We start from the raw sequence: 72089 nt of genomic DNA, 5'->3' as shown, positions 1-72089 counted from the left end.
AGCTATTTTCAAAGTCATCCAAGTATTATTTCTACATCATGCATAAAAGTGCTGACAACATCCTCAGTGAAATTGGGAATAATGCTTCCACTCTTAAAAAAGATTTTTCCCAAGCTGTTTCAGTCCATTTCAGAGAACTTGCTTCTACTACAATGCTGTAAAGACATCTTCAAAGCATCAGCTCAGTTTATTGTGTCCTAAAACTCACCAAGCAATTCAGCCTGGAGAACTTATGGTTCAGGCAGCTCTTCCTGAGCATCCACCTGATCTCCATGCCCATGTGCAGGAGGATGAGGGGAGGCAGGTGGCTCCCCCAGGGCACTCTCCTCCTGGAGGGAGAAGGAAAGGTGTCTGTGGTCACTGATCTGTGTCAGGCAATAGAGGCAGCAGATACAGGTACAGGTGGGTATGTCAAGCACAGGAAAGTTATGCTTGCACTGGCAGACCTATTTCTGGAGATGGACAGACTACAGCTGTGCCTGTCAAAACAAGGGAGGGAAATAGCATGAAGCTACCTCTGAGGAGCATGCATCATTAGACAGCTTTGTGTGATATAGCTGTTTTCCACTAATATGGGAATTAAGTTCTTTGACTGGAGAATTCGTATTAAGCTCCTGCCCAAAATGACATGTGGAGTACACTGTCCATTTTTAATAAAAAACTCAATGCCAAAAAAGTAATAAGATTGTCACTGTGCCTCTGATATCCGGATCAATAGGTCAAATGTACACAAGAATGCATGGGTGGTCATTTTTTGACGATACAGATTCAGAAATAAAACAATTACTGTAAGTATGGTATCAAAGCTAGACTGTGGACAAACTGGAAGACAGGTTCTTTCTAGAAATAACATAAGTGAAAGTTTGAAAGGGGAAGATGGGATAAAATGAAATGAGAGTGATTGAGGTATATTTGGTGCATTGTTTATTGATATTATTTTAGAGATGAAAAGTATGTAGGGCTAAACAGTGGTTTAAAAGCAGCTCATTTCAAAATAGAAGAGTTAAATGGTGGTAGCAAAAGTATGACAACCTGTTTTAATAACTGGTTTCCATTTATAAGAAACATATTGATAAGATCTAAAGAATGCAGGATTGCTTTGTAGCTTTATTGTTTTACTAACACTGTTCTTCCGTGTACCTCCATGTCTAGTACTCTGTTCAACTGTTTGGGGTCTGAATAATTCACTATTCCAAATTCTAACTTGTTGCTAGAAGTCTTTCTGATCCCTGGACTCAGAATTTTCTCCCCTCTTAATCCTGAAACTTGTTTTTAGTTGGCTGGGAAAACTACTTCTTGAAGATTTAGGACTGGAGTGAGGAGGAAGAGACCTCATTGGCCATTTCTTGTTCTGCACATATTTGCTTTGGCAATGAAAGAGAGAAATAATGATTTATATGAGAACAATGTAGAATCACTTCGACCTATTAAACAAATTCTCCTTTCCTCCTCTTCGTTCCCCTCCACCCCTTTTTTTTGAGTTAATTTTTTTAAAGTAGTAACTCTAAGTAATTTCAAAAAACAATCCTTATGCATGGTGGTCAAGGTTCAACACAAGATTAGCAGACCTAACTTTAAGCTGTTTTTCTCTGCAGGTTACAGTAGGATGTACCTGCCCCCCATGCCTGTGTGTGTGCCCTTTCAGCATTAAAATAGTTCCCTGAGTGTCTACACACGATCTTCAAGGCAATCTTTTGAGAAGGACCTCCCCATAGGAAAGTATGCCTCTGCAAGTGCCAAAATCTGTCCATCATTCTAATTAAGCTTCTTTTCCCCTTAGGGCCACTAAGGAATTGATGCTGTTGACTCAAACATTACAGGCAATTTGGTATTGCATTGCTGCCATTGTTTATCTTGGCTTGCTACCTCAGAAATTATTATATTTAAAAAAGGCTGACACCAAGCTATCAAAAATGTACTGCAGAATCTAGACAGATAGTCACTCTAAGTGTGTATGCCTGGACAGTGGAAATTTCAAGACCTGTTTTTTTCTCAATTCTCTCTCTGTGTTAATACACTGGCCCCCAAATAAATTTGGGTGTTTCGATAATTTTAGTACTTGACATGTTCTCAGTTATGAGATGCTGCCTACCTGGAACTAGGAGAGAGGCAGCAAGGTGAATACAGATTAATGATTAAAATAATTACTTAACACTAAATAGGAAAGTGTAACTTTGCCTTATTTATAACTATTATTTACTTGATGAGCTATAAAATTTCTGAGCTTTTTAGCACACAGTTGAAATTCACTAAGCTGACAGGACAAATTTTTGGGATGATATCTATAAGAAGTTACATAGAGTTAAATCAATTTACAAACCTATGAAATTCCAAAGGCTCTGAAGAGCCATGAAAGTAGATGGCCTGAGTAAATCAGGCAGTGATCTATGCAGTTTCAATATAGTTGCATATAATAGAATTTGGTTTTATAATCACTGTAAACAACATACAAAAAGAAGAAAATTACAGTTGCAAATTTGAGCACATCAAAGATGTCGCACCCTTAAATCAGCTCCCATTTATTATATAACATGATATAGTCTTTTATGACATGATAACATACCCCTACCTCATTAAGTGTGCAGAATGTACTGTGATTAAAGGAAGAATGTTTTACAGTAGGGAAAAAAGCACCTTCTGTTACAGCACAGGATGAAAGCCCAGGAAAGCCGGATGCAGCCATGGTTCTATCACAGATTGCATATGTGATGGCTATCAGAAGGCAGATAAAAAAGGATTTGCAATATGACTGCATGGCCAAAGTTGTACTTGCTAATTTCTGAACACTTTATATTTTCAGAGGTATCTTTCTCTTAGCACCATTCTCTGTATGAAATACAAGTTACATGCAAGCAAACTACAGCAAAGTTATGAGATGCTCAAGTAGTCTTCTATCGGTGATAAATGCTTTTTTATTTCAATGACATTAAAATACTTAACAGTTCTTAGGAACAGTAAGCTAGGAAGAGTTATTTACACCACAATGCAAACTAAATTCTAATAAAGCAGTGCAAACTCGTGGGGAAATTAAAACATTCTTGCCATTTTAGCTCATCTGATACAGATTTATACATTGAGTTATGAAATAATGGAAGCTTACAGTATTCAAAACACAAATGCACTTAAACATTTGATCTGTCCTATTAATGCTTTTCTATACAGAGCATTTTGTTGGCAGACAGTCCCACTCTACACAAACAAATTCTAATTCGAGACTTAAAAATACCCCGGTACAAAGTAAACAGTGCGTTCCATAGCTAAGCCGTTGTAGATATTCTCCAACCAATTTTTCATTAGAACAGTTCCTTTCATGTTTGTTTTCAAAGTATTGCAGAACCTGTTTCTGAAAGCCAAGCAGAAGGCGGCACCGTTTCAGTTGTAAAAGATACTCCTTATACCTAAGAGGCAAGATAAAGATGTTAAAGAGTAATTAGTATACTGAATAATTCACGGTCATATGTTAAAATGTATGGAAACTTACAGATTTATATACCCTGACTCACTACTATCTCATTTTATACAGGCACACATTATACATTTTTCAAAATGTTAGCTGAAATGTAATTGGCACTTGAAACAAAAGCTTAGAGAGAGTAAAAATCTTCATCAACTGCTAGTGCAGCTTAAATAAGAGTTAAGACAGTAAATATTTTAAAACAATACAAGGCTAAAATTTGAGAAATTATAAACCAGACAAATCTGTTCTGATAAGAATTAAATTTCTCCAAAAGGCTCCTGTTGCTTCCTGAAACTTAATGCTAGCTCTTGAAGTCACTTCTATCTTTTCTGCAAGCCAAAATGTATGTAAGTACACACAAACACTGTTTAGAAATCTGAAAAACAGATGTTTTCAAAACTGTAATACTAAGGCTTTTGAATGCTGAAGAAATCTTTTTAGTAATACTGCAAAAAGCAAAAATTCATCACAGAAGAAAATTAGAAAAACATATATGAGCTCATTTCTGACTTGTCAACTATTTTGGACTAGTATGATATACAACCTGTGATTTGCAATTATTAATGCCCAAATAAATTGATCTACCAGTAAGTGCTTTTTGTTTTACTTAAAATATCCTGACTTTTATTGAGTTCAATATCAGGTTTTAAACTCATTTTAGACCACTGCTGTGTATTTCATTTATTTCAGACTTATATCCCTAAATAGCTCTGATTTTCTTATAATTGTAGTTCTATACAAATTAATAATTTCAGTCAACAGAAAGGAGTGAATGTGCTTTAAAATGTGGAAAAGAATATAAAGGTAGTACTCAGCAAATACATTAACTGTACACTGTCAAACATTAATCTTAGTTAATGTGGACTTAACAGGGTTAGCAATTGTAACTTGAATGTTGAGTTTTCGGTGTTGCTGCAAAATGGAAAAAGATTTAGCACATCTTGGAATATGGACTTTAATACAAGAAGTGCAGGGAGATATTCAGTAACAATTTATGGAAGATCCTAAGGTTAAAAAAAGGGCTAATTAGGTTATTATTTCCACAGAACAAGTTGTTTCCCTGCTATAAAATGTTAGCTAGCACGGCCCAGATTCTCTGTTGTCACACTAACGGTAGACTGATTTAACCCTTCTCTTTCCTGGTTTATAGCAAGTTCGAATCAGACTTCATCAGTTATACCATCCTAAGATGAATCAAGCTCTTTGATTTTATATGCCCTGTGAAATCAGTATTCAGGACACTTTCACAGACGAAGGCTGCCTATTAGAGGACAAAAGCTTTTCATTTCTGAGGATGGCTGAAAATGGACAAGATTTGCAAACAGTTTGTAATTTAAACCTGAGGGGACCCGTTCATATTAAGTGTTTTTAATTTATGGATCAGAAATTGGGCTCCACAGAACCATTTGTGGCGCTTGTTCTAGCTGCTTGCCCTGCTCGTACAGAAAGCAGAAAGCCGCCAGCTGTATCTAGTGACGGCGAGGGCTCCTTCCGCAGCCCCCTGCAGTGGATGTTTCCAGGAGAAAGCTCCGCAGCTGGGTGAAGCAATGCAGTGGCGGCTTGTTTCAGGGTTGTGGGCACAGCAGGAAAGGGATATTTGCATCCTCCACTGTGCACTGAATGCAGCTGAACCAAGTCAGAGAATACAAACCTACGCTGTACCTGCATACATCCTGGACATCAGCAGTGTTGTAACACAAGGTACAAAAATAGTATGGATAAATATTGCTGATTTAAATGTAACAAAATGAGACTTTGGGAACTCTGCTAGCATTAACAATGCTTTCAATAAGGCATTGTTAGCGCACGTATTTTTTACTTAGAAAACCCAAACCACTTCTTAAACAATGGGGGGGGGGGGGGGGGCCATCATTCCTTTCCCAACCTCTGGGGGACTCTCTCTGCCTCAAAGAGCTTGTAGCCTGAGCAAGTTACACAGTAAAAACTACACAGTATTAGATAGGTGGGTGGGATCTTGATATTTTTTACTTCTCAGGCTTCCTCTGGTGCTGAACTGAATGTCTGCCAACCTTTGGATGAGCACCTGCATGACAGAATGTTTCTATCCGAGTGCTGAAACTATTCTTAGATGATGTTTGTTTAAATCTTCCCTTTTTAGTAGACTTGCTAGTTACTCTGGATTGCTAAATATGTCTGTACATTGAATCGCCACCCAGCTTATGTCCAAAATTTCTAACTCTTAATATTTGACCTGTATGACTTTCAGGATAGATCATGGTGTTTTTACCAAACTTGTTTAATTTAAATTCCAGTTGAAAATCAAAAAGCTGAAACACTTCTTAAGTTCATGCATCTGTTCAACTTAAACTGAAGAGCTACAGGAGTCTTGATATCCAGAAGCTAATTCATTTTATTTCCTGGAGCTATGTCAAAACACACAGCAATGTCCTTCATTAAACAAGGCGGAGTCAGGAAACTTTCATAACACTTTTCCTTTAAAGTCAAAAAAGTTTTCGCCCAGATCCTCTGTCTCTGTAAATGCTGGAATACATACAGAAATTTGTAATCAATGGCCATCCAGATATAAACTAATCCCTGGATCTTCAAAGATACCAAGCTCCTGAACTTCCATTGAAACCCAAAGGCTTCAGTGACCTAAATATGAAGATATGGTTAGAGAGACTTCTTTTTTTACTTCATCTCAGTCCTCACGAGAAAGTGACTGTTCAAATGTACCTCTCCACCATCGGTTATTACTGCTCATTGCAAAAATGGAGACTCTTGGGTGTAAAGTTTCATCTCTTAGAGAAGCAATGGTAGCAGAACCCTTCAGGACAGGTGTCCCAAGCCCAAACTTGTCACTGAGCACTCACAGTCAGCAGTGGAAAGTGGTTACAGGGATGACAGTGCTAGATTTTTTCTGTACAACGGGATCTAGATTCATTTTGCCTCTCCTTGTGCAAGTGACAGAAGGAGGCTTTTAGTGTATGCAGAAGATTTGAAGTTATTTAAATCAGTGTTTCCTTATTAAAGCAAAAATTTCCAGAATAGGGAATGGACATGGTTGCTTGATAGACAGCCATATGTAACCAAATAAAATCACTTTTTACTAGTGTTCTGTTCTAACAGAAATTCTCTGTGTAACAGAGAAAATTAAAGGCATCAATCCATTTTTATACAAAGGGCAGAAATAATTTTCTAGCACATCTAGCATGTTCTGTGTAGAGATGCCATGATAAATCTTCAAAATAAATTAAATAGGAAAAGGACTCAATAGACCTATGCATAGATTTTAGATAGATAGACTGAAAAAACTAGTTATCATCAGCTCACTAGCAAAGGTAAAAGATTACTTTTATATTTTACCATGTAGTGTAACTACACGCATGGAACTACCTCACTCTGAGGTAGCAGGGACTTCTTGGGACTCATTAGCACCAGAAGACACACAGTGTCCCTAACAGAACATTCAGACAAAATGCCATATTTCAGAAACTACTAGGAAAAATATTTAGCGAATAAATAAAGAAGTTACGAAGCTGCAACTATAAATAGAGCTTAGAACATTTTAGTTTTAGCTCCTTTTCAGCGATCAAGCAAAGCAGTTATTAAGTTGAAATAAATTACCAGTTTTCAAATGTGGTTATTTTGAGTACACTTACCCAGTAATAGCTGTACTATTTAAGTTAAAATGCATGCTAGTAAAATGACTATGAATTGCTAATAATTAACAGGAAAAATAGAAAAGTAATCTTTTACCTTTGTTAGTGAGCTGGTGATAACTAGTTTTTATGACATTCCAAATACATGTATTTAGAAACAATTGTGAAGCAAATGTTAGGTAAATAGGATTATAGAAAAATGTGAAAAATCAGAAATATGCACCAGTTTAATCCTTTACTTTTTCATTGGACCAACACAGGAATTTGTTTTCACATTAAACATTTTACAGTATACTGCACACAAGAATATACAAAATTAAATGCTGAGAGATGATGGCTAACTTCTAGGATGTGATCTGCATTTGATAAAATTGACAGCATCACTAGCAGCTTTAGAAGAAGGAAGATCAGACTGCTAGGTATCAGAATCAGATTTCTCCCAGCTGCCAGGAAAATTAAGGTGCTAGAAAGCCTCATCCAATTTGGCTAAAATTTGCATAGCTCACATCCTAACCACACAGTGTCTCTATAGACAGATGTGTAAAACTTGGTTGCAAGCACAGAATTATCTCCCAGGTCTCCAAGATGACTTCTTTTTGTTGCAGTAGAATTAGGACTGGACAAATGTGGGAGCTCTGAAAATCTAAATCGATGAGGCTATTTTGGGGCAGAAGAGTTCACTACTGTATCTCATCTTCCATGAAACACAAAGGAAGTGGAAACAATGGGAAAGATGCATTTCCTCTTCCCCAACAAAAGTAACATGCAAGGCATTTAGCAGTAGGTTTCAGTGAAATCTGAACTGCTCTCCACTGTAAGAAAATACTTTTTATTATTTCAAAGACATCTCAAGAATGCTTCTCTCCTTAAAGACTCTAGTAGGGACCCTAGTAGCTTTTCTGCCGATGGAAAGACTTTCTTATCCTTACTACTCCCCCAGTAGATTGGTTTAGTAAACCAAAAGATTTCACCTTTCTTTGTATGCTTATACAGCTCATTACTATATTATTTAAGTACTTGAATTGTTTTCCCAATTAGAGCAACAAAATGGAGTTAAATTACCACTGCTCAACTACTTCAGTGGTCTGTTTCCTCGGGCTAATCCCAATATCCCTCTGCCCTCATCTCTGTGCAATCCTTATTTAGAAGCACCAAGATTTTTGATAGACCTGATTTGTCTTTTTTTTGCACATTTTTCCACACAGAATATTTACAGAAATGTAGGATTCCAGCTTGCGATTCTTGCAGCTAAATGTCTTGCTGTGAATGCATGGTCAGTAGATGAATTTGACCTATGACTGAAAGCATCTGAAATGATGGCATGACAATGCTGTTATGGAAATGCCTAACATACAAAGCCATATGACACAGGAGTTTTAAACATACCTTGTCTGAGAACTAAGGATGAATTCTCAGTTGGATCACCAACAGACATATGGTCTGAAATCTGTTCTGTGAACGTGAAAATTTTGCCAATGGAATTTATAATCATTTTACAGATTGGATTAGTTTGTAAGGCATTATATGTGATTTGTTCATATTGACTTTAAATCCTAGCAAAGAAAACAGCACCATTTAGACTATAAAGAAATTGTGGTTTTTTCACAAATCAGCCAAAGTGTGAGTTAAAGGTATACTATAACTCCAGTTTAAGCAAATGAGTTGTTATTAACAAGAGGCTGTGAATGAGTTGCTGGTATCAATGGATCCATGGGATATAGATCGGTCATTACTGAAACAGAAGTCACCATGTGGAAGCCAAGGTATTTTATTTAAATAATTAAATATATGTAGGTCATCAGTGAGCGATATATGCTTTCAGTTCACTTTTTTCTTCTTTTTTTAAGTAGAGAGGAGGATGGCTGAGAAGGAGGAAGCAGTGGCAACTCTTTCTGAGCTATTAGTAGAAATAGCAAATCTATTCCTACATGGGGGAGGTTCATACGCATGTTCTGTACTGGGGATGAAGTTAGAGGGAGAGGAGGCAGAAGCTGTGACTCAATTTACAAGTATTATGGATTATTTTTAATACCCACTCATCTATTGCAATTCCTCTCCAGATGTGCTTGAAAAAGAAAGTAAGAAACCAGAATAAAGCTCTCCACAGATCTCTGCAAGATTCTCAGTCATAACCTGATGTCTAAGAGGACCTACTTTTGAAGTGGGAGAAGCAGATGAAGTAGTCTCTCTTACCTGAAACCCTCTGCATTGAGCTTATGTTCCTGATCTTTTGTTCCGAAGACACTTGAGAGGTAAAACATTTATTTCTAAATGACTGCATGTATAAAGATGGACCCCTAAAGACAGATATTTTTTTTTCAGGCAGCAAGAAGTCTCAAGCTTATTCACAAAAGTGCTCTTTACCACCAAAGTTAAACTGCATAAACCACAGTCTCTTTTTTTCTAGGTATCAATGATACAGAAATTCAAAATCACTTATCATTATATTTGGCACTGATCTTACTCTTAATTTGAACCATGTGGTGCAAGCCAGAGATGTGCTTCTGTAATCAGCTGCCCTTTAAACAAATAGACTTAAAGTTTATAGCAGACACATTATCAGTATAATTAACCATTTAATTCCACTTCACATAGACTTATTCCTAGAGGCAGCTTATCACAGCAAATATTAACTTTTCCAGTTAGTGGAAATGCGCATCTTCCAACATCAATGATACACCAGCCAGATTCCTTCTCCTTTGGGCATGCTGTAACAGGCTGCTGCCTCTGTCACAGGCTATACACTACAAGTCAGAGGAAGCACAAGCTTGGTAGAAAGGTGCTGGGTAGACCTTTATTCTCCTGATCTGCACCTTTTGAGGTACCTGTAATGATTCTTAGTAATTTCTGAGAAACTCAGAAGTTTTACCCATCAATGAGGCTGTCTGCAAAGTATGTCTGTACTCCTTTTCTTACACCATGCTGATGACAATGAACAGAGTCTGGCATTGTTAATAATTTCTCAAAAGCACTGATGTCACTTAGAGTGAACAGCTAAAGACAATGAGGCTGATGAAAAGCAAAAGGAGATAAATCTCTCAGTGTTTTGTATCTTCTTCCATCAGTATGTGGTTTTCCTTTTTAATGGGTTAACTTTCATGAGGGAAAAGATCTCAGAGGCTCCCACATAAAACATTTATTTCTAGATCTCAGATATATCATGGCATCTGACTCAAAACCTAAGGCTGAGGAGCCCAGTTTAACACTTACTTTACAGCAAAGCCCCAGTCTGAAAATATTTTTTTCTCAAATTGGTGAACACTGTTCTGCTAGCAACAATCCTAACTTCCTCTCCTTCCTCCTCTTTTCCCTCCACAAGATGAGAAACCTCTCTGAACCTCATTTTAGCATCCCCAAACCTTTGTAAAGAGCACAACCAGCTCCTGGAGCACCACAAAACCTTGCTATTTTCCAGACAGAGCAGTGTCCCCCTGGAAGTTCCCAAAGTGCTTCTGCTACTAGAAAACATTTGCCATTATCACATTTCTACATACTGAGAGGGAAAAAAGCCTGCCTGGACAAATTCTATCAAGTTCCCACTGCTCAGTTCATGTAAGATGACATCAAGATAGCAAGTATACACGTTTAGCCAAATAGCACACATAGAATTAATTTCAAACTAAAGATCTGAATATTATCCTAACTGATTTACATGTAGTTAAATGTTTATACAGATTAACTTTACCACAATATTAATATTAAACAAAAAAGCATACAAAAGTATTCAGGAATAAACTCAGTGGTACAATCAAAGTCTCCATATTGCATTAAAGGCAGTGTTATAGCTAGATGTGTATGTCTTACTGTTTTGGGTTTCTTAATTTTTTTTTTTTTTTAATCTCAGAAGGACATAATTTAATCTAAAGATATATTGCATTTTGGAATACTAGAAATGCCAGAGCCAAAGCATAACATGTGACACATAGTATGAAGCAGAAAGAATACAGGCATAGCTTTATCCACCAGATTTGTTCTGTGAAACAGAATGCAATTGAATTACTTAAGTATCAGATTTCAAGAGATGCTCTCAAGTACCTTTTAATCTTACTGAGGTTACCTATTTTCTTTAAAGAATTTACAATTCAGCAATTAAGAGTCTTAAAAATGTTGCTGCTTACATTTTGCCTTTTCTTTATTGTCATTTTTTATAATGGATAGTGAAATAGTTGCTGGTTTGTATGCAATTTCTTCACCAGCTTTATATAATTCTGTTTTCTCTTAAAGCACAGATACCTTCCTGGCAAGTTGAAAGCCACTGGGTGATAAATTTGCTCTGCTTAAGTCAATGATAAAGTTAACAGAATTTCAATCACTATGTGTAGGGGCATGCTTTTAAAGTCAATGTTTATACTGAGTAGCTAGCAGAACTACTAGCTAGGTGTATAAATCATGGTGATAGTGATATAATACTACACATGTCAATACAGAGTGTGTCTTGAAGACCCACTACACAACTAAATTGTTGAAAGGTTGTGACACAAATTTATGATCCTTTATACTGATAGAAATAACTTCTTAACTCCAGCTTCAAGTACCTTTCTCTATGTGAAAACTCATTAACTAGACTTGTAGCTTTAAGTTAATAATTTAATTCATATATTTGGACCATCATTAACTACAAATCTTTCCCTAACCACTTCATAATGAAGTTAAATTGTGAATTAAAAGGTATGGTTCCATTCTTTTATTTCAAAAGTCCCCAAGTTTGAAGCTATCATAATGAAATAAGTTTTGAGCAATTCAGTACCCAAACTAGATAAAGTACTGTGACTGTAACGTGGGCTGCTAAACTGTACAAATGGTACCAGAAACCAGCAAAGTCAGTAGTGTGTATTTGCACCTTCTATACTGTTAATTCATTAGAGAATTTACTATGTGCTCTTTATCACAATGTACAAAGACTGAGAGATCCTTCAATTATTATAAAACCAGATTATATCACTGGGCAAAAAATTCCCAGTTACATGTATAGTGGCAAAAACTATAGGTGTGTTCATTCCCATCTGACTTTAGCCATTAAAGAATTACGTATTAGTTTCACGAAGAGGGAGAAACATCTTTGTATTTCTAAACTTTTGAATTTATATTAGGCACTTACAGAAATTGAAGATCACTTTAGATGATTAAACTGAGGCAGTGAGTCCTGTGCTAGTGTATGACCAACTCCAGAGCTGTGAAAAAAAAATGTGGGGGAAGAGACCTCTTGTGGACATCTCACTGCCACAGATGTAGTGGACTATTGTGTGGAGTGCCAAGAAATTCCATAAGATGTCTTGCAGAATTCCAATATTCCAGGTTTTATTTGTTTTCAGCTGCCACAGAATACAAAAACCACCTCAGGAGTACCAGATATTTGTATCATATCGAGGACTACATATTCTACTTTCACTTTGTAGAATATTGGAAAATTGGATTAAATTATTTCATTCACTAATTCACCAAACATACCATGTTGAGGTTCTGTTCTGATAAAAATAATATATGAGTTCATATATTACCTGTATATACTGTCAGCTGGCTTTAAACTAAAGAATGATATCCAGAGATGCCCATTACTACTCGCTCGAATAGAATAAGATTACGTATTATCTTTTTAAAGAAATTCATGAAATTAAGATTTTCTTATTGCTATATCTAATTGCAAAGTGTAATTACACTTTGTTTTAGGTATAATTAATAATCATATAAAAATCTTCTGGATAATTTGATAGTAAGTGGAACTAAAAGATTCAATGTTCCTATTAGAATTCATTGTAAATAAGAGTTCCTATATTGTTCTCAAGTGTTATGACCTCTATAATCTTTTCCTATAAAATAGAAAAGTTCATTTAATAGCCTTAAAACAGCTTTTTAAAAGTTATATCAGCATACTAATTAGAGAACAACTTTGATACCTTTCCATCTTCCAGAGTACAGGTGCTTCCTTGCAAGGAACTAATTTCCGCCCTAGCTGCTGTTACCAGCTGGGGTGCACATGGAGAAGTATCCATGGGCTATCATTCCTTCAGAGACAGAGACATTTATGGGAGTAAATGAGTGGCGCAACAAGCATTTTTAACAGTTCAAGGACCTGACGTAGTTTGGTTTCACAGAATCATAGAATGATAGGGGTTGGAAAGGACCTCTGGAGACCATCTGCCAGAGCAGGTTCACCTAGAGCAGATTGCACAGGAATGCGCCCAGGCGAGTTTTGAATATCTCCAGAGAAGGAAACTCCACAACCTCGCTGGGCAGCTTGTTCCAGTGCTCTACCACCCTCAAAGTAAAGAAGTTCCTCCTCATGTTTAGATGGAACTTCCCATGACCAAGTTTGTGCTCATTAGCTCTTGTCCTGTCACTGGGCACCACTGAAAAAAGACTGGCCCCATCCTCCTGGCACCCACCCCTTCAGTATTTATAAGCATTGATAAGATCCCCCCTCAGTCTTCTCTTCTCCAGACTAAAAAGACCCAAGTCCCTCAGCTTTTCCTCATAAGAAAGATGTTCCCTAATTAGTCCCTAACCCCTAATCATCTTTGTAGCCCTTTGCTGTACCCTCTCCAGCAGTTCTCTGTCCTTCTTGAACCGGGGAGCCCAGAACTGGACACAGTACTACAGATGTGGCCTCAGCAGGGCAGAGTAGAGGGGGAGGATAACCTCCCTCGACCTGCTAGCCACATTCTTCTTGATGCACCCCAGGATGCCATTGGCCTTCTTGGCCCCAAGGGCACATTGCTGGCTCGTGGTCATCCTGTTGTCCACCAGAATTCCCAGGTCCCTTTCCACAGAGCTGCTCTCCAGCAGGTCAGCCCCTAACCTGTACTGATGCATGGGGTTATTCTACCCCAGGTGCAGTACCCTACACTTGCCTTTGTTGAGTTTCATAAGGTTCCTTTCTGCCCAACTCTCCAGCCTGTCCAGGTCACGCTGAATGGCAGTGTAGCCTTCCGGTGTGTCCGCCACTCCTCCCGGTTTTATGTCATCAGCAAACTTGCTGAGGGCACACTCTATCCCTTCATCCAGGTCATTGATGAATATATTGAACAGGACTGGACCCAGTACTGACCCCTGGGGAACACCACTTGTTCCAGACCTCCAACTAGACTCTGTGCCACCAGTCACAACCCTCTGAGCTCTATCAATCAGCTAGTTTTCAATCCATCCCCCTGTCCATTCATCTAACCCACACTTCCTAAGCTTGCCTATGAGGATGATGTGGGAGACGGTGTCGAAAGCCTTGCTGAAGTCAAGGTAGACAAGATCTACTGCCCTCCCCTCATCTATCCATCCAGTCCTGCCATCGTAGAAGGCTATCAGATTGGTTAGACATGACTTCCTCTTGGTGAATCCATATTGACTACTTCCGATAACCTTCTTTTCCTCCGGGTGCTTTGAGATGACACCCAGAATGAGCTGTTCCATCATCTTTCCAGGGATGGAGGTGAGGCTGACTGGCCTGTAGTTTCCTGGGTCTTCCTTCTTGCCCCTTTTTGAAGACTGGAGTGACATTGGCTTTCCTCCAGTCCTCAGGCACCTCGCCTGTTCTCCAGGACCTTTCAAAGATGATGGAGAGTGGCCCAGCAATGACTTCTGCCAGCTCCCTCAGCACGCACGGGTGCATGCCCTCAGGAACCATGGACTTGTGCATGTCCAGTTCATTTAATTTGTCTCTAATTTGGTCATCCTCAACCAAGGGAAAGTCTTCCTTCTTCCAGACTGTCTCTGTTATCTCCAAAGTCTGGGACTCCTGAGGGCTGGCTGGAGCAGTAAAGACTGAAGCAAAGAAGGCATTCAGTAACTCCACCTCCTCTGCATCCTCTGTCACCATGGCACCTGTCTCATTCAACAGTGGGCCCACATTTTCTCTAGTTTTCCTTTTGCCTCCGATGTACTTGAAGAAACCCTTCCTGTTGACCTTGACATCCCTTGCCAGGTTTAATTCCAAGGAGACCTTGGCTTTCCTCGTTTCATCCCTGCATACTCTGACAGCATTCTTGTAATCTTCCCAAGTGGTCAGTCCCTTCTTCCATGTACTGTAAAATTCCTTCTTCCACTCGAGCTTTTTCAGAAGCTCCTTGCTCAACCATGCAGGTCTCCTGCTTCCCTTGCCTGAATTCTTGCTCTTAGGGATACATCAATCCTGAGCTTGGAGGAAGTGGGACTTAAATATCACCCAGCTCTCTTGAGCCCCCCTACCCTCTAGAGCCCTAACCCAGGGGATTTCTCCAAGTGGTTTCATCAGCTACAGTATAGCTGGGGGGATGAATCATCATCAACCTTGTTCTGTGCTTCTGGACAAAGTTTGGGCAGATTTTCTTTCCTTTTCACTTTCTTTACTTTACTTTTTACCCTGCACATCAAACAGTTGGAAGTAGGATAATGTCATGATCAGTCCTTCCAAAGCAAGGATGAGCTGAATATGAATGCCACCACTCTAGAGCAAACACAAGAAATGGTTCTGGTGCAGGTTCTGTTGGCAGAGACACACTCCAGAGGAACTGTCCCTTACTAGGACAACACAGCTGGTTTCTTCTCCTTGCTAGAGACTACTTTCAAAGATAATCAGAGGATAAGCCGCCAGCTATGCAGCTCTACCTTAAGCTTGTTGAATTTATGGTGTCATACATCTTCCACCTTCACAAGAAACTTCTTGATTAGTCTGTTAGTATCCAAATCAAATAAATAAATTTCATACTCTAAAACAAAAAAATGAAGAAGAACATACTCTTTTAAACTTGGCATAATAGACCACAAACCAGTAAATAACACAAAAGGTTTTTTTTAAAGTAAAAATTTTAAACAGAAAAAAATTCTGACATTCCTTTTCTGTATCACTCTGATAAGCTGTTCAAGATGTCACCTGACATTATGCAGCTAAATGATTTCCAATTGCTCTTACTTCAGATTTCTGGAGCCTAGAAATAAACTCGAAGAGGGCTCACTTGTCATTACCATTCCTTTTGCTTTTTTTTGTAAAAAGACCTTTCTCAGGATATGTTATTTGTTTTGTGGTGTGCTCTAGTCTTTAGAATTTCCCAAAGACACATGAATTTTCTGCTAAGATCAAAATTTCACCCTGTCTGTGGTAGTTAGGGAGTGTTATATTGATTCAGCTTTCATTTCTAATCAATGGAAGTTCACCAGAGAAGTTGTGCCAAACTGGTGTTAATTCCCCCATCACACACACTGTCAGAAGGCAATGTTTGCATTTTGTCCGCTAATTGTGCCTGCGGGCTGCTCCTGAAGCAGCCCTGAGGGTGGGCTGGCAAAGAAATCACACAGGAGCTTGGGTGGAGGGAAGAAGGAACAACTCTTCAAACTGTCACCACTAAACATGACAGTGAGCAAAATCCTTGCCAGTGCAAAGTCAGCCAGGTTACATGAAGTGAGAAGTCCTATATTGTCTAGCCCTCTTTTTAAAGTCTTAGATGGAATGTTGTCTGGATGGTTTTTTTTGCTTGTGTGTCTAGGACCATGAATAAGAATCATGCTGTTTAGGATACCGAAAAAACCCAACAAATACTTTTAACAGAGGACAAGGAAAAAGGATTTGAAAATACCTTAGCTAGTTAGGAGTGTCCTATTGTGCTAGTCATCATTAAAGAAACAAAAGTAAAATAACTAGAAAGACCTGGGGCCACTCAAACAAGAAAATGATTTTACATGAACTTAATGTTTTTCCTTTATGGATTACATGAGAATACAAAAATATATCATGGGAAATATTCATAAAACATAGCTCCATTTTTCCACCCAGCATGGGCAGTTTTGCAAAATTACTCTTTTGACCAGATTTAGATGTAAGACAAAAATTTAATTTCAAGAGCATCTTGGCAAGTAGAGAAAGATTTTCCAGAACAGACCACAACAATACTAATGTGGGGCAGGCTATCAATTTTTCTGCATTAAACTACACTGGTTGCAACTAAATTAGGAGAGAGCTTTAAAAGCATGTTTATTGTATTAAGAGCTTTGTGGAAGCCATTAGTAAAAACTATTTTCCAAAAGTAGTAAGTAATATTTTCAGGGGTTTTTTCCTCTGCTTGTTTTTATCTAAAAAGAAATACTCATATGAAAATTTCTTTTGCTTAGGAGTACATTTTTTCCACAGGGATTTTTATTTCAAGTCAGAAAAAAGCAGCAGCAGCTGATAAATTCCTATGTGCGTATTTTTATGCAAATATCTCTAGTAATCAATAGGGAAAAGCAATAAAAAAACATATATGCTCTAGAAACAGAATTATTTCTATATAAATTTTTTTCAGAATTTCCCATGAGAAGACAGTAGTTTTAAAAAGCAAGTTGCAAAAGCCATCCTTAATCTGAAAAAAAAAAAAAGAAAAAAAACTATGGCAAGTTTTTCACAATATATTTATGAAAGGCATAGAAGTAAACCTTGTCAAACTTGGAAGCAGTTCCCATTAATTAAATATATGCACAATTCTAGCTGTTATGTTGAAAATATGCCTCTGTGAGACCATCTGGCTTAGCACTCCTTGTCATCTAGTCACCAGGTTACTGTCAGGGAGACCAGCTACTGGATCACCCCAATATTTTAAGCCTCAAGAGCTTCAACAGAGCCCAAACACTGGCTGTGTTTTACTGCCCCTGCTCACTAAGGGGATGCTGCTGTGCTGGTTAGGATCTTCCCTCAAGTTTCCTCTCACGAGGCACTTTGCTTTCCTGTCTTGTTCCTATCACCCAGTTGTTTTTATCGCTCTTCCACCGTAATACAAATTTGTCCTTTCCTGTTATTCCTGTCAAACCTGCATGCTGCCTGGTTTCCACTTCAGCTCTCTAGAAGGCACACCATAAACATGCAGTGAATAGGGAAACGAAGCTAGAGGTAGATACAGATGCACCATAGATTGCCATAATGGATTACATTTGCTTGCATCATTACTTTTTATTCAGAAAGATAAAGCTGCCAAGTCATTCAAAAACAAACTTCCAGAAAACAGTGCCACTTAGGCTATTTTAGCCTTCTCAATTTAGCCATTCATGCTTAGGAATACATGTAAGAAATTCATGGCTTGTCTGCCTTGTCTTTGAAGAGACCTGCAATTTAACAAACACGCATAAAAGAAAGGTCAAACTCTTCCTGCATGGCCTGTTCTCCAACCTATTTCACACACACACACACCCCCTGCCACCTTGAGACTATTTTTCAAATTATTGCATGTAGTTCTGTTTTTCAATCCAGTCACTTTAAGGCACTTTTCTTTAGACTGGATGCAAAAGCACCTCTTTCCATTGCAGGAAGCCAATAAGATACACCCAGCTTTGCCTAAGACATGATGGAGCACTTCCAGCTCATGGTGGATACGCAGATAGGGGCATTCATTTGCACAACAATTTTAAGCCTATTAGCTGCATACTCTTTTGCTCAAATACAAGGCGATTTTGAATCTAAGGCAATCCTCTCTGTCCAAAGAGCAAGAGTAAAAAAAAAAAAAAAAAAAAATTAAAAAATGAAACTGTCTGTGTCCCTCCTTTACATAAGCACTCTTCCTGTGCCACTGCACAGCCCACTTCCCCTGTAGTCTGACTCCATCCCCTGTCCTCCTCCAGCAGGTAGGTGCCAGGTAAGTAGGAGGCTAAAGAAAATTCATACTACTTGGGTTCCTCCTCTCACTATGACATTTTGGCTCATAGAGGACCTATGCAGACAAATAGCCCTTAGGCTGTTGTTCACAAATACAGCGTGAGCTGTATCTTTCCGATTTTAATTCCCCAGGACAAAAACCTGGCTTTATGTTCAAGTTAATATGTTGAACATTTCTTAATGTCAGCCTTACCTCCTAAACTATATAGACAGGTTCCTTAAATCATTGTCCCAAACTGATCATTGATCAGGTCAGGGCAAGGTCAGATTCACAACCTTCACTGTCCTCTGGGCAAAGAGTAGATCAGGTACAAAACAGCTCACGCTCAGTCCATCTCCTGTAATAATAAAAAAACTTCATTTTGTAGTAATTTCAGTATGTATTCAGATTAAATGTACTCACACTGAATCTAATAAATACTTGGAAAATTATAGATTCTTTCAAAAGAAAGAAAACTTTAGGCAGAAATTCTAAGACCAGTTCAATATCAACAGGAAAGCAATCAACACCAGGCACAAAAACCTCTTACCTTGACTTCTTGCATGCACTCTTCACATAAAAAGAAAAAAATCAAAGTATACATAAACATCTAGGACAAAAGCCAAAAGCAATAAGCAAATACGTAGTCACAATTCTGGAATCTTTATCAGGCATATGACTGTAGGTGCTACACAGTTTTGGTGAGATGTGTCACATTTATCAAACACATCAAATGATCATTTAGTCTTTGGACATAAAGAACATTGTTATTCAGAAAAAAGAATTTTCTATTCAACGAAAAATTCAGATTGTGAATTGCTTGCTATTCAAAATTGAGTGAGGAAACAGTTTGAATGATACTCATCTCCAAAGCTACTTAGGACAGTTAAACTACTTTGATTATATAAACTATAAGCAGCTGGGTTTGACTATTTTAATGTAATTCCTGATAATTTTTCTTTTCAAAGAGAAAAATAAAAATTAAAAAATATAAAATGTTGTTTTAACATGTTTTGAGTATAAAATACCAGTATAAACAGATATTGCCAAATTTAATATCATAACTTTGACCAATACAAATTGGACCAAATAGTATTCTCTGGTGGAAAACTGAATATCAACAAATTTTCTAATGGCTTTGAGGATCAGAAATTGGATGAAAGAGAATGGAAGTAGAAAAAAATTGCACAAATTGGCATTCAGTGGATGTTCAGACAGTGTAATTTACACATACAGGAAACAGAGGGAAATCATTAAAGGAAAAGCAAATTATGGGACAGTGTAAGTCAAAATCTGTTCCCTTAGAACTTTAATTAGCCACCCTCATCATTGCTTTTCTCTTATAGGCACTTCTGCCCCACCTCATTCGATCGACACGAGTCTAGTGCAGCACCTAAATTCAGGGATAAATTGCGTGTTTTAATAAATACACCCATTCTCTGACAGGCTCAGTCTACAGATTGTCACTCTTTATGATGTTGCTAAAGTTAGGCCAGCTTTGATGGAAGATTTGCTCACTTACCACAGACCTGATTTATCTGTCTTGGAAGCATCATCTGAGGCAAGCTCCTTAAGTTTTGTGGAACTACAGTGGAAATTTTATGGCAGCAAATATTTATTTTTAAGGATTATTTTATTTGATTAAATACAACAGTGCATACTGTTGCACACAGCATGATTTAGATGGTGTGTCCGATATTACATTTATTTCATACTGTCCATGCCATTTCAGCTTTCAATGTACCATAGGCTGTCACTTGCAGGTTTGAGTTAATAGTTCATTCGTATGTGCAGGACACTTCATGTTCCTCAGCAATCATCCCGTGATGTCTTTAAGGTCTGGAAAGCATCACTAGATCGGTTTACATGTGATTTATATTTTCAAGGCTGTCACCACAACAACAAGGTCTAGGATGTTGTGTATTCATTTGTCAGCTGAAAGCTGAGATTCTTGAGCACTGTTCCTGGGCAAGGGGTGAAAAATATTTGAGACTGACTATGTGCAAAAGTTTTTCAAAGGACGGCATTATCTTCAGACCTGATCTTTGTGGCCATGTTCTTTATCATTATCAATTTTTCTACATCATTTTTGACTACCAGCTCTGGATGCATTTTCTTATATTGATTTTACCAACGCTATAAAGCATGTTGTATTCCTACTCCTACTCAGGACTCCCACAACCATATAGCCATTGTGTCACTCAGCCAACTCACTGTAATAGGAATTCAGAATGAGTCAGTTTTCTGCTCAAAACCATGAACCTTTCTGAAGTTACTGCTTGCCAGGAAACAAAGCTTCATCCTGTGCACACAATTTTATTCTTAAATATACAGATTAGCATTCAAAGTCCATTTTGTTTGAAATGGCCAAGGATGCACGATGAACCAGTGTGCAAGCGTGGCTGGTGCATCCTCCCCCAGGCTGGGCAGGGGACAGAGCTGCCTCCTACACATCGGACCCTGCCCCAGGGACAGGTCCCAGTCACCAAAGCCAGCATAAGCCGTAATGGCAGGACAGGGATGCTGGAGCAGGTCTCACAAGGTATAGTAGCAGTTTCCCATTTAGCAAGTATTAATAATATGTGGGCAAAAAAGATGTTAGAAGACAAATAATGAATTAAGCAATAAATCTCTTGTCACCTTTCTTTTTGTTTCTCGCTGCCATTCTCTCAAGTAATCTATCAAATCACAGTAAAAACATTTGGGTCTAGTGATCACACATTATCATCTTCTCCACTATAATAACAATTAACAGTGCAGTTTTAGTGTTCTCAGCTTTTTTCAAAACAACAGAAAAAATAGTAAAAGTCTTGTGAACTGCTTATGAGACACAACCTGTTAACAGTTGTTGTCACTCTTCGGCAAGTCACTTAATCTCCCCTCCTGATGTTCCTTTTTATAATAACTTATCTTTCTCTTACAGTGTTTGATGTAAAGACTAAATAGAAATGTTTGTACAGTACTTTAAGTATGGCAAGAGATACCAAAAGAAGAGTGTATTTTTTGAAAGAAATATATGATTATAAAATTATATAATTATATAATAAAATGCATATAATACAAATACTATCAACTGAGTATTGAAGTAAATGAAACAGAACATTTTAACTGAATTTCTGTTAAAACAATATAAATATTAGCATGATTTGTAAATAGGCTTCCATCAAGGTTTTATTTCTAAAACCTAAATTTTAAAAATGTTGTTCAACTTCTGAATTAATAGCATTTTACTCAGAGTCCTTTAAGTGTCTTTTAATTTCTTCATTCTCAAACCATAGGCAGTTGTTAGAACTTTTACAAGATCTGAAATGAGCAGTGTTTGAATATAAACCAACTTTAATCTCTTCTGGTTTAAAGCACTATATTGGGAAAAGCTTTAACAAAATTGAATTCATTAGCTTACGTTGTAACTACAATATAAACAGGCACACATTAAATACTATAATCACCACGTCCTTGCAGTTACCTTTATGTTCATACTTACAATAAGGTAAATTTACAGCTCCACAGAAATTGCAGGCAGCTCAAAGCCTTGAAACACTTGCAATATTAACATAAATTTAGAGCAAAATTATTTAAGAGCTGACTTCCTGGCGCCCTGGTGAGGGGTGATGCCTGTGGAGAGGAGGCATGGCTGGGGTAAGGCCATGGGGCCAGGGCAATGTGGTGGTGCTTGTGGTGGTGATGGGTCAGCAAGGACATTGCTGGTCACTGCCTGGCTGGAGGAGATGGGAGCTGATTGTGCTGCTCATGCTGCTTTCTTAAGAAAGCCCCATGGCAGGACACCAAACCACACATGGTGGGGAGAGGAGGAAGTCCCCGTGCCTTGCCCAAAGGGGAGGAGAGATAAGAAAAGAGCATGAGCTGGTCTTCTGCTTTGTTCTCCATGCTCAGCCCCCCGTTGATTGGGAATTACTCCACTACAGGTGAGAATGAATGAAATTGGGGTCTTATTAGAAAGGAATCACTCAAAACTTAATTTCAACCGCGAGGACCAAATCATGAGATGTGCTAAACATGTGCAACCACTTGGCCCTTTGGGATGGATCCGACGTCCTAAAACTTCATTGTCCACAGCATGTTAAATCTAATGTGTCACAAATTGTAAGTAAAGTACTTTTTACCTATGCACACTATTGCCATGAGGTGTTGGAGAAGTCTGACATAGGACTAATTATTTTTAGATGCTAAAACTTAAAGGACTTTTAGAAAAAGTTTAGGGGAGGGGATAAAGATGTGGGGAGAAAATGTTGAAAGGAGAAATAGATAGAATCAGGCATCACTTGGAAACCTTTGCTCACAAGGGTACTATTGCTTAGACTATGAAAATACTGTTTAAATGTCTGTCATCCTCCCACTTTGCCTTTATTCATTGTATCTTCACCTCTTCTTGGTGTATTCAATCTTTATTCTCCCCCACGCCTATGCCTCTTCATGGCTTCTTCTCACAACAGAGATATACTTTATAGACAGTGCCACCAGCTTATTTGAATTTAAGGTAATGGAAGCAAATAACATTTTAGTGGCAGAGAAGTGAGTCCAGAACACTTACAGCTTATGCTTTTATATATTGCTATACTGCAGTGTTAAAAATTATGGCCTGTAATTACTTTAAAATACAATTTCCACTTTGAACATGCTAGAAAATGCTTTCTACTAGGTGAACTCTTAGCTCTTGACCTCTGTTCTTGCGCACAGTTGTGAATAGCCATCTAGAAAGGTTGCATGTATTGCTACTCTTCCTGCATGTGCATATGATTACTGACACCATGGACTACATAGGAGTGACCTTTTAATGCTCCTATGCTGGGCAAACTGTATTTCATTTTTAATTTCATATGGAATAGGATTTAATAATAATCTCAGAATGAATTTGGGAAGGAATATAAAGTCTAAATGAGGAGTATTCATTCACTGAAAACGATTCAGATAACATGCAGTTTTATCAACTCTGGTAATTTTACTACTATGCAAATGAGAAATTTGCATGGTGATGTGTTTTTTTGGAAAAATGATTTGTTGCACACAGTCTTAGAAACATACCTATATACAAGTCCTTATTCATGTCATTGCTCCTCATTTTAAGGGTATATGAAGTCACTTAAATACCTATGTTTCCTTCTTATCATTGTTTTTGGTGTATCCAGTGAAAGAATTTAAGACCGCATCAACTAAAATTGCTATAAAATATTCCACCGAAAATATTCAATCTGGCACTCCAAAACATTTCATCCTCATAAAAACGGACTGATAATGGGATCACAAAGTTCTGAATAAAAGCCAGAAATAAAATCAGACTAAGCTAATAACTTCTTCATGAAAATTTTAACAAAAGGCAAATCAATTTAGTTAAATTAAGTGTGCTCATAGTCTACGGTAAGAAACTTCAGAATGCTCCATTCACTTTGTTCTAGTAAACTAAGTGAGAATCACAGACATCACAAAATGCCTGAGGTTGAAAAGGACCACTGGACATCACCCAGTCCAACCTCCCTGCTCACAGCTAGGTCACCTACACCAGGCTGCTCAGATGGGTTTTGGATATCTCCAAGGAGGGAGACTCCACACCCTCTTTGGGCAACCTGTGCCAGTTACCCTCACAGTAAGAAACTGTTTCCTGATGTTCAGTCAGAACCTTCTGTGTTTCAGTTTGTGCCCATTGCCTCTGGTCCTGCCACTGGGCACCACTGGGAAGAGTCTGGCTCCATCTTCTTTGGACCCTCCCATCATGTATTTATATACATTGACAAGATCCCCCTGAGTCTGTTCTTCTCCGGGCTCGACAGTTCTTCAGCTCGTCCCCTCATGAAAGTTGCTCCAGTCCCTTAACCATCTTTGTGGCCCTGACCGGAATCATTTCAGTAAGTACGTATCTTTTGTGTATTGGGTAGCCCAGCAGTGGACCCAGGACTCCAGATGTGTCTCACCAGCACTGAGCAGAGGGGAAGGATCCACCTCCCTTGTCCTGGTGGCAATGCGCTTTCTTAATGCAGCCCAGGAGGCTGTTGGCCTTCTATACCCTGAGGGTGCATTGCTGGCTCATGGTTAGCATGTTGTCCACCATGACTGCCAGGGTCTTCTCTGTAGAGCTATTTTCCAGCAGTCAGCCCCCAGCTTGCACTGGTGTCTGGGCTTATTCCTCCACAGATGCAGGACTTGGCATTTCACCTTGTTGAATTTATTGGATTCCTGTCAGCTCATTTTTTCCACCTGCTCAACACCAAACCTGTCATCTCATCATAGAAGGCTATCAGGTTGGTTAACCAAAATTTCCTCTTTGTAAAACCATGCTGACTGCTCCTGATCACCTTCATGTTCTTCAGGTGTCTGGAAATGGTTTCCAGGAAGATTTGGTCCATCACCTTCCCAGGGATTGAGCTGAGGCTGACCACTTCAGGTTCCCCAGATCCTCCTTCTTGCCCTTCTTGAAGACAGGAGTGACACTTGCTTTCTTCCAGTCCTCAGGAGGCTCCCCCAACTGCCATGACCTTTCCAAGATGATTGAGTGGCCTTGCAGTGACACCAGCCAGGTCAGTACTCGTGGGTGTGTCCCATCAGGTCCCATGCTTTTGTGTATGTCCAGTTTGTTTAAATGTTCCCTAACCTGATCTGCCTCCACCAAGGGTACGTCTTCCTTGCTCCAGACTTTCCCGCTTGCCTCAGGGGCCTGGAATAACTGAAGGACAGTCTTACCAGTAAAGACTGAAGTGAAAAAGGGATTGAGTACCTCAGCTTTGCCATGTCCTTTGTCACCAGGTCGCATCCCTGATCTGGTCAGCCCTGGAGAGCATGGAGAGGATTAGGTATGTGCAGTAGTGTAGGGGAATTGGTTGTGTGCTGGTGTGGAAGCTGAACAACCCTTTCATAGCCATATTGAGCCTCTCTCAATACTTTCTCCATTGTGTTGGTGATGCCCTGGTTCTGGGGGAGGTGAAAAGCCAGCTGGCAGCCATCTTCCCCCTCCGTCACCTCACCCGCCAGCGCACAGCCCTTGCTTCCCCCTTATCGTGTGTTATCGCCAGCCTGGCAGAGCCTGCTCCCATAGGGGTATCCTGTGAGCACAATCCTGCAAGAAAGTGTTACAGATTGCAGATCCGTGGACTTAGTAGTGGCACCTGGTACAGGAGATGAAGAGCTGGAGGGAGGCCAGCTGATGCACAACTTGCTTGTACTGTATTAGGAACATATGAGACAGGGCCAGATGAAAAATATCTCATCTATTATGGGATTTTTCTGGTCTGGCGACACAGAGAAATCATCATGGATGCTACTGTCATCCCTTTTTCCTCCTGCTCCTTGTTATTCCCATTTCTCAGCTCATCTTTAAGCTGTTTTCCACAGCTTTCTTCCTACAAAACAGCTAAAGGGAAAATTCATCTGGGTAACCTGTGGACGCATCTATTTGTACAAGACTTCAGCTGCTTTGAGGGGTTGTTTTGTTTCATTAAGCTGGAAAACAGCTTGTGTAGGAAAACCAGCATTTTGCACATACAATTAGGAAGGTAGGATACTCTATTTCTGCACATGCACAGTCAAGAGCTGGAAGATTTTGGCACTTACTGAAACAAATAGCTTTTGAACATCTGAAATTGCTCCTGAATATATTTTGGTTACAGTGTGAGCATGGTAATAAAGGAGCCCCTTGAGAGAGAAAATATTTGGATTCAAATATTAATATCGTTTGGCTGGAAACTGATTATCTCCCAAGCTACAGCTGTTAGGTTTCTCACTGATAAACCTTTCTGCTGGCTTGAAAAAGTCAGAATTGGGGTTGCTTTCTGCAAACAGGGTGTCAAGCCCTGCTTCAGGCAGAAACAACAGTTGTTCCCACACTGGTCAGTGACAATCTCTCTTTTAGCCACCAACATGACTTTTGATTTTGATCCCAGACCCTTTGCATTTCGCTGTTCTTTCGACTCCTTTTCTTGACTCCTGTAGGCATCGCTGCTGTACACTGTGATTCCAGATCCTGGCATTGCCTGTCGGTTGAGATATTCCTGATACCAGTATCAGGTCTGCTAACACAGGGAAAGGAAGTGTTTTATTGTGCTTTGTCTGTTTTATTGCACTGGCTTGTGGAGTTGAAGAGGAGCTGGACCTACAACCAAAAGACTTTTCTTCTTTTTAAAGGGGTTCTGAAACTTTATTCTGTTTTTCTGGATAGAGACTGAAGTTTTTCTCCCCATTTTGTGCCTTGTGACCAATGGCTGGGTTTGTGGACGTAGTGAATACTTGCTATGCCATTGCTAATTCTGCCAGCTGCATCATAAGTGTTTTGATAACTGCATGATTTTTTTTGTTGTTTAAGCCCACTTCTGGCCAAGATTTTTAATATTTTATTAAAAAATAAACACATTGTTACTGAAAAAAAGCTGTAAATGAGAAGCCAGATGCCCTTGAAGTCTCAGTACTGTCAGCACTCTCCCCCAAACTGCAAACTCTTTTTTTTTTAATTTCATAAATTTTAGAACAATCTGATGATTTTTGAATCTTTGGCACTGACAAGGCTGATATTACATTAGTCTTTTAGAGCTTTAGGGATTTTTTTAAGGTTCTCAAACTGCAAAACAGTTCCCCCATATGTAATGTGAGTACAGTTCATAAAAAAAAATAAATCCATTAACATTAATGAGGTAGTTAAATAAAAAAACCCACACTATAAGAAAATCTCTAAAAATTATATAGCTGTTTTTCTGCTACTGGTCACTCAGACACTGTTTATAGAAATTCAGTAAGTTTCTTTTATAAAGCTAGAATCAGAGCATTGAAGAACAACCAAAGCTGAACCTTGGCCTCTGTTCCTTCAGAATTGTCTTTGAAAGAAAAAAAGAGGAAAAAAAAGGAAAAGGTTTGCACTCTAATCACCTTCAGCAGCTTCTCTCTCCACAAAAGCTGAATGGTTTATCAAATATATTGTTCAGCTTTTTCATCCATTTAACAGAGACAAATCTGCCTCTCACTTCTTAAACGCTATTGGGAAATATTATGTAGAAATAATGTAAAAATTAGAGAACACAGGAGTGCCACCATTTTGTATGTTCTAATACAAAGTGTACCATCTGATACAGTCAGCAATTAAATGGCTGTCAGATGGTCTGCAAAATTAAAGCACTCTGATCCTCTGGATCACTTGTTTACCTGTATCCATCTGTATGTGTTGCATAGTGAAGCTTATCAGGTTCATTCAGGTTACTAACAGACATAAAGTCAAGCACACAGGAAAACTAAGAAAGAGCTAGGGCAGAATTCAGGGTCAAGTGAAATTATTTTTGCCTTTGAGAAAGGCAAATAGTAAAATTAGGGTAGCCTAGCAAGAAGAAATATATAGAGGTATATGTATACAGTCTCATGCTAATAATTAATCTGACTTGTAAAGGGTAAGCAGTGTTGAAAGTACTTTAAAGAAAGTACTAACAACCTCAGATAGAGGTTGTTGTCAAATAGAATAGAACCAACTGAGATTGAGATCTGTAGCAGTAACTGATATAAACATTGACATCAATGCTGAGATACTTACATGGAAGAATTCAGCACCTCATAAACCTCTTACCATGAAAAAACTGACCTTTTAAGCTAATGACAGAGTTGCCTGCCTCTTGCATGGGAACTCAGCATGCGCATCACTGCTTTTTCTCCAACTGCCAGAACAAATCCCCTTTCATCCTTATTCTATATCCTTTTTAAGACAGTTGCAGCTCATGATAATGATAAAACAATAATAAAATGGAATACAGTTAGTTCTTTAATCAATAAAATGTACTTTCCTGACTCTTGTCTGAATAGTTTGTGCTAGAAATTGGCTGAGATCACTGCGTATCAGTATAATAAAATGATGACCAGCTCCTTTGTAGAAAATAAAGCAATAAAGAGCTTTTGTGTAATCTTTATGTTTTTATTGATAGATACCACACTGGAGACCACACACATTACTGTTATATATGAGAAAAAACATAGCTGTTTCAACAGACAAAAAATAAAGTGCAGTTGATTCATCGGCTCCTTTAAGGGGACTGGCATCTGGACCACATGCACTTCAAAGTCAAATGCTGTACTGAGATGTGCTGCTTTGAAGTACAGCTGCTGATCCAGACAAATTTTGGAGCCTAAACCAGCATATGAATCTGCTGTACTCTGAAAAAAAATCTATTTCAGATGCCAGTTTTGACTCATTTTAGAAAATTGCTGTCTGGATCGGCTGAACTTCAAAGCAGAATATCGCAGTGCAGCATTTCCCTTTGAAGTGCAGCTAATCCAGATAGTAGGTTTTCTCTCCTCCCTTTTTTTTCAAGTAGTTAAAATTGGCATCTGACCTTACCAGTATTTCTCCTCACCCTCTGCACATTCTCCTTCCCTTCTCCCTTATTTCCTCTTCTTTTGACCTCTCTGAAAAATACAGCTATCCTCACTATCATGTTAGCTCCTGCATTACCAAAGCTACTATAAAGAGGGTGGTTGTGGGAATAGCCTATATCAAGTCACATAATGGACAGTAGCCAATTACTGCACATGGCTTGTCATAAAGTTTGTTAATAAATAATGCTTAATTTTACCATCCAAGAAAAATAAAGCTCCAAATAAATCCCCTATAAATGCTTGCATTCAGAGTATTCATAACCACATTTCCATGGTTCTGCTAACTCATATTAATGTCCATTAACACTGGTTTAAAAACTAGATGAGCTTAATAACATTTCAACTTCAAGAAATTTTAAGCTATTTTGTCACAGAAAGGTCTTCTTCACAGCCAAGTCAAGAAGGCCTTTAGAAAATGGTTTTACTAGGGAAGGAGCGAGATTACTACAGGCAGAGTTTGCATGGCTTCTGGCAAGGGGAGCCAAAGGTAAATGCGGTGCGCTTACCAGGACAGGACAAAAGAGAAGCTAAGACCTGGTCGGCCAGGAGGACCTTCCTAGAGTGGAGTTGACCATGTTTCAGAGCAACCTCTTCTTACCCCAATTGTTGCTAGTTCCACGATGTAAGGGAGGCCAAGGAGAAGGGATTTCCCTCTGGAGAAGTGCAGAACAGTCAATAAATTACTCTTCTCTCTTAGTAAAGGCAAATCAGAAAATCTGCTCTTCATGTTGAATATAATCATGGTGCTGGCTGTTCAAATAACCACCTACTAAAGAAAAGTCTTAAACAGACTAACAGCATTCTCTGTTATACTGGCCTGTCAAAAGGTTTTGATCATGCTGAGGGGTACTGAATCCTGCTGACTCATTTTTGCAGATGGCTCATTAGATCCTCACAGAAGTAAACCTCCGAGGGGAAGGAAGTAGGCTGAACAGTCCTCCGGACAAACCCAGAGGAACAGGAACATCTGGTTTTATAAATAAAAACAAATCCTGAAAAAAAATGGGTAAGCTCTAGCCCTGGACAGTGTTTGTGGATTATATTTGGAAGAGGCTTATACTTCCTGAGTACCTTAAGTCCTGCCAAAGCAACATCACTTTGCAGACAAAATGTGGGAGCAGGGTCCAGAGCACATGGAGAGCCACAGCACCTGTCGGGCTGCTCAAGCCACATGCACAAGTAAGGGACAAGGTTTTTCCTAACGATGCCTTTGTGCTCAGACCTCTGAAATAGGAGTCCTCACCTCACAGGTCATGGGTGAAGGCAGCTGATGTTTGTGAGGCTTGACAGAGAAGCCCAGGAGGAAATTAATTGTTACTTCTTTCCTCCTAGCACGGAGGGAAGGAAATAGGATTCATGTCCTTACACCAAACAATGTAAATAGGTGGAAGAGAAAGTAACTGCTTATTTTATGACTGCAGCCAAATGAATGAAAAACTATCATGCATTTTAACGTTGTCATAATCTATATTCGCAAGAAATCCAGATGAATGTTAGAGGGGCACCCTTTATTCTGACAATTCCCAACTTCTGACTGAGTGACTTTGCCACTCCCAAGACATTTTACCAATGCTCCGGTCTTATACACACATAAGGGATGCTCCCATTTGCTGCTAAATCGAAAGACAAATCATGAAGAAATGTCGCACTCTGTTCAAACTGCAAAGACAAAGCAAAAAAAACCCCACCCAAATACATGCTAGTACAAGAGGCCAATTTAGTGACAGCATCTCTCATTTGCTGAGAAATAACTCTGGAGAGAGAAAGGACTGGACAATGACCAGCATTTTATTTACACAGGTCATGAGACATGTCACTTGGGTGATCTGTTCTTGTCAGGCAGTCCTTAATTAGAAAATTCCTAGAGAGAGCTCCTGCTCCCACTAGGTGCTTATTAAAATCTAAGGACAAAAGGAGTTAGTAGAAAAGCCTGAGGAATGGATGGAGAACTCAGGTTACACTGGAAGGCAAGAGTCAGCTGCTGCTAACATAGGGAGAGGCACTCAGGATGGGATGCTGGATTTTGAATGAAAAACTCTCAGTGCTGTTATTAGTGAGTATTTTTAGCATTAAAAATTCTAATTGGATATATATAAATATTTTAAGCTTGTTTAAAAGACATTTTATGGTTTGCTTACAGTAATACTCCCAAGCTTAATGTAAAACTTGCTATAAAATATTCAGCAGCCTTTTTATAAGTAGTCTTAAAAACAATTTAAAGTCTTACTGTTTTATTTTTAATTATTTTTAAGTCCGTGTACTTTAGTCCTCAGATAAAAGGAACAGGGGTTTGCAACTGTAATTGAAATTACATTCTGAATTATTTTCAGAGGCTTTGGTGAATTGAGTATGGGGGGCAGAGAAAGGAATTTCCTCAGCTCCTAACTCCCTCCATTTCTGGAATTCTTTAATTTTAGCTTGTATGGCCTTTTTAGAGACCAGGCTAAGCCCTGTGTTTAAGATCAAGTTTACCATCACACAGTAAATGTCATCTAGATCCTCTACTGGGGATGTGGGGATAGAACTGTAATCCTGCATTTGCTAAAAGACAGCCTCATTCCAGCAGGCATTTGTGATTTCTATCATCTGTGATCAAGAACTGCATTGCACACTGATTTTGAAGTATGTCTCAGATGTTTTTAAAACTATAACCATAACCAATTTTATATGCATTAAAAAATACTGTAAGTAAGTGTCACTAATCTGTATCCTGTCTGCTTTGTAGCTGGTGTGGCTGGGACTGAATTTCTGTTTGTTTATTGATACCTTCCACTGGTATGAAGATGAAGATGCTTACATTTATACACGGATTATGCTGGGAGTAAGTAGGAGTTTGATTGTTAGAGGGCTCCATGAGAAGAAAGTATGCATAGTCTGATTTTATATACATCCTTCATAATAATATTTTTAATGCTTTTCCCATATAAGAGAATTATGTTAATACAGTATTTTCTTTCTTTTGCTCCTCCTATACCAAGCTTGTAATTTCATTTCTTTATACTGTTATATGTACAGTCAACCCTGGCTTGGGCAAGAGCTTCTGCAACGTGCCTTAATTTTAACTGCATGCTAATCCTGTTACCAGTCTGTAGAAACCTTATTTCATTCTTAAGAGGAGCAAGCATTGTAAGTACCATTTCTCAAATAGCCATATTATCCTCCTTTTTTTATTTCCATAGTTCAGCAGTATTATCCATATCAAACATTTTTGAAGGAATTTTAATTTTTGATAGAGAAGTCTGTACACTATTGCCTAGTTGTTATCATTTAAATTGTCACTATTCATGGTTAAAGAGAAACAAATGGCTTGTTTAACACAGTGCTCTAAATGCAACACTGACTTTGGCAGCCACTGCATAGCATGGTGTCATGAAGTGAAGAGTGAGGAGCTACAAAAAAGGGACATAATAATGCAACTTGGGCAAATGGAGAAAATACAAGTCCATCATGTGTAACCTGTGTAGCTGCAAAATGAAAATTGGAGAGAGAGAAAATGCACAGAGAGATATAAAAGTGTCATAAGGATAATAAGGAACATGTTTCAACCTTTCTGTCTGAGTGGCCACTGTTCAGGTCTTCCTTTCTTGTAAACATGTTTTTGTAAAGGAGTGGTCCTCTGCTCAGAGGCATTTACATTAACCTCAGCATCATGTACAGGAAGTACTTAAGGCTTTAGCTCTACTAGCTATAGCTTCAATTTGCAGTGAATTAGTATAGTCAGAGCAATTCCACTACCACGTTTGGGTAAAAAATCACTGGTCACTTCATGACTCCAAGAACAACAGGAATTTAGAAATTGTAACATTAATTTATTTTATTGTGAGCTGGTTCTTATTTCAGTTCTGCCTTTTATTTTCTTCAGAGTTAGAGTTACATTTCAAGCAGTCTTTAGGCTGGGAATCAACACTGTTTTATAATTGTTTGAGTCCAGGAGCTGAGCATTTAAGAAAAAAAGCCTTGTTGGACTTCGGAATCAGCTTGTGAATTAACATAAAACATGTGCATGCCCACTTAGATGCTGAGTAAGAGCTCAGAGAACGGGAACTCTTCTCACAGATAATCAATATTTTGCTCTTCTGGACAATATTCTGCTCTTGAGGAGCATGGTACAGAGCAACTGGACTGGCTCCAGCACGGTCAGCACAGGGCTGGATCCAGTGACTCCCCGAGGAGGTGCTGTGTCTTGGCATTGCTCCCCGTGGTGCTCCAGATTTTTGGAAGACTTATTAGCTGGGGAACAGCGTGGATAAATGCCAGCATCTTTGGCATGGCACTGTGCCAGGTCACATGCGCAATCCAGACACCCACCACACCATTCAGAGACTGAATTAGGTCCATGAGGGCTGTCTAGGTTCCAGCAGAGCATGTTAGTTTTGGCACTGCAGCCCGGCTCAGCCCCAGGCTGGCTCTGCGCAGAGGCACCCAGCTGGCCATGAGCACACCACCGTCGAGCACTTCCAGTAATGGGAAGATAGCTCAGTAACACATAAGCGTGCAGCCACCTGAGGTCTAGACAGCCTCACCCTCCTCGGGTGTGCATTTCATGAAAGCAGCGAAAACGTTTTCACTGCAAGCTGGCTTTGCCAGCAGTTCAGCTGCGTTCATGCAGCTAAACCTGAGCTTGCAAAGCAGTGATGGCCCAGCCTGGTGTCCTTATACCAGCAAATGAGTTAATCACCTGCCCAGATAAACCACTCACAAATCACAGCTAAATGTGGCAGAGTTTTATCAAACCTGTTTTTGAGCCCCTACATAGGCTGAATAGCTTAAGAAATCCTGGAGTGTCACTATGCCGAAAAGATACCTGAGCCCCGAAGTTAAGGCTAACCCAAAACTTCTACTGAATTCCTTCAACATTCCATTTTTAAGTGTACTGAACTCCTCTCTTCTCCTCTCCAAAATTGGAGTTGTAAATAGTAATAGGAATGACATAAAACAAGATCTGCTTTTTCACCAAGTGCTGTGGAGGAGCACTGAAGAGACAGCTTGACAAAAACATCACATTTCACAAGATGGTTGCCTATGGAATAGCTGTAAATGCAAGTAAGCTTTTTTATTTTTTTCCTTCTTTGCCTTTGAACTGTTTTGAATTCCACAGTGATTCTGCCTAATGCTGTAATCCCCATCAGCTCCGAGACATGCTATTTTAGTGCAATCATGTGGTGACTGCAGCTTTAAATAGGTGTAGGAGTCCCATCTGATTAACCATTTGTAACCTTTTTAGCTTGAGAAAAGCTTGACTATTAAGTCAATAAACTTTCAACCTGGATAGTAACTACTAGTCGCCATTTAGTTAATGTGACCGACTTGTATGCTTTTAACATTTAGTGTAAATAACTTTCATTAAATCCCTGAGAGTAGATATTTGGGGAGATGACATAGCATTACAGTTTGATTTCCTAAGGAAATAGTGCTTATGGGTCACACCACTCAGATGTCCACCGCTGCATCTTCTTCAATAATTTTTCAACCAGGTAATAAATTTAATGTAAATTTGAGACAAGCAGCTGTCTCAAAAACAATAAATTCCTAAACATTTTTTTTTAAAAAAAGGTGATGGGTACAGGGAACTAATGGCCCCCTTGAGGGAAAAACTGCATCTTGAGATCAAAAGTTATCTGTTCTGCTGGTCCTAGTGACTTACTGAGCTTTAAGTGTTCGTTTGCCTGGCTGGGAAGAAGACATGGCACCTTCCTGTTCCCCAAGTGGTTAAAGAACCTGGAGAAGACTGAAGCTTGTAGGAATTCAGAGGACTTGAGGAGAACAGGAGATAGTGTGGGGAAGAGGGATGTGCAGAGAGGAAGAACAAAAGGCAATATGAGGAAGGACATAAGCACAAAGAGATGGAGAGGTATCTGGGGCAGATAGTTCTCTTAGAAAAGATGAAGGATACACAGGAGTTAATTGGGGTTATTTGCAAGCATAAGACATTGCAGGGTAACAATTCTACCCCCATGCTCTCAGGGTGGATCTTGGTCCCAATATTTTTTTCAGTCTACATAAGGGAGCTGCTTTTGTGTGCATAAGCTGTTAATGTCCCCATGCAGTAAGACAAGAATATGAAGTCAGGATTGCCATCAGGAATCAATAGCTAAAATTTGTCCTTTGGATGTAGTGCTAAAGAATTCAGAGGGGAACGCTGGGGGATGAGAACATGCATCTTATAGTGTATTATGATGATTTACTTATCTGTCATGTCCATTCATTTATCAGAGTTCAGTTTTAGCATAAAGCAGAATCCTACAGAACGCAACATTGCTTCTTTAATTAACAAATCAACCCAGGAATGTAAATTAGCCAAATTCTACTTGGTGTATAATTTGTCATGCTCCAAAAAGAAAGCAAAACTGCACAGTCAAACCTTATATGTTTTGGGTTTTTACATTCATATAAAAATGTTTGCTAGTGCATTAAGGTGGACAGTTTGGGAAGTGCAAGTCTATCAGAAAAGTGATTACTTTATGGCTTCAATAATTCCAAGGAAAAAGACACAGGAGCTGATGTGAAATGACAGAAAGCACCATTATTTAATTCTGTCATTCTTTAGGGAGAAAATATGGGTTTGTTGCTGGGTTATTATTTGGGTTAGGTTCTTTTCCCAGAATACAAAATGGACAAATAGCTGATGAGGTATTTGAAAAAGAAAACAAAATACAGGGAAGTCTAATGAACAAAACATGACAATTTATGAACTCATGCTTCCCTAACAGACAAGTGAGAAACAACTATCATATTTGGGAAAACATTACATCACTGTATAGTCACACTTGCGTAAAGAATGGCCAGAAACTCAGTTGCCTGAAATTAAATTTCAAATTCATAAAAAAAATACAATCTACAGCACATATTGTGACAGAAATGTTTCAGAGTAAAGAGGTACCCACAAGTATACTGAGTCCCTTTTTATAAAATCTCAGTGTTAAAATGATGTGTAAATAGATGCCATTTTCCTCTCAACTGACACATTATTTATCCAAGTACTACATATATTGCCTTTTGTTACACAAAAGCATAGTCAACTCCTATTAGTCTATTGCAATTTAGTAATTCTTAGTTAAATGAATGTTCTCCCCTGTATGATCAATAGCCTAAATGTGGCAGCAAGAAGTTAAACCAATTTGCAGATCAGATCAGTAAGCTTAGCCTCACAATATAAAATTGTGGACTCCTTTATTATCAAAGTAACATGTATTCATATCCGCTTGCCAGGTGGTGATATTCCAGCATATTTATTTAATAGCGTGCTAAAAATAGTCAGCGCAACATTAGTATTGTCTGGCTTCTAACAGGCAGCCAGCTCAACTGAGGTGCGCATGGCCTTGGAAAAAGTATATCTGTACCTTTAATTTTTCATCAGCCCGAATACAAATTCAAAAGCAGGCTTTAATTGGTCAGGTCATAAAGGGATATAATTAGAGACTAGTGGAAGAGGGAAGCTGGAGGAAAGGGAGAGAGTAAACAATGCTATCTATAATCAAGGGCGTCATTGAAAATTCAGTAAAGGGAATTCTGCTTAGTTTGGCTTCCTGCATTCTGCATGCTTGTCTGTGATAAGAGCTGTCTGGGAGTTATTCACCCACTAATAAATCTTCCTTATAGACCCGTAACTCTGCTAGAATAAAATCATAGTTTCATGCACTCTCAGTTTGATCAGTGCAAATCATTCTATGCTTTCTAATGCAAAAGAGACTTTTCAGTTGAGAGGCAGTTGCCTGAAACCTAAAGATATCTACAAGAGATAGCTAATAACATTTTGTACAACTCCTCCCTCTTACTGTATTGTTTCTACCCTCTTCAGAAAGTACATTTATACATTTCCTGAAGTGGGGAGTGTTGTGGGGGATATATTTTTTTTTACTTTGACATACAGTGCATATTGTGCACATACAGACTGCTTCTTGTGTTGTTTTGATGGTTGTAGAAAGGTTATATAGATATATTGATCCAACAGTCTTTGAATTATGATATTAATAAAACTTAAACAATTAAGGAAAAGTAGGGGAAGGACGGTGAGGTTCTTCATAGTTAGACTGTTTCCTGCTCCTTAAAAATTCCAGAAGTGCAATTTTCTTTAAAATCATGCAAAATGCAGGCAGAAGTATAGTGATGCCAGGTGTGTTTGGCTTCTGACAAGCACTGAAAAATTTATAACTAAGAATACTAGAAAACCTTTCCGTTTTCAACCACGTTTTGGTAGTGGTGGCTATGTGAAGGGCTTTGGTGATCTGAGTCACTTTTTTGTGTAAGCGATGAAGTTTTCAGGGAAGCAGATGCTTATCTTCAAAAGAGGTTTAGCTGATATCTCAGTGTTGTACTTCCAGAAACCACAGAAAATCAAATTTCCATTAAACTGCATTTTTTTTTCAGTCAGATTGTTTAAATCCAGACTTAGTGCAAGTACTAGGAAGGAAACTACATTAAATTAAATATTATAAGCTTCCAGCTAGGATAAAAAAAAGGTCCAAGGCATGTTCTTCTTTGATGTTTATAACCATTCTAAAAAAAAAATAAAATCCAATGCAAGTATGTGTATGGTCACTATTGTTGTAATTTTCACATAACCTGCACTTTTTTAGTCCACAAAGACAGCCTGAAGCTGAATTAAGTGTTCTGTGTAACTAGAAATGGCACAAGGCAGTGGTTGCCAAAAGAACCCGGGCTTGTTCAGGGGCAGAATTCCCCGTGCCTGGGTTAGCTGCTTGCAAAGCCGTTCTCTTCACTGAGGGCAGAAAGGCCAGGATTTGACTCTCTGATTTTATCACGATGGGTTGGTTAACCAAAACACTTAACTGCTAGCAGCAAGCTCCAATTTGATTGTTATCCTGTACAGGCATGCAGAAAAAGAGAGAGTGAAACCTTGTCCTCAGATAAACACATGCAATTTCTGTTTAGTTCAATGAGAGTTGTGCATGCTTCACTGAAGGCACAATTGGCTGAATAAGACTAGCTAAATTGACCAGACTTTCAAGATAATTTAATTACACCTCTTTGTATTTAAGAATATGTACAGTAAACACCATACTCTAATAGCAACCCTTTTCCTCCCTCCCTCCTTCCAATAAAACCTTTTATTTGATCTCAGAGGTGGACTAGATAGAACATCTTGGGGTCAAATACAAATCAATGTATGTTAAGTGCTCCAGAGGTTCCAGATGTTGTTAAAAACAACAGTCAAAATCCTTCAGTCTTCATGCACAGTTATAAAAAGGAACTTTGTTTAAAAGAGTGCCTGATTTATTCAGTACTTTATATTTGGTCATGCAGAATGAGGAAAAAATGGAACAGAAAAGCCTGAGATGCAGTACCTTAAAATTTGCCTTCGTGGTTAACTTATCTAAGTGGTGCAGGGAAAAATACCCAACTGTTTTAAGCTCAGATTTCAGAAATCTGCATACTAATTTTGGAATTGCTTAGTAAATTCTATACACTGCAGATGCAAAGACCTTCAGAAGATGCACTTTAGGGATGTGAAATACTTTAGCTAATGGCAACGTACCCAGTGCCAGACTTTTTAGTCTGCTACAACTATTGTACATTAAATGAACCACACTGAAAATGGAATTAGATCTTTGCATTACTCTTACCATGCAGCTATAATTCATTTTTAGATTGCATCATTTTTTCCTAGCAGCACACAAAAAAACATCGGAAATATTAATCTAATAACACTCTAGGCAATAGTTAAGATCATGGGAGACTCAGGTAAACCAACATACTCAGTACATCATTAGTTTGAATGTTAATATTTTCCAGTGTATCATTATACTCTGTACATTAAGAGCTACCACAGAATAGCTTGCAGAAAAAAACCCTCTCCTGTTCATTCTGGAAGTCTTCTACACTTATAATATCCTCTACTTATTAGATGAAAGCTGGAGGGAATGTCACCCAGAAGGGAAGATGTGGTAAATCCCAAAGAAGAAGGTATGATGATGTTTCCATTAACAGTAACACTTACAGTAAAGCAGAACAATATGCAGATGGACAAAATGGTGCCCTTTAATAGCTTGCAGAAAAATCTTACTAGGTTAAGTTGCAGAAAGCAGATCTCTTCTTCCAGGGAAAAGTTGCAATGTGACTGCTCTTCATTAAACCTTAGGCTCGAGACCTTCTTGGGAAGCTATATCTATTCAACCCAGTTTTTTCCTGTTCAAGACCAGAAATACTCTGTTAGGAAACGTGGACCTCTGTCTGGAAGAAACTACCACCTCATTTCACTCTCAACACTCAGCATATACCAGATAGCACTAGGTTTCCTGTTGCTGCTGTCATGACTAGAATTTGTACAAATTACGTACAATCCTGCACTTTGAGGAAAGCGCGAGATTTTGTAGCCTTCTAAACAACAGAAATGTCATCACTTCACGTGAAGACTTCACAGTCTGCAATATCGCTTTTTAAAAAATCTATGTGTTTTGAAAGCGAAAGAGACAAAGTGTGTTATGCTACGAACACAGATTCAAACCTCCACCTCTAGACAATGTTGCTGTTTTAAGTGAGCAAAGATAGTCCAAAACCTGCAGTTTATATGCTGCAGGAAACCCTTGGTTAAACACCACTATGGATCACGACTGTGTGGTCCCAAGGCTATGGTGACTATTACATCACATCAGAGTTATTAAGAGCATCCCACAGGTACAGAGGAAAAGAGGCCAAAGTACCATTACGGGTTGCACCAGTAATCACTAGCAGATGCCGAGATCCAACCGCTCAGTGGAATTCCACTCAGAAATTCATTGTCAGGGCTTTCCATCCTTTGAAAGTTTTCTCTCCTCTTTCCCTTAGTCTGGTACCAGACTACATGCAGCATGTAACTCCACAACCTACCGCAGACAGCGGTCCGTTACCCCACACTCCCGTCCTCTGAGTGAGCTCTTTCAGATGTCAGAGAAATCAGGTCCTCATCAAGCAATGACTTGGTTCCCTTCCAGCTGGATCTGATAACACCCTTACCAGACCAAAACATCTGTTCTGAAAGAAGCCCCTTGTAGGAACAGTTCCCCCTCTTCCCACTCAGCACTTAAAAGTGCTGTTACACTTAAATATATAAACAGTGTTTATATACTGCTTATACATCGGTTGTACGCTGGGGAACAGATTGTCGCAGGCCCCACACAGCTGCCACCTAAACCCATCAGCTCAGAGCCTCTCGGGCTTTTGGGTTTTGACAGTCTGAATCCACACATCTCACTCGCTGCTTGAGGTCTAGTGTAACCTTCCTTCCAGCATCCCAATGCTGCTGAGGTGCTGGGAGCACCCTCTCACATGCAAGCTCTGGGGAGCGTCTCCCTCCTGATGCTGGCCAGGTTGCTTCACATGCAGCACCTAATCCATAACAACGTATGCAGGACATGCTGGGTCACTGAGTCCAATACCCTTAAATGCTCACAGTCACATCATATACGCTATTTCATAAAATGACCAACCTTCAGCTGAAAGCTGCTTAGATTGCTTGATCCCATTATCCCATTTATTGAAAGGTTATTTTAAAGTCTCATTCCTCTGATGGCTTGAATCTGTCTTCTAATTTCCAGGTTCATTTTATCTCTGCACAGTTCATACCCATTTGGATTCAGTCTCCATTCTGCTGAAGCTATTCCAGCTTGTATAAATAATTTATTATTCATTGGGCCAAAGATTCAGAAAAAATGGGAGCTTGATTTTGCAGTTTGGGTGCTCAGGATATTCACTTGGGATGCCTGTGTCAATAAATATTTGATTATTTTTATTAAGGGTTTCATCAGGAGACAGCTCACAAGAGAATAACCAGTCAACCCAGTGCTAGGACATGTGGTTTAGTTTAAAGCCCTACTTTAAATTTAATGTAACAAGGATTTTAAAAAAGGTCTTTCATCTCCCAGTGAGTAACTAAGCATGGGGCAATGAGGTGAAGCAGGTGTTTGGGAATGGCAGGGTGGAGTCCCTAAGCTAACATTAAGTTTTGAATGAAGTGCAACCTGACAGTCAACCAACTACAGCACATCTACTGCTCTAGAAGGATCACCTCAGAAGAACTGAATGAAAATAACCTCACTCCAGCCTGGACACATGGACTAACCTACTGTTGGGGGGAAAAGTGCAATCTTCTACCTTGTTGCACTGGCTGCTTTAAGCACTTCCACGGCCAGCATCCTACCTTAACTCATATGCCTATGACCACAGCTCTCCCCAGGCGCTGCACAGGAGCTGAACTCCGGCATGCGGAGTGAGGGAGCTCACTAAGTGGACTAGTAGTCACGTAAAGTCACCTAAAAGACTTAGCAATACCAAAGTCCTTATGCATTTAATCCTGTGTTTTCATCTATGATTACACAGTGACTAGCACAATAAGACATTACTTTTGTGCAAATAGTTACAACTAAAAAAAGGAAAAAAAAGAAAGAAGAAAGAGGAAAGAAGAAAGAAGGAAGAAGGAATAAGAAAGAAGGAAGAAGACAGAGGAAAGAAGGAAGAAGACAGAGGAAAGAAGAAAGAAGGAAGAAGAAAAAAGGAATAAGAAAGAAGAAAGAAGAAAGAAGAGAGAAAAAAAGAGAGAAGAGAAATGAAGAGAAGAGAGAAAAGAAGAAAAATGAAAAGAGAAAAAAGAGAAAAAAGGAAAAAAGAAGAAAAAAGGAAAAAAGATTCTTCTTTTGAGAGATTATTGTTCAGGGAAGCAGATCATATTTGGTTTACTACAAATACTGCCTTTTAGAAAGGTTTTTTAAATGGTCAGGAACAGGAACAGATACACACTGAAGGAGAGATGACAACGCGAAGCTAATTATAAAAACTAGAAATAGCATATGCTAATAGCTCTACTGTAAACATAATTGTTTTTCATTGACACTTTTTCATCCTTTGGTGTTTAGTATTTTGCATTAATTACAACTTTCCTGTAATGGATTTGAGAATTTCTCATACTGAAAACTGAAACTCTGCACCTAGCATGATTACGACTTTATGTTAGCCAATAATAAAACAAAGTACTTCCTTTTTCCCTCTTTTGAAATTATCATCTTTTCACTCAGGAAGAGAATTACAGGGGAGTTCTTACTTCACTCTAAGGCATTTTTCTAAACTGACCATTTCACATACCTTTTGGGAGCAGGCCAGAAGTGGAGGTGATATATGATGCTCAGGGCAAATCAGATCTAACACTGGTTCAGACTTCTCCCTTAAAACCGTAGTTCCTGTGGCTTCCCCAGGCTTCACCTGCATAAAGTAATGCTATAGCTACTTGTTAATAGGGCACAGATTTTTGATGCATCTCTTAAATAACTCTGCTGCAAGTTGCAAACTGGTCTATGCCTAAAACAAACAAGTTAGTGTCCTGCATAGCAATATTAGACCATGACACATCCTAGTACATAAAAAAAAAAAGGGGATTTTAATCAGTTTACCTCATTTTGAACAATGTAAAGTCGGAGGCAAACACCTTTATATCATCTCTCAAGAGGTTCTCCTTCGATGACATTGAAGACTGCAGGGCATTTGACTGTAAACATGGAAGGTGATCCTGGAGCTGTTCCTCTCCACTGTGAAGCAGTTGCTTCATATTAGACACGTATTCGATAAAATTTTCCTTTTATTGACAGCTTAACCCATGCAAAGCTCTCACTTTATGCCCAGGCTTTTCAAATAGCTCGTAGTGTGCTTAATGAAGTTCTTTCTGGGACTGTGGACACGTACAAGTGTGTCTGTAATTTCACACCACTCTTTCTCTCATGCAGCCATCCATATTGTTGCCCACTTGATCAACATTGAGCGGTATCATACCAGCCAGTCGAAGGAAGCTGGGGCATTACAGAATAAACTTTCTGGCCTTGGCAAAAGCCCAGATGAGAGCTACTTGAACCCAATCAGGACCTATGAAACGGTAAGCTGTCACTTTTTGGTTTTCCTCATCTAAAAAGTTTTCCTCTGTGGATTCTATTGTCAGCAAAACTGTATTTCAAAGTCTTTTAAGCAGAGTGAGAAGGTGCTGCCAAAGGTTAACCTCAATTTCAGCTGAAAACACTTACTCAGAGCTGCAATTTTCAGGTTACTAAGCTCAAAGAATTGTCTACAGTATTTTAATTAGTTTGTCAGGAAACAGGTTGGGGGGGGAGGGGGTAAGGAATATTGTGAATAGTAGACAATGAAATGAACCTGTAAAGAATTTTAAAAAACTAAACTAAACTATCAATGTATGGAACAAACACAACTTCTTTCCAGAAAGAAAAAAAAACAATATCACATAACATTTCTTTCACAGTTGCTATTTGTCTCTCCCCATGGTTGCGCAGTATCTTCCCAATCTAGGGATTGATTCTGCCCTGTTACCTTTCGAATGTGGCTGCTCAGGAAAGAGCACATGTAAAACCACCCAGAGGATTGCTGCATGTAGGAGTGAGTGCAGTGGGAAGCTAGTGCTGGTGTGTGCTCTTTAGAGACAAGCAGGACTATGCGCACCTCAGCCTTGCAAATAAATGGTTCTGCTAGCTTCGGGGAAGAAAAGTGACTGTGTCTCCTGTCCACTTCCTTGGCTACCTCAAAACACCATGGGTAGAGAAGCTATTCTTTACAATACTCATAAAGAAAAACAGATCCTTTCTGCAATGCATGCATGTAAAACATGCAAAAAGTAATCAGCTTTTTACCTTATTCCGTCATACTGTACATCACATAGATGTTATTTGTTTGCTTATGTATACTCCTGTATACTTCTGGGTTGAAATGGCCCTGGTGAGACTCCCACACATATTGTTTCTGCTCTTTAGAAATTTCCCACATAGCCAGCACGCAATAAAGGCTGCATGAACATGGTGTGGGGCTCTTTCAGTCAGTGGTGTGCTCCACTGAAACAAGAAACAAAGTGAGATAATGGCTGGACAACCATCAGTAGGATTCAGTAGTGCTTTTCAGTTACAAGGCATTTTGTCCCGTCATTTCTCAGTTCCTTTCCAGTTTAGATAATGTGATTTTTGCATCTTTCAAAACAAACAAGTGAACAATTCTCAAGTTAGAAGAAAACCAAGCAAATGAATGGTCTCAATGGTGTAAACACAAAAGCCTTGATGTTAGTGTTGACAAAGTAGTTAGGTTTCTCAGAACAGGACAGCAAGCACGGACTAAGCTGCCCAGTCTTTCTGTACACCTGGTGCCCACTCTCACCACATGCACGTGAGATGTTCCCCAAGAACAGAACAGAGCTCACAGCTCTGAACAGGAACCTACCATCTTTCAACATGCATTTTTTAATCCACTAAGCCTTCCCATGGTGATATAATTGTGAGGTAGGCCTCCAACACTGAGGAGGAAGGCTAGCATTTTCTGAGACCCTTTCCCAGATTTCTCACAGTAATATGCCCCACAATTACCAGCCTAGATTTTACTCTAACCTCTAGTATTTATATTTCTTTTATCACCCACTTGTGTCTCAGTAGCTACACTCAGAATTAACAAATTGTGAAGGAAAGCAAATAAAAGATTGCTTCTAACTTCAGAGAAGAAAGTTCTGAGAACAACAATTCAGGTGTTCTTTTCAGTTTCATCCTACCCCTGTAGCAGCAGTGCACTAAGTGTCTTTGACATTTTTCCTTGTTTCATCTCACCATTCAAACTAGCCACTGTAATGGAAATGTTCAAAATATCACCTAGATCAATCCTGTTAATATGTAATAGGATCTGAACACACTCTTCACAGGCACCAATTTGAAAATGTACTGTGTGCTGTCAAGTGTGAACATTTGAAAGAATGATTTTACTGTAAAAAGTGACTGTAAAAATGGCATTGTGGAATTTTATCACCTCTAGGACTTCCATATCAAATGAGTGCACTTTACAAGTACAATATAGAGTTTTTTTCTCCTAGTGTATTAAGCTGTAGAACCAACTCAAGATCCAGAAGGCATGCTGAGCGCTTTCATTCCTGCGCATCAGCATCAGGAAAACAGATAGATATGCTTTGCAGGCCAAATGGGGACTTCATTTACACTCTGCTGGCATATTTAGCCTGAGTCTCATCTTGCGTGTGAGATTTTTACTGCTCTTCTTCATGGTTTGCACTTTATAACTGAGACCAGCATCTGACTGCTGTGTTCAAAATACATCTTCATTCTCACTTCAGTTTATTTTGGTAAATTTAGACAGATGTAACAGACCTGTGCTGATGTCTGCGAGTCATGAACAAGAAGAAACATGTTCAAGCCCAGCATATTAATGTTTCATCACTGATAAGCATAAAAATGTAAATATAAATATGTCTTTTAAAAAAATAAACCAAAGTATTATCCAATGTATCTCCAGGTAGATGTAAGGAACAGGTAAATGAGATATGCTGCTTAGGTAAATGAGAACATGCCATTTTTATACACTATTACAGGGCTGATAAAAACCCACAAACTTTAAAGTAAAGTAAGCACAAAAGAGCCACACACCTTTATGGTTGCAGGTGTCTTAGCACCTCACTTGATCACCCTCATATGAATAAGCTGTTTTCTAGTGCTGCTTTGCTTATTACATCTCTAGGTTTAATCTTCTCATTTCTCTAATAATTTTCCTTTTTCTCTGAGACACTTTTACATAAGCAAAATAAATAAAAGTAATGAGACTGTCTAATTTCCTCCTTTCAATTCCTGAAACAAGTAAGTGGCAGCAAACATTTACACATCTGTCTGGGATAAGCCTGGATGGAAACAGAACAGAGGGATGTTCTTCCATGGTCTTCTGTGGTAAAACGGAGGTTTGCCTTGCCTCCATGTCTTGTTCTGGTTTTGTTCCTATGCTGAAAATATAGCTTAGATTTTGGCTTCATATGTAATAGCAGCAACAGTAACAACAGTAACACTAACAGGAGGAGTTATTAAAAAAACAATTATAACAACAGCTTCTAATAGTAATGCAAATACTAATGCAAATTAATGCTAATGTTAATACTAATACTAATATTAATACGAATAATATATTCTTATTCTAGAACACAACAAGAGAGGTGCTAAACACCATAGCTGGAGTAACTGGAGTTGTGATAACTGTGGCTTTAATTCTGATCATGACTTCATCCACTGAGCTCATCAGAAGGTCATGCTATGAGGTGTTCTGGTACACCCATCACCTCTTTGTGGTTTTCTTTATTGGTTTAATAATCCATGGTATGGGGTAAGTGTCTGCATAAAATACATGGGGTATATGTACACAATTTGGATCATAGAATCATAGAATCATTTAGGTTGGAAAAGACCTGTAAGAACATCAAGTCCAACCATAAACCTAACCCTGCTAAGTCCACTACTAAACCATGTCCCTAAGCACCTCATCCACACGCCTTTTAAAAACCTCCAGGGATGGTGAATCAACCATCTCCCTGGGCAGCCTCTTCCAATGTCTGACAACCCTCTCAGTGAAGAAGTTTTTCCTAATATCCAGTCTAAACCTCCCCTGGCGCAACTTGAGGCCATTTCCTCTTGTCCTATCACTTGTCACTTGGGAGAAGGGACCAACACCCACCTCTCTGCAACCCCCTTTCAGGTAGTTGTAGAGAGCGATAAGGTCTCCCCTCAGCCTCCTCCTCTCCAGGCTAAACAACCCCAGCTCCCTCAGCCGCTCCTCATAAGACTTGTGCTCCAGACCCCTCACCAGCTTCGTCGCCCTTCTCTGGACACGCTCCAGCACCTCAATGTCCTTCTTGCAGTGAGGGGCCCAAAACTGAACACAGTATTGGAGGTGCGGCCTCACCAGTGCCGAGTACAGGGGCACGATCACCTCCCTACTCCTGCTGGCCACACTATTTCTGATACAGGCCAGGATGCCATTGGCCTTCTTGGCCACCTGGGCACACTGCTGGCTCATATTCAGCCGGCTGTCGATCAGTACCCCCAGCTCCTTTTCTGCAGGGGAGCTTTCCAGCCACTCATCCCCAAGACTGTAGCGTTGCATGGGGTTGTTGTGACCCAAGTGTAGGACATCTTGAGATGAAACAATTCAAATCTATAATCCTGTGCTTTTCTATTAACAAACTGCTGGGATCTTTGCTTGGAGACAGATTGCAAAATGAAAACATTTTGAAATTAAAACACACCACTTTTCTGAGGAATAACAGTGTGGTTTAGTTTTTTCAACCACTCTTATACCACCTTACAACCTGCACTTTATCAATGCATCAGTCGAAATGAACCATCATCCCTGAGAACTGAGGACGTTGCAGATTAGGAATCAGACCTTTGTGGGTTCAAATTAATAAGGGATAGACCTTATGTTCATAGCTCTTGTAAGGCATTTTGTGAGGGACCTTGTACAAGCTTGACAAGCTTTCAGCATGTCAGCTACCTGGTGGTGAATGTCCCTGTGCACATTCCCCTGTATGTCGATAAATGTAAAGTGGTTTTGCCCTTCTTTCTCTGTGAGGAAAAGAACCCCAGATTTCCTCACCATAGAGAAATAGGCACTATATTATGAACCAGGTTTAAATGACTACAGTAACAAACAACTCAAGTTCATGACTAGCCCAGTCAGGTGGCGTTTATAGAGCGTGATAGAGAGGGATGACTGCCACGTCACTCGTTGTCTCCCTGTTCCTCAGCACAAGAGGAAGGTCCATCCTGTTGGTACAGGGCTCCGGTTCTCACACTGAGGGACAACAGGGTTGAGGGAGCCTCCCTGAGAAGCTCAGGGGCTGATAAATCCCCTGTTGATGCAGAGTGAGAGCAAAAAGTTGCCTACTGCTGAAAACATTTCCATCTTCTCTTTCCAGCTCCACTGACATCTTCTGCTTCTTCTCCCTTGTGTGCTTCCCCCCATTTCCTTTTCTCATTTCTTTGCAATAGTATTAATGTGAATCTACAGCAGTGCATCTACATTCACATTTTAATTCAGATCGGGAGTGCAGTTTTGATGCAAACCTTGTGGTCCTCCTCACCTCCTATGTTTTGGCTCATACCATGGCGCAACCTCGGGCTGCATAACAGTGTTTTGGGATGAAACTACACTGACAGGACCGCATTTCTCTGTGCCAAGCACTAACAAGTGATCTGTTCACAGGATCAAACCAGACCTAGTCCTAAGCCCTAGGTAACCCTCAAACGTGTACAGTGCAAGGCCCTCAACAAAGACTGCTTTGCTCCACAGATCTTTGCCTGCTGACTATCTAGCGTACACATGGCCTTGAGCTGTTGTAAAGCTTTTCAGATCTAAGGACAGAGTCACTTGGTGTTATCATAAAACACTTTTTACGTCCATTTCGTAAAACATTCCGATGGTATTGCCCACCGCTAAAGTACGTACAGACCACTACTCATTGACACAGAGGAACCTCCTAGCCCACAGCAGCGTGAGATTTTGCCTGTTCCCTGGAGGTACATGGCATCGCCACAGGGAAGGGAACAGGCCGGTACAATGTTTTCTGGTGTGTTACTTTTCTCACCTCTTTCCTTGCGATTTGAGAGCTGCCACATTCAGTTTGGCTTTGAGCGTTCCTGAAATTGGCCCAATTAATTAGCCCCAAGTTTCAGAGGCACAGCTGCAAATGCTGTAAACTGTATCCTGGCCTGATTAAAATGCCCCCCTTCCCCTCTCTCTCCAGCAAATCTTTTAGAATCCAATTTCAAACAACTGTAATGAACCCTTTAAACCTTCAGCTTTGTAAGCTCCCCCTACCTAGCCAGCTGATCGACACTCCTCAGCAAGAGACTTCCCCGAAAAGGGGACGCTTATTTAAGAGCCCTGTCGATAGCACGCTGCTTGCTCCAGGCAGGGAGTGCGGTGCTACAGAGCAGCTCCCTGCTGCCCCAGCACACCCCTACCACTACCCCATTTATGAAAAGGAGCCAAAACCCAAGGTTTCAGTCACTTCCCACCTCTTTCTCCTTCCCAGGTGACTGAACAAAACTCACTCCAGCCTACCTCCTTTTCTGTCTTCTGTCTGAACTGGTGGCAGGCAATGACACTGCCATGTAGAAGGCGGCAGCACTTCCTATCTCCTTGTCTCTTGTTGGACTAGTGGGCAGGACAGGCTAACATTGTAGAGCCAAAGTAAGTACGGAAGGGAAAATTCAGAGAAACAATATGAAACAAACAGGGTTTCGCCAAAAAATCTTCCTTCTCTACCCATAATCAACACCAGCTGAAACCCATTTAAACTGAACAGTCAGGAGTGATATGTTTGGGAAAATTCACATCATTAACATTCTCTGAAGTAAAGAAGCTAGAATTTAATACGTTTAGAGAGTACACATGAAATTACAGTCCTCCAACTTTATTTGCAGCTTTAAAAAATGCATTTAGAAAGCAGCAAAGGAAAGAGAAGGTCTGTCACTATTAAATTTTATTATTTTTCTAAACAATACCAGATGCTCATATACAGAGGAGGTCAAAGTGTCTGCTCCAAAGAGCTTGGAAATCATTCTCATTTTACCACAAACAGCAAAATGTGCATTTCCTATGCAAGGACTCTCCACACTTCAGCTGCATTGATGTATACCAGTACTATAACACACTTCTTGCATTTGGTCAAAAAGTCACGTCAAAGCTAAAGGAAAGGTAATTTGAACAAGAGAGTAGAATAGGGTTGAAATGGACCGTTCTTGAACTTTCCATTTTCTCCAAATCTGTATTGGACTACTAGTGCAAAACCTACAAATGCACAGAAACCTTTCAAAGAAGCATATCACTGATGAACATTTTTGTTTTAAGTCAGCTTGTCCGAGGTCAGACACCTCAGAGCCTGCTGCTTCACAATGTCACTTACTGCAAGGATCACTACTTGGAATGGGAGAACGCCACTCAGTGCCCTTTGCCGCAGTTTTCTGGCAACAAACCTGTGGTAAGAGTGATGTTTGTCTTCTGTTTTTAACTTAGTGTCCTTCCTTGGAAGACCAAATATCTTATGAAGTAGGGGGCTGGAGAGTATGCTAGTGACTGGCTCTTAGTGCCATGTTTAGAGAGTAGTTTCACATTTCTGTTCCATGACCCCTCCCTGTGCATTAAGATATTGATCCTGACCTCCTATATAATCAGTACAGACAGGTACAGATGAAGAGTGATGTGTAAAATTTTAGTGCTATTAATAAAAATTTTTATTTCTGGAAGATCCTTTAGTTAGGCAACACTCCCTTTGAAGGGTATGAATTTCAGGATTGTACTCTATTTAAATCTGTTGTGTACGTTTACTTTTAATTATTCAGTATCACCAATATCCTTTATGTGTACATTGCACAAACAGAGCCTCCAAATGAAAACCTTATGAGGGTAGAGATACAGAAAATACAATGGAACAGTAAAGCTAGGGATGCAAATTAATATCATTATGTTAACTAATAGTACTTTAATATGGATAGTCTAAATACCAAGGGAGAATAAGTTGGAGATAAAATTATGTCCTTGCTTTAGGGCACGTGCTTCATATAGTCCAGCCTTGATGTCTTAAGTTAGGTAAAAAGGAGAGAATTTGAAACAATAACTTATGAAAACAAAAGGCAAAAGGCAGGAAAAATGTCCCACGGAAGGGTGGTTTTGCTGCAACAAGATTGCGAATCCACAGGGGGTAATTAAGTAGCAGACTTGTACAGTATGTCAGATGTCTAGCATCCAAACAAAATCATTTAACATTTACAGCTCAAGATTCAGTTTGCTCATATGCAAGTTTTTGTTGTTTCTTCCAAAAAGAGAAAACACACCAAAGGAAATCTTATAGTAAAGGAGAAAAATCAGCATTCAGTTTCTTGTAGCTCTTTTAATGGCTGACATAGATTTTTCTTAAACTAAACTATTGTTAGCCACTATCCAACCTGCATATTAATGAGAAAATGAATGCTTCTCTAAAAATTTCAGCTATAATGTCGCCATAAAAATCAATACATGGCTACGCACCATGAATACAGACACAAGCTTGCTTCCAACAGCATGTCTTCACATTCATTATCATAAAGCTAACCGGAGAGAACTTGCATTTCTCCGTGTCAAACCTATTTTGCCACACTCTCCTGCATACCCAAGGCCATACTTGCAAAGTCATATTACTTTAAATGAATTGTGATAATACCATATGGCATATAGATCATCTATAACAACACTGCTTTACTGGATGGGTAATGTGCTATGGTGTGATACCTGCAGTTACCACAAATTCATCAGAGGCTAAGAAGCCATGGTGAGGCTGCACAGCACTGGCAGGGGCAGATGCTGATGGGACTGAGCAGGGAGGGGACAGCCTTGTGCACAGCTGGGATTGTGTGAGGTGACACCAGAATGCACGCCCCGCCGGCCACAGCTCCTGGGGGAGGCTACCATGGCAGAGCCCCTCTCTCAGTCATACCACATCTGCTCCCCTGCTCCATATTTCAGCAGGTAGGAGCCTGATCTGGCTCCCACTGAGGACGATGAAGCACTTCTGTTGCACCTGGGGCGTCCGGACTTTTATCCTCACAGTCTCTCCTGAGCCATCAGTGCCTCACCTCGGTTCATTCTCATTACAGGAGGAAACACCCCTTGGGCAAGAATACCTATGCCCTGATTAGCCGGCCAGGAGTCATGTTGCCTGGCAGCCCATCCCTCCTTGTGCATACCCTGTTGTTCCAACCCAGCCAAAAGATATTTTGGATTGAATGCTTCGTTGCACTGGAGCAATGGCACATTTGAAATCTCAGCTGAGCTCTCGCACAGGGTAGCCTGCAGCCTTAACATTCCTGTCACATGCTTTTATTTACAGGTAGCACAAATGGAAGGGAGGAAAAACAGGTCTCATCATTATTGTGGCTTGATATATGCAAATATATTCAAGACATGTGAAATCACCCTCTGTGCAGAGACACCTGTAGTATTTAGGGACAACGGATGTGTTGAGTTTCTGCTTTAACTGAGAATCTTCTGGTTTATGCTGGTTTCTTCCCATTATTAAATCACGCATTTTTTAAATTTAATTTTCAAGACTTAACCTTGGGAAATTGCCACTCCATCCTCTTAGCACTTTCTAAAGAAGCCACATAATTTTGTGGCTTGCTTCTCATAAAAGATACTTTATAACCCCTGTTTCCCAGCTTGTGGAGCAAAGTCAATGTTTCGGCAAGTAAAGTTACTCTTTGGAGATTTTAAAAGCCACATGATTGTGGAGTCTTCAGTTTGCTAGAATGAGCTGTGTAATTAACAAAACTGGAAATAAAACAGTATCTCCTATAGAAAAAAAAAGATTTTTTTTAATCATGAAGATTCAATTACATCTAATTATCTTTCCTATCAGTGCAACTCAGTGAAATCATCAGCTACTATACTTGAATAGCCAAGTATCTTTGATTGTTATAGTGATCAGTACATACGATTAGCAAGTAAGAGCACAGGAATCATCTGCAATACTTAAAGTATGACCAGCTTAGTATCCTAGATCAAAAAACCACATTTATTGATACAGAGCCGACTAATGGATTAAATGGAAATATATCACATTCCTCTAACTGAATATTTGGGACTTACTGCTTTCTCATGCAGCATCAGAAAACTCACAGCTGACAATAAGGGCTACTCCTATCTGATCCTCTGAAATATTTTAGACTTTGAAGAGCAAAAAAATAGTAAGTCTATGGGTAATATTGTAGAAATGTATGCATCTATACATCATCAGGTCCAATGACATCTGTATGTAACACATAAATAGATTAATCCTTTTGCCTTTTAGTAGGAAAAGATTTTACAGGACTCTTCTTGGCCAGAATGCAGATAGATATTAGTACCGCTTTTGGAGTACATCTGTGAAGGAGCCCCATATGTCTGTTCCACAAGAAAGGCAGAACTACTACAGTAGCAACAGAAATACTCTCTTGAGAAAGGCGAACCAAAAATCACAGAAGAGAAATAAAATAATTTCATTTTACGCTACCTGCTGATTTAAACCAGAAATGCAAAATATTTCTGTAGACATTAAAATAAATGTTGTTTTTTAATATGCAACTTTCTACAGGCTTGGAAGTGGGTTGTAAGTCCTATGGTGCTGTACATCTGTGAAAGAATTGTTAGATTTTGGAGATTTCAACAGGAGGTGGTCATTACTAAGGTATGTAACATAATTTGCATGTCTGCGTAAAAAAAATGTTATGGCAATAACTTTTTTTAGCTTTTACGGACAACTTCTCTATATTATGACCTCATTTTTCACTCGTAGCTTCAGCAGCTCTTTCATCATTACCATGGTTCCAGCCAAGTATTGATTTTAGGTTTTGCATTTATTCCAATAGCAAGTCCATAAGAATATTCCATATGGGACCAAACTTGACTAATGAAGTACCAGACTTTACAGCACCATAACAAAAACATCTGCACAGGGGGTCGGTCTCTCTTTTTAATGAACTGAAACCATGTTCCACTGCAGTAAATGCTGGAAACACCCTTGACTTCAGTAGGACATGGGTTTTACTTTCAAATCTGGAGGCTTCTAAGGAGACTAAGGTTATATTATCAATTAGCATAAATAGTCGAAGCTTCATTAATACCACTGTAACAATTTATCCCAGTTGTAAATATCACTGTGTGCTAAGGGCCTATTTAAGTCACAGCAGAATGGATGGGGAATGTCGCTATTGAAGCAGCCGAGTCCACACGTATCAAGCTGGCAATCAGAAACAGGCTTATCTTGTGTGAGGGAAAAGCATGTCGGATAAGTCTTGCTGCTGATTTCACAGAGTGGCTGTGATCTGAGAATCTCAGTATACTATGTGTGATATATTAAACTGGCTGCTTAACTGAGATTACCTCTTAATAAAAGTATATTAGAATTGAGCTCACTGGGCTTTTTTCTTCTTGCCAAACCAACAATAATCCCATACATGTTAATTGTGTTACATAAGAGTAAAACTGGGAAATTATTCCAGTCTATTAAGGAATACTTTTGCGCATAGACTCTACTAAGATAGAAAGTTGACAAACTGTTGAATTGTTACAGCCTTTCCTCTGCCTCTTACACTCACACAGCAAGCTGCCCCATGATACATGCTGTACTGTCTCTCAAGCTGTTGGGCAGCAACAGCTCTGCAACATGCAGTTTAGGCCATAATCCACAAGACATTTAAAAATTACTCTGCATCCCAATTTGCATTAACTTGTGGTTGAACTCAAGTAGAAATGATTGCAAAGCCACATGTAACCTTATGGAAACAGATAGTTACTCTTCTGAAGGAAAATAAACCAGGTCCTTTTATTATTGTTTAGGTGGTGACGCATTCCTCTGGAGTCCTTGAGCTTCACATGAAGAAATGTGGCTTTAAAATGGGACCTGGTCAATATATCTTTCTACAGTGCCCATCTGTCTCACAGCTGGAGTGGCACCCTTTTACCCTCACCTCAGCTCCTGAGGAGGACTTCTTCAGTGTTCACATACGGGTTGTCGGGGATTGGACTGCAGCCCTCTTCAAGGCCTTCGGAGCTGAGGAAAAAGCTTTCAAGGAATTGTGGATGTTACCAAGGTTTGAACAACAAACAATACATTTTAAAATGTTAATTCTACATTTTAAAATACATGTTAACAATTTAATTTTGTGTGTGTTCTTTATGATACAGTATTAGATCATAGTTCTGGATCCACAAAAAAAACATTACGCTAAAAAAACCCCACAAATAAACACAGTCATGAACTTAGGCCAACAGCTACTAAGAAGACGTGATGACTAATCCAAGATTTAAAGTCCATATCAATATCTATCTTTCTTACGAGGAAAGGCTGAGGGACTCAGGTCTTTTTAGTCTGGAGAAGAGAAGACTGAGGGGGGATCTTATCAATGCTTATAAATACTGAAGGGGTGGGTGCCAGGAGGATGGGGCCAGTCTTTTTTCAGTGGTGCCCAGTGACAGGACAAGAGCTAATGAGCACAAACTTGGTCATAGGAAGTTCCATCTAAACATGAGGAGGAACTTCTTTACTTTGAGGGTGGTAGAGCACTGAAACAAGCTGCCCAGAGAGGCTGTGGAGTCTCCTTCTCTGGAGATATTCAAAACTCGCCTGGGCGCATTCCTGTGCAACCTGCTCTAGGTGAACCTGCTCTGGCAGGGGGGTTGGACTAGGTGATCTCCAGAGCTCCCTTCCAACCCCTATCATTCTATGATTCTGTGATTCTGTGATTTACATTTCTGTCGCTGTCATCTAAACCTCTAACAGCTATATCTACACCTAAATGTATCCATTTTGACAGATAGGTGCTTAAGAACTGAATTAAAACGACACTGGAAGCTGTCTGCTAGCTTTGTGCCTGTGTGCTTATGCTCTGATGGCACCCATCACCTGCCATCCCAGCTTCTAGCTTTTCCCTTTCAGTTACTTAGGTATTTTGTGGCCCCAGAAACTTCTGCCTGAACCTTACTTCATTTCAGCAGCCTCCCTCAACTCTGTCTTCCGTGTCCAAACCCTGCTCCACTTTATAAAGGTTATTGGTGTTCAAATTCTGTATCTGTGGCATCTTAATCCAAGGAAAAGGTTGATGCTTCATTGTTGCAAGTCAGCAGGGCTCCGCTGAAATTAATGGGGCCATCCTGACTTACATCAACTAAGCATCTGGCTCTATATGTAATGGATTCAAACCATGTAGCTTCTTGCAGGCATAGTGGAGATTTTCAGCAAAAAGAAGACCCCAGCACAGGATCATTTCAATTCTGGAGGAGTGTGAAGGGCCTGGGACTGAAGGGACAATTTTCCCCCTGGAAAATTGCTTTTGATGAGAGAGTTGTAGTAAAACTGAACAGCAAAAGACACTTGTTTAACTACATTTATATAATTTAATGGGACTTGGATGCTAAAGAACATTCTCCTAAAAAGCTTTTAGACACCACTGAGCTACAGAGGCATACTAGAAGGTAGGGGCAGAAAAGAAAGTCTGGTCCAGTCTTTGCATTATATCAGTTAAGAAGAATTAGAAATGAAAGCCGTGTCTTTGTAGAAGGCTACTGGAATGAGAAGTATGCTGCTTCAGCAGAACTGGAGCAAAAATGGTCCGAAGCAATTGACAGCCAGTATAAAGAAAGAGAAAGAGAAAAATGTTATCAAACCTTGCTGGCCACAATCCAGGGTTGAAATTGGCAGCGCTGTCATATATAGAGACTCTTCTTTTTAATCTTGTTAGAGTGCCTAATGCCATCATTCAGTTGCTTTCTTGCAATATATTAAAAAGAATATTTCAATAGTTAAGCTAGCAATAAAGTGAAAAACAAGTCTTTTTCACAGGTTTCAATATATAAACACTGGATTGGTGACTATATTAAAACATAACATACAGCAGAAACTGAGCAGAAGACAGGAGCCATGTAGCAACTGAATGATAGGGTAAGGTTCTAAAAATAAATTATGTATATTGTAACTAATAAAGGAAGATTAAAATAAAATGTACGTGCATTTATACAGGTAGCAAAGACAGTTAGTTGTGATTTCTGGACAATTTGAGAGATAAGACCATAGAATAGACTATTCCTGTAATAAAGTTCCATATTATGCCTTTTCGGGATTTTGACTCACTTAATTGCTGTTTTAGCATATTATCCCAAAATCTCACTTCTCTTGCAGTCAGGAATACTACATAATCATGCTGATCAGCAAATGTTTAAATTCTAAAAATAATACAAGAGTCTGCTAATGTTGCTTTTCCAAAACTAAATACTTTCCCTGCCTTCCCCAAAAGTATAATGCTTCTTTCTAATCAGACTGTGTAGATGGACACAAAGAATATGGACAATCCAAGCCATAGCTAGAAACAGTCTATAGCCCGATTTTCTACTCCTCCCTTGGCAAATGCAAATGTAATATTTTTTCTCACTTTGTTTACTATCATCCTACTTTCTTCTACCCTCTCTAGATCAAATGAATGGGCTGTATAGCTCAGTTTTCTCCGCTTTCTCCTCCCTATTTGTTTGAGTCTTTGTATTTGGCTAAGCTCTGTAGCTATGGCTGAGCAAGGCATTCAGATCACTGATGGGATCTGTCACCTGGGGATTTAGGAGCAGACTGACAGGACAAATCTCTGTAAGGAATGATTCAGAAGTAATTGATCCGGTCTTGTAGCACAGAGACAGATTAAAGAATTTCTTGAAATTCCTTCCAGATAATTTTTTTCTCAACCTACTAACAATAATGAGAATTGCTCCCAAGCCCACATTGAACTTCACAGAAAGCTTACCTGAAAGCAATTCATAGGCACTTTACATAAATACCCTAAATTAACTGTATTTTACAGGAAGTTTTGAGTGCTCAAATAGTAAAGGGCTGGGCAATAATCTGAATAACAATACATATTTTTAAAAAAGTTTATTTCATCTGAGGCCAGATTTCCAAAAGTTATCCCTGAGTAGCTCTTTCATTTGCTACTGCACTTGCAGATCATTTGGAATATTGAAATAAAAATGAACCATGTGACACGTACAAATGAAAGGGAAAATGTTTGTTAGGACTTCAGGTACACTTTAAGAAAGCAACAATAGGGTTTCAAGCATGTTGTGTCCCTATATTTGTGTGTACTATTGCTTGGTGATTGCCCTTTCTTTTCCTGTTAAAACATTTCATTCTTCCTATGTATGCATATTTGTTTGTAGTATTTAGGCTGAATTTTAAAGATGATTCATACAATAAAAAGCACAAAACAACAGAAAATCTGAAACAAGTAAAAAACTCATTTTTCCTAAGGACTGGGTGTTAGATAGTAAAACCATCTTCCAGAGCACTTCCGTTATTTAAAGACAGACTGGAAAGAGCACTCCAAAGTACTGTGTGTATTTACATTCCATGTTGCTAGAGGAATGAATATGATTATTTAATAATCCTTTTCATCTCTAATTTTGACCAAAATGAATGCCTCAGTGTCAGCAACATTGATTAGAGGAGGTAGTAACATAAACAAGCATTTCTCCTTACACATTTTGCCTTTATGTCAGATACTAAGTACAGTATTATTGCCAAAAATGTATTTCTGAAATACTGTTTTTTCAGAAAGAGCTGAGAAAATAGTAGTTTCCTTGCATATGATGACCTCTTTCTTGCTTTCTCTTTCATTACTTTAACACATATAGAAAACTTTTCAAAATTATTAATATAATCTGTTCCTCTTTACTTTGACATGTACAATACAGAAAATAAAGCTCTAAAACAGGATGCCTTTCAGTATTTCACAATTAAATATGCAAATTCCACAGCTAAATTTGGACATGCAATTATATGACTAATCACATTTCAGAAAGCCAGAAAATTGCAATTGCATGCTTAAATAGATGGCCAGGCCCCAAACCCACATGGGTGCTCTTGTTCTCTCATTTCAGGAGAAACAGTTGCTTTGCTATTAAATGGCACCCACTGAAAATTAAATGTGTTTGTATGGGTAATTTGTGTGCCAGCTTAGACATGTCTTTTCTCTTTTATTTCAACGGAAGTTCAGTTTTGAAAATATGCAGCCCAACAAATTTTAACCTTTCTGTCATTTTATATGTTGCTGACCCTTGACTAAATGTCTTGTTGCTGTAGAGTGGCCGTGGATGGACCATACGGATCTGCAACCACAGACGTCTTTCACTACCGAGTGAGTGTGTGCATTGCAGCAGGAATCGGAGTCACGCCGTTCGCCTCTATTTTAAAATCCATTTGGTACAAATGCTGCAACCCTAACACAGTACTGGCACTGCAGAAGGTAGGTGGGAAAGTTTATTGCTCCATCAAAAAGTTTCACAAATGAGCCTATTTTGCCAGGTTAGAGAGACAGTTCAAAGCTAGAGACTCACTTGAGTGCTTTAACTCCCTCTCAGAAGCAGTCACTTGCTTTGCAGCTGTCTCAGAAGCTGTTGTGTGGTAGCGTCTCTTGAATTCACTGTCATTTCCAGAGGAAGAAGGTATCCCTAGCTGCAGTGTTTTTAGTAAAAGCTGAAGAATCAGATTTTCAATAGCAACTGGAGATAAACATGGAATGTCTTTCATAGCTAGACAGATAGTTAGAGAGCTAGAGGAGAAATTTGTCCTCTTTCCCACCAAAAAAAAAAAATATTGCAAGGTCATCTCAGACAGAAGTGAAGGGCAGCACTCGCTCCCTGTCCAGCTGCGGCTTTCGTGAGGGCCCTTTGGCTGTGTGTCCTGGTCCAAAGTGCTGCATTTAGCAACAATTAGCTGCTTTTCTCACCTTGCAAAATCAGGATATTAGCCAGCATAGAAGGAATAAAAAAAGGCATTTAGGCTCTGGATGAGATGCATATATCAAGATGCATATTACTGCCTCAAACCACTTTAATTATTTTGTTGAAAAAATATATTGGGGTCTGTAAGGCATGGATGGCACCAATTAAGTTAACATATTCTCGATCTGCTAACCTGTTATACATCTTCTGCTAAGGATATGTGTGGTAGCACTGGGGAAGGATAGGTGAAGAAGAGATAATGGCTGAAGTACGGTGAGTGGTAAGAAGGTAACAGAGAAAAAAATCAACATTAAACATTCTCTTCCCTATCCATCATGGCAAGTGGTAGATTGTGGACCTTACAGCTTCTTTTAGCTCATTTTCCAATGTAAAAGCTGAATCAGGAACTGTTCAACATTTCACATTTAAGGACAGATGTTGAAATTGCATTGGAGTGGACAGATCTCTGAGAGGGTCAGTACATATGGAGCTGATTGCAGGACCAAGGGGCTGATCTTTTTAAATGAAAGAGTGTTAAAACTGGCATCTTAATGACAAGCTGCCACTGAAAAAGCATCTGGGATTTTAGTAACTGAGGAGTGGAGGACAGGTTCAAATTGCCAGGAGGGATCTTGGAGGCAGAAAAAGCACTGAGAAGGGAGGGAAATAAAGATGAAAATATGGGCTAGATGTGGAAAGAAGCATATTTGCAAACACTACGATTGTACCAGAATGATCTTTTCCACTGGAAGGAGAGTTACATATATGTATATACATGTTATATATGTATACTATCTATAGTCTACATGTATAGAAGTAAAATTGTTATTATTGCCATTGCTGTTGTTATCTTAAGGGAAAAAGAACAGAATTTAACTATGGATTGAGAGTATAGTACATCTCAGAGTACTCATCCATAGCTTAGGTTGAATCTCAGGTAAGTGTGCCTGCAAAGATAAGTGCATGGTGCCTTCTGCCATGGTTTTCTGCTATAGAGTTCAGTTTTTCTGAATTCCTGTGAAATATAAAAGTATCATGATTTCTGTATGTCCTTTCTCTATATCTTGGCTTCCTTACTGGTGCAGTGGGAACAGTGATGCTTATTTTTCACAGGTGTTATGATGCTAAACTTCATCGGTGTTCGTAAAATATTTTGAAAGCCTGGATGAAAGGTGCTGGGGAAGTTCACAGCATTACTTAAAAAATTTAGCAGTCGTCTTAGTGAGAACGATTAATCTCAGGGTAGTTCCACATTTTTTTTCCATTGGTTAAAAGCTTCCACTTGTGGTATAATTACAAATAATTTAATCTTCCTCAAAGTATTCAGCACTCTCTTTCTGCCATGATGAGTACCATAGAAATGTCTATTAAGGAAATAAATAAGAGGTTTTTCTTTTTTTAACAACTTCGTTTTGATTTGAGTACAGCTATCATTACGCTTATTGAACTAATATTTCTTAGTGTTGCCCACATACAGTTGAGATATAAATACTCATAGCTTCCATAATGTCTGCAGCTGTATAATTTTAAAAACCCAGCAAATCAAAAGGAGTACACATTTATCTAATTGATTCTTCACAATTAAATAGCCTTAGAGCCTTCATTTCCCTATCATTTTTTTGTGATGAGGAAGGGCGCTACTACTAGTCATGGCTGGAAAGTTTCTACTGGCTTTAGTTATGCATAAAATGATCTTTTTTTCACATTAGTCATCTCATTTTTCAGATCAATTGCTGCTGAAATTGATAAAATTGTACTGATCCATCAGATGATAATATTAGCAAACATCCACTTTCTCTTTTATCCTGCACAAGGACATAAGAAAGGTCCTACTGCCCGTCACTAAAGATCCATCTAGCCCAGTATCCTGTCTCCAACCGTGGCTGTTCATGAACACCTAGGGAAAAGTATACAGACCAGAAAATCATACGGCGGTATGTCTTTAGTGGACACCTTCTCACCTTTGAGCAACTTGCAGTTCAGTAATGTCTTGATACAAGAGCTGCATCTCTGTGTTTAATATCCCTTAGTAGATTTTTTTTCCATGAATTTGTCTAATTTCTTTTTGAACCCATGCAGACCTTTGACAGCCACAGCAAGTCATGGCAATAAGTTCAGCTACGTACAGTAGGAAAACAAAACCACCCTCTTCCATATGCCTTGAGACCGACCATCCCTGCCTGAGGTAACCTTCTGCTTCGAGCTCTACCCCAGCCCACAGTCTTCTCCGCAAAACATCTTCTCCCAAAGACCTAAAAGCCTGGGCTCTTTTTGCTGTCAAACATAACCATCTTTCTGAGCTGTGTTTGAGAAAGAGTTTAGGCCTCTTGCTTCAAATTTAGGGGTATGAATTCGAGCCGTGTTCTGGATTTATACGAAAGGCTGCTTGCTGTCACCGTAGCTCTAAGTCAGTGCCTTGTGCAGGCTGCTAAACCCCAGTCCTCTGCATGCCCTGGGCTGCAGGCACTGCTGCACCTTACCTGGAGTGGCCCGCTGGATCAATTAATTAGGCTGAGGAAGATCTCTGATCCTTTTTGGTATACTACAGGTGTGGTATACTCAGGAGCAGGAAGGACTAGGGTTTTGCAGGGAGGTGCCCAGCTGCAGGTGTAAGAGGGTTTTGCAGGGACTAGTCATGTCTAAGGGGAAGCAGCATGAGTCAGGGATGAAGGTGCCTCCCTGAGCATCCCCTGCTTCATCCCCTTTTACACCCCTTTGGTGAAAAGCTGGCTTTGCCCAGAGCTGCAGCTCCACCTCTGTCTTCAGGGAGCAGGGAGAAACAGAAGGATGGTCATCAACAGATAATTATTAATGACTTTCCACATGATGGAAGCTGATTTACAAAGTATGTTCTTTCACCTTACAGGAAAGAGGTATCGGAGCTCTTGCTCTTGTCAGTTGTACAAAATTCAGGATGTGGGAAACTGAATGATAAAAATGCATGCATTGCAAGGGAGCAGAGTATTACAGAAATAAGTGACTACTCAAAACCCTACATTACAGATCTGATTAATAGCAATACTGCATCTAACTCGATTTGCAAAAAGAGCACTTGGAAAATTTAAGACAGTTTACTTGGGCAAACCATCAATCTGATGAATGTAGTCAATGGGGATAGGGTGGGTGGAGACTAATGAAACATAAATCTAAAACAGATTTTTAAGGGTCCTAAATAATTGCAGTCAGTTAATAGTATGAGGCTTACAAGAAAAAAATATAGGATTCAGAATAATTGTTTAATTATAGAAATGCACTGATGCTGGCTTTATTCTACAGTTTTAATAAGGATTAATTTTATTGCACATTTATTGTATTTTAATTATACATGTAATATGTTGTGCTATGCTATGGGCAGTCAGTGTAAAGAAAGGAAAGCTTCTTTGTAAACACCATTTATTTTAACATATTATACTAGAAGTCCTCTTTGATCTAAGGGCAAAGGAGACCTTTTACCCATAGGCCATCCTTCTTCACTACCTCTTTTCTTTCTAAGATTATAAGCATGGCCAAAACCACTTCTTACAATGACAATCTTTCTTCATTACCAAATGGTCTCCACCTCTAACATGTGAAAATTAGAGGCAGTGCATGGGTAGTGCTTCAGCGGAACCACACTAGGGACGAGTTTAAGGAATTTCTGCAGCTTCAGAAAGCTACATCCTTTCTCAAGAGGACTGTGCCAGAGGTGGCTTGACCCAACTCGGTTGGGCTGGCTGTTACCGTGAAGCTAGGTCTGCAACCAGCTAAAAGTACTCCTTCAAGCTCCATAGCCTGATATTCTGGAAACCAGTCCCCCATTTCCAAGATCACATCTCATTGGCTAGCTTTTCTTCCTCCTTCCCTGAATGTGCTTGGCTCCCTGTCCTGCCCACATGCTCCCAGTTGCTACCCCATGCACAATTCATTATTCATTTAGAAGCACATGCCTCCTCTCCACACACGGGTACTAAATATACATGTCCATAAAATGAACTGCTGAAAAGACTTGAGAAATAAGATTATCAAGTAGAGGTTGGGGGAAGAAATTTCTCACTACAAATCAACAGCCATGGTGTGATACAGACTGACAGCACTCAGTGGCCTGATTTTCGAGGTGCTGAGGATGTGGAAGAAGCGGGGACTTCAGGATTCAGACACAAAAAACTACATAAAGGTTAAGGCTATAAATCTTACCTAGTTTTGGTAATTTAAAATAATGCTGTTATCGGTCACAAAAATGAAATGCTATAAAGTCAGTGGGCTTGCTTTTTCCTCATAATCTATGCCAGTGTAAATCAGCAGCAACCCCCTTTGAAAGCAATGAGGTTATATTTAAGGCAAAACATTGAAACAGAAGGGGAAAAAGCAAACAGCCAAGATGGTTGGTACTAAAGTTCTGCAGACAGTCCTATTCCTAGGCTGTAAAAATACCCTACTTAACCCTGAATGCTTTATCTCTGTTTCCTGGGATCATACTTCAGTTATATTTCTTACAGAAACCACAGATGGTCCTTTACAGTACACTCAGATCTAGGAAACATCTCAAACTACTTTTAGTCTCTTTCACCAAATCTCCAGTGAAGCATGGTGTTACCACATTTTTCTCCCACCACCTTACCAGAAGCCTGACAACCTAGTATATTAAATCTTTGGGAAGTCTCTTTATAGCTTTCTGGTTTCTTCTCTGATTTTTCACTTCAGAAGTGTCTAACATGCATCTTTATCTCATTTAACCCATGGAAAAGGGCTACAATTTCCAAATCGTCAGAGCTCCCACAACGATTGCCTTGGGGAGAGACCTTCCAGATTACCTTTGATACTGAGGTATAATAAAAGACAGAGGGGCTGGTGAACACAAAGAGAGATGGGTTGGAGGAAATTAAGGGATTTTGCAACAAAATAAAAATCACAGTCACAATAAAACAAGTTCCAGCCATCCCTTTGTTATAAGCTCATATATTGTCTTGAATGCTGTTCCTTTTTCATCTGAAATTGTGCATTTTTAGGCTTCCTCCATGTTTATGAATTATTTCTTTGGAGGCACTATAAAAATAACTACACTCAAAATTACACTGCCCACAGAGGGCCATTCGAGGTCTACTGCCCTCTGTTCAAAAGTAATGATGGATTGTGTGGCAAGAGCTACAGAACTCGAGTTAAAAGAGTTGCAATCAGATTCGTCTTCTAATTGTGGTTCAGCCAGGCATCAGGGTAGTGCCTGGGCAGACACCCAGGCACTTCAGACTTTCATCCCCTGGGTGGTGCAGGAGCTCCCAGTCTAGTCATCTACACAGTTGGATTGAGCTAAAACCAGGGAACGAGCTGTACTCCCAAGCCCCTTTGCAGCACAGCATTGGTGGAGGAGGTTTCCAGGTGGGAATTTCCAACTATCCTGAAGACTCCCTAAAGCAGCTCCTGCTCTGCCTAGGCCAACCGTATGTCTCAGTGTGTTGATTAAGATTCTGGGAGGGGAATCTCACCAGTCCCGAGACTCCATAGGCAGCTTCTGCTGCAAAATTGATTAACTTGTACACAGATAAGACATTTGTAAAGGGTCAGCAGAAACTGTTCCTGCAGAAGTGGTCACACAGAACAGTCTTTTATACATAGTTAATTAGTTAGAAGATGCTTTGTATGTAGTTAAGACAATAGATCACAATAGATCACAATAGATTATGCACATGCTGGAGCGGTCACAACAGTCCCTGAGCCAGCTGGCTATAAGAACTGAGCAGAAAAAGGGGTTTGGGGAGTCTCACCTGATCCAGCTGAAGATGCCAGAGCAAGGACTCTTGAAATAGGAACTCCCATCATCATCTTCTTTGAAAGGTTTTATTCCCTATGCAAGCATTACCCTATGCCAAGATCCTAATAAATTAGCCTTTTTTTTTAAACAAACTCTCTGTTCTGTTTGTGATTGGCTGCAGTAGAGGAGGAATAGACAGAAATAAGCCATAGGAATGATTAAAGGATGGAAAATTAACCTCTCAGTGACAGATCCCAGGAATGTTTAGTTTACCATAGAGAGGATTATAGGATGACTTGATCCCAGCCTCTAATTTCTACCTGGGAAGCAAAACTTTAATAACAGGCTCTCCAATCCAATAGACAATGAAAACAAGATCCAGCATATGGAAGATGAAGCTAGAGAAATCTGGATGAGAAAAACTGTGTACATTTTTCATAGAGAGGAGGTTTTCGACCAATGGAAAACTAATCATGGGATAGTGGTTCATTTTACCCCTTTGGCGACCTTTAAATTACATTTTCATGTTTCTCTGAAAATTATATGCTTCAATTTAAACAAGAAATACATTAAAAGAGAAGTAGGGGCTTTCTGTAGCCTCTTTTACACAGGGTATCTGACTTCAAGAACATAACTATATCTTTTGACCACATTAACTGTTAACCCATGGCATAAGGTCTTGAGAAACAGGAATTCCTTGCTTCAGTGCTGAATGAAACTGAAATTCCATTTTAAACATAACTGAAAATAAATCCAAAATTTCAAAGAATAATCAAGCTACTTGCAAGAAATGCAGGGTTAGGTATTATAAGTCAAAGCTGAGATGCACTGGTAGGGGTAGATGGGAAACTTGTACATTGCCTATCTTCACTAGCACATTAATATAGAGACTCAATGTTTAAGAAGAAAATGAAATTTTTAAAAGATAGAAACTATATAATCAAAATTATGTGTAATTATGTTTAAATTTACAGTGGAGAAGAGTCACACACTCTGTAGTTAATGAGTTGAGCCAATCATTAGGAAGTTTTATTGAAATTTTGCTTCTTATTAAATCCCTTTACTTTTTTTTATCTGACAGGTTTATTTTTACTGGATTTGTCGAGACCCATCAGCATTTGAGTGGTTTGCTGATCTTCTGTTCCATTTGGAAACAAAAATGGCTGAAAAAGGGAAAAATGATTTTCTAAGTTATCATATATTTCTTACTGCCTGGGATGAAAGTCAGGTAATAATGAAACTCTTACGAGTCTGAGTTAATGTACCTTGCTTTTTCAGTATGGTAACATATGGAACAGGAACAGCTGAATAAATGATGGATGAAGCAGAGAGACAAAGAACCGTAAATATAAAGACACCAAGCTGTCTGTTTCCATCTCACATTTAGGAAAACAGGAATGGAGAAATCAAGCCAGTGATCCTTCCAGTCCTGTATCTTGGCTTGGGCAGCACTGACTACCAGGCTTTTTGCAGAAAAGTGCAGAGACCCTTTCAGGAGCTTGTGAAGGGACATTTTGTCCACATCCTCCAAACAGAGGGTTGTATAAAAAGTGTTGGTTTCGTTTACTTTTATCATTTAGTATAATTTTTGTTGTTCACGTATATGTCCAGTACACTTTTGAACCCTGCTGTGCTTAGAACATTTTGGCAACAAACTCTATGGACTAATTCACGTTGTTTGAAAATATATTTTCTCCGGTTGACTTCAAATTTGCCATCTGACAATTTCATTGGATCATCCCAACTTGAAGCACTTCATCCTTAGACTGGGTCAATTTTATTCAACTCCTTTAGTCTTTACCTAGGCCAAGACAAGTTGATTTTCTCTCCCTCTTATTTTTAATGGATCATTCAGATGACACTGCAATCAGTTAGGCACCTGCCAGAAAAACTCTCACAGGAAAGTCTTTGCTGTACTGTTTTATTTCCTGCTGTCTCTGTTGAATGAAGGACTGTCTAGCAGAGATTAAAACAATAGATTTCATAGAGCTTTTCACTTCCTGCCTCTGGTTCCACAAAAAAACATTCTTTCTTTCTGCTTTCCTTAGGGCTTCTGTCAAGTAATGAGGTATGTGCATAAAGCTGTATTCAGAAAAATCTACTCCCACCATGAAGTATATGGCAGTCATAGAAACCACCACTGTGCATTAGCAATATCACAGGGTATTACCTAAAACCTGTTTTGAAAGAAACTATTGAGGAACCTGACAAAACACAAAGTTGCTCTCATCTCTCAACTGTCATCATCCCACTTCCCTCTTGGGCAAACCTCAGGCCAGAAGTCAGGTAGGGAGACAACTATTCTTGCTGGGATGTCTGACTTTCTCCACTTGTGTGCCCTGCACTTTTCTGAAGTGCATCCTTCTTCTCTTCAAACGCTGCTGTCCAGTCTCCTGTCAGGACTGCTTCATTATCCTGTGCTGCTGCTTAGGTGACAAAGGAGCATCCCTGAAGCTGTGTGCCCTCCCTGCCTACACTGGTACTGCTCTTGCTCCTCGAGCCCTCCAGCATCCCACCTCTAAAGGGCTTTGGCGGAAGAGGAATGCTTTTCAGTAGCTGCTTCTCCTACTCTGACCAAGCCCAGGGAACTGTGCTGGGTAACAGCTCCACCTTCTTCAGACATCCACAAAGCTCCCTCATCTTATAGGTCTTACTTATCTTCAGTAAATTCCAGTTCATCACTCCTCAAAATTTGAGTTTCAGCACCAGTAACATTTGCATGATGCTTTACTTTACTTCTCCCTTAGCAAACAACAAAACAAACATTCTCCCCATTCTCTCCCTGATGACCAGTAGTTGGGTGAAGCTGAACCCAAGCAGGATGGGCAATTCATAACTTCTAGTGCGCTCTCCACTACTGGCAGGTGTTTACTCCTCGGACATAATGTTTGTTTAATGCTTCAAGCTCTTTGTAGATTCCATGTTGGCACCAGATGGTCAAACAGATACGGCACATGTGTGCTTCTCCTTGGACAAGAAATCATGTTTCAGCCTATTGGTCCTTGCAATGCCCCTGAGATTCCTAGGCAACTTTAATGCTGTGAGCTATAGCAAAGGCTAACACCAAAAATCCTGGAAAAGTTCCACTTAATGTGAACAGAAATAGCCCATTTGCTCAGTGGCACAATTTTGCTGTAAACAATTAAAAAATCTTGCAGTTCCCCACCTCCCACTCCCACCAAACACTTTATGTTCTTTCTTAGACTGTTCCAAGTCCTCCATGACCTTGGCCCAAACTAACAAGAAGAACCTTTTAGAAACATGACCTCTTGTGACAGCTGTGCTTGACCAGGATAATTGAGTTGTTAAGCAATATGGAAGACTCATTAGCACGAGAAATATACAATATTCCCAGGAAATGGATCTAAATTTCAGCAACCATTTCTACAAGAGATGATAATGATGCCATGTTAGGGCCTGAACTAAATGCAAAGCCCGTATTTTAACTTAGCTTTCCTCTGGTAATTTCTTGACAGTGATAGCAATGATAGTCTGTAGTGAAAACAAGTGTATTACTCCTACACAACAGCAGCACAATTAGGAGAGACAGTGGTTTTGTTTTTAAATGCACCTGGGAAGTACTCAGCATGGTAATGGGCATAGCATAGGAGCTGAGAGACAGTAAATGCCCATGAAAATCAGGATTTGTTTTCTTGGCACTGTGAGCTGTGCAGCTCACTTAGTTCAGTGCTTCACCTGAGCTGATCCACTTTCTGCACCTGCCTCCACCTGACGAGAAGAGTCAAACCACTCAGGGTTTTACCCCTGCCGAGCTGGTACATCCGCTATCTTTTCCATCGGCAGCAGAATGCTCTGGACTTACTTAAGGTGCATGTGAATGCTAATATTTATTGTCAAACTCTGTTACAGCACACTTTGTTCCCTTTCCTAAACTCCAACTCAGCCTTTAAAATGATGACTGTCACTTCAGGATCTGCAATGAAGGAAGTGTAGGGTGAGATATTCAAAAGCTGAGAAGAGGTTTAGGAATCTAAGACCTGCCTGCAAAAGTGACTGAGGCACTTAGGCCGGCCAGTAAAGACAGGTATTTAATTCCCACTAATTTCAAATGTTTCATCTCAAGAAGCTAAGCTCCTTTGAGGTCTCGGGCACTTTTGGAAGTGGTTTTTACACTTCTAATAATTGTGTGAACTCTTGAGTACTCCTCCTCCTCTCCTCTCCTCTCCTCTCCTCTCCTCTCCTCTCCTCTCCTCTCCTCTCCTCTCCTCTCCTCTCCTCTCCTCTCCTCTCCTCTCCTCTCCTCTCCTCTCCTCTCCTCTCCTCTCCTCTCCTCTCTCCTCCTTCCATTTGATAATTACACAGTTTCCTTTCCTCATTAATACTTCAGTCTTTCACCATGAAGCAGCATTATTGATTTCTCCTTTTACTTGGAGTATACATTGTTGACTCTAAAATTATTATCTTGTAAATTTGCCTTTAGGCTACTCACATAGCCCTACATTATGATGACAAGATGGATGTAATTACTGGTTTGAGACAGAAGACCTGCTATGGAAGGCCAAACTGGGACAATGAGTTCAAGCAGCTAGCCGAAAACCATCCTAGGTAAGGCAGGTTGTCTGCTAACCTTGTTAGGTAACTCTTCTCAGCATAAACAGTGGGAGAAGGGGAGGACAAACCTCTCTAAATGACCCTTTTAAAATAATTTAGGTTTTTTGCTGTGTGGAAAGAAGATTCATGCTTAATGAAGCTTTTAATGAAGAAATCTCGGAAAGAGAATGCCAATAAAATCTAATTTTTGGACAAGAAAATCTAATATTTAGAAGTATTTCAATATCCTGGCCTTTGTCCAGATATAATTGAAACACACAATCCAATTACTGTTCTGCACAAAGGACAAAGTGGCATTAATTTCCCTTGAAGATGGTTATTAAAGAGATAAACTGTGATTTTTTTCTTATGATGTCAAGGATATGTTTGTTCCCCTTAACATATTTGGCTACTCTTGCAAGACCATGCTGTTCTGTTATTAGTTCATCTCTGCTGGCAAAGACAGTTCATTTGAACTTGGTGGATTCGCTAGTGGTCTGAGAAAAGCTTCTTTGTTCCTGAAAGCCTTTGAAGCAAGAATTTGAAATATTTTGTGTTCAGCAGTAGAAAATTCCAGAATCTTTGTGACTCTTTATGATTTCCAAACATGTAGATGCTAATGCAAAATAAAGGCTTGCACTTAGGAGACAGAGATACAAAAAGAAAAAGAAGAAAACTTTTTTTAAAGATGAAAAAGACCCAAGAAAAAGCTGAAAGGGACGAGATCAAAGAGAATACAGTAAGCTACAAGAATACCATAAAATTCCAACAAAAACAGTAATAGAGAAACCACTTGATGGAGGTCAAAATAAATACAATCAGGAAATATGAAAGATTAAAAATAGAAAAAGGCCAAGAGTAGAAAGTATTATTTTTGAAAGACCTTTCATAGTGATTCTACTGCATAAACAGAGCTTTTAAAGTTATAGTAGGAACATTATCTTTTGTTGCTTTTGTTAAGTGCAGCTGAGAAAAATACAGTTTTCTGATGCTCAGGGAAGGAGATGGGCATTAACTTTCTACACTGTATCTTGTGGTATTTCCTTGGAAAGCCAGTGCTAAAGTGACAGAAAAATCTGTATTTGCTTCTGAACCTAGATGCCCATGTTTATGATCAATTTTGAATATTCTAAAGAAAACCTTGCATGAAACAAGCATTCCTTATGGGAAAAAATACCCTACCTTCTCTTGCTCTGAGTTACAGAAAGTTCAAGAGGCAAAGAAATTCAAAAGTTTCTATTGTGTGATGGAACAACCAGCTTTTACAAACTGACTAAATTTTGGGTCCCTGCACTTAGGTCCACAGACTTTCCCTTGGCTGCAACAGTGCCTTTTAGCAGATTACCAGGAATATAGCACTCCAGGTTAAACCCAGTGCAATTGAGCACCAGAGCAATAGGGGCACTACTTCTGGGGACTACGGCTTGGGCACCCAAATCATATCTACAGCCCCTCCTTTACAGGAGCAAACTTTTTGAAACTCATGCTGTCACTTGTCACTTTCACTGCATTTATGTAGATTGAGCTTTCCCCAGTAGCACAGCATGTGTGTGTATCTGTATGTACATATATATGTTTTAAAGCAATATGTGCTGTGTACTTGGAAGCAAACCTTTTAAGGCACTTTGCAGCAAGTAACCAGGTTTCCAGCTCCCTGTAACAGACTTGTGCACTTATGAACAATCCTTTGTTATGTTGGTCATGTTCTTATTCTATAAGAACTACTTACTTACAAATTTTGTTATTAAATCAGCCATTTAAAAATTGTTCATAGGCAGAAAAGTGTTAAAATGGGGGGGGGTAAAGAAGAAAACTCAGAACTGAGAATTTTGTGTATTTTTTAGAAAAAAAATTCAACTTGGCTGGAGAAAAAGCATTGAAAATTTTCAGCCCAAGCAGCATGTTTGCTTCTCTAATTTAAAAAGTTATGACAATCAAAACCAAAGAAAATTTGGTTTTGCATTTAAAATAGTCTGTGACCTCTAATATAGCAATCCAAATAAATGATGCAGTAAGACATAATAAACACTAAAGCATTAAAATGATTATACTGTAATACTTTGTGACAGTAACACAACTTTTTTCAAATGTATTTCTCAAAAAGCCATTTCAAAAGATGCAAAGCTGGAGACAGCCAAAAGGTACAGTTTATCTATTTACTCTGCTACTCTCACGTTTTTGTTGTTATTGCGATTACAGAAACAGTATAGGAGTATTCTTCTGTGGACCCAAGAATCTCTCCAAGATCCTTCAAAAGACATGCAACTCACATTCATCAGTTGATCCAAGAGGAGTTCAGTTTCACTATAACAAAGAAAGCTTCTAGGCTGTACTTCTTAACTATGTAATAGGTATTACCAAATTGGGTATTTTTTCCTCACCTTCTCCTGTCCTCTACTCATTCTGCAGCATTCAGGCCACATATTAGGAGTTGTAAACTGAAGTAGGTGCACATTGACTTCAGTAGAAAAATGCCATTCTATGCCAGCTAAAGATTTGGACCCCAACCTTAGCCTTTCCTTCAAAGAACTGATGGGCCAATTCTCCATTGCTTACTTAATGATGCTGTCAATTCATCTGCATGTGTGTGAAAACAAGCACAAACCACTAACCTTTGAAGAAAAAGGCCTGAGTAAAATGGACATTTAAAACTGTACCTCACTGTTGTGTATGATCAAACTGCTACCACAGGCAATACTCGCATTCCTGCTGTTCAAATTGTGCCCAGAGATTCAACGCATTTTCTT

At 39.3% G+C, this 72089-nt stretch overlaps 1 protein-coding gene across 1 annotated transcript; it reads left to right on the top strand.

Annotated features, from left to right (window-relative positions):
* Positions 1-31005: 31005 nt before the first annotated feature.
* NOX3 (NADPH oxidase 3) lies at positions 31006-71668 on the top strand. The gene is made up of 13 exons (XM_059835405.1): positions 31006-31050; positions 31723-31818; positions 32013-32123; positions 33956-34040; positions 42707-42852; positions 45934-46115; positions 49644-49773; positions 52900-52992; positions 54144-54397; positions 58426-58588; positions 65873-66019; positions 69233-69357; positions 71542-71668. Exons 1-13 carry the CDS (start codon positions 31006-31008, stop codon positions 71666-71668), a joined length of 1704 nt encoding a protein of 567 aa, XP_059691388.1.
* The last annotated feature ends 421 nt before the right edge of the window (positions 71669-72089 follow it).

Source organism: Gavia stellata, chromosome 2, assembly GCF_030936135.1.
Source record: "Gavia stellata isolate bGavSte3 chromosome 2, bGavSte3.hap2, whole genome shotgun sequence".
Lineage (NCBI taxonomy): Eukaryota > Metazoa > Chordata > Aves > Gaviiformes > Gaviidae > Gavia > Gavia stellata.
Note: the sequence above shows the minus strand (reverse complement) of the source record. Positions and strands in the feature narration are given on the sequence as shown.

Excerpts from the sequence above, each read along its gene's own strand:
- NOX3 (XM_059835405.1), top strand. The coding sequence starts at position 31,006 with ATGGGATGCTGGATTTTGAATGAAAAACTCTCAGTGCTGTTATTA. Across the intron at positions 34,041-42,706 it reads TGGAATAGCTGTAAATGCAA|CCATCCATATTGTTGCCCAC; the intron begins GTAAGCTTTTTT and ends TCTCTCATGCAG. Across the intron at positions 66,020-69,232 it reads CTGCCTGGGATGAAAGTCAG|GCTACTCACATAGCCCTACA; the intron begins GTAATAATGAAA and ends ATTTGCCTTTAG.